This window comes from Phyllostomus hastatus, unplaced genomic scaffold (genome assembly GCF_019186645.2).
Source record: "Phyllostomus hastatus isolate PE091 unplaced genomic scaffold, TTU_PhHast_1.1 phas_contig_402, whole genome shotgun sequence".
Lineage (NCBI taxonomy): Eukaryota > Metazoa > Chordata > Mammalia > Chiroptera > Phyllostomidae > Phyllostomus > Phyllostomus hastatus.
Genome location: NW_025333873.1, coordinates 14172400 through 14242523, shown reverse-complemented (window position 1 = coordinate 14242523; position 70124 = coordinate 14172400). Strand labels below are relative to the sequence as shown.

Genomic DNA, 70124 nt, shown 5'->3' with positions numbered 1-70124 from the left:
CCGGGCCTCCTGAAGGAGGAAGGGGTTGTGTGTTCCGGGTGCCCCTGCAGGCTGCACAGCAGGCTATGCACACAGCAGGGGCTGCATGAGTGAATGCAGAGTGCCTGGACAGTCACCCGAGTTGTCCTCAGTGCCCCCTGCACAGTGGGTCGGTCCAGCTGGCACTCTCGGGGCCACCGGGCCAGTGGCGTGAGGACTGCTTCAGCCTGGGGTGGGGGCCGCTCGGCGTGGGGCCCCGAGAGGCACCGGGTCCTCTCGGCGGCCGCGGGAATCGGCTGGCCTTGGCTTCTCTGCCTGTGGATGGGAGACCCTCCGGGGAGCCCAGGGTCACGTGGGCGGCAGCGGGCATCATGTGTGGAGTGCCTCGCTCTCCAGCTCTGGAAGGCACGGAGTTTGGAGGGGAGGCACTCGGCCGCCGCCCCCTCCCTGCCCCACGTCCACACGGCTCACCCGGCTGCCTGGCTCCTGCTGTCACAGAAGGACTGGTGACAGCACCGTCCGGGGTCCAGGTTCTGGTCACTCAGACCTGGGTCCTGCCTCGCGCCCAGAGGACAGGGACGTCTGATACGCCTCCAGCCAGCCCCTGCGGCCGCCTGAGTCTGTCCCGACGTGTCCCCCAACGCCAAGTCCTCGGGGCGGCTGGAGTTCCCAGAGCTTTTCTCACCAGTGGCCCCTTGTCTGGCTGACCCCGCACTGAAAACCAGTCCAGGCTCAGAGGAGGCGGTGGACGCCCGTTCCCGGGCTGTTCTCTGTAACCGTTCATGGTTTCTTTTTACAGAATCTATTTCAAATGCTTCTGTCTCAGCGACAGACGTGGGCAAATGGGCTTTGAGAAACTAGAAACGAGACAGATGTGAAATAAAATATAGAAGCCCCTCTCTCCCCAAGTGCTGCCCTCAGCAACCCCCGGGGGGAGGGGGGGAGCCCAGGCCAGGAAGGAATCGTTGCTGTTAGAAAACGCCTTTGCTTCCCCCCCTCCCCAAAGGAAGCTCGCCCTGTGGCCCCTGACGCTCTCTCTGCTCTGTCATCCCTGTCACTGCGCCTTTCCCCGACGAGGGTGGCTCCTGGCAGGTCCGGGTCCCCAGGGCTGGCCGCCGGGCTGCGGTCACAGCTCTGCGACAACAGCTCGGTCCACAGGACACGCACAATGCCCCCCGCACCCAAAGGCCCGGGCAATCGGCCACCGGCCCTTCCTTCCCAAGGCCCTTCCTCTCCTGGACGCTGACCCACACGTGGCCGCGGGCGAGGCTTCACTCAGCAGCCGCTCGGGAGCTTCCGGGGGGGAGAGGCGGGACCTGAGGGCCGACGCAGTCCGGGCCTGCCCAGCACACACCGGGTCGAAAGCAGGCTCAGCACTCCCCGGAAAGGAGGGGAGGACCTCAAAGAGGAGGCTTTTAAAATGTGAGGGAAGTGTCGTCAGACACAGCACGGGGTCACTGTCCGGATTTTGTTTACTGCCTGGGTAGCGTGATCTGAGAAGGTTGGATCAAACCAAATTGAAACCTCGACTGGGTGCTGGGTGCTGGAGGCCTAAAACGTGGTCTCTCCCTTCAAGCAAATATAAAGTCATGGGTATTTCTGCCACTTCGGCCCACTTCGGCATTATCCTTCCGCACCTCCTCCCTGGGGTGCTTCCCTTGTCCTCACGGCCCAGGATGGCTGCTGGAACCTGGCCATTGTGCTGAAATTCCAGCCACTGGGGAGGAGGCAGGAAATTGGAAGGGCTGTTCCCTCCTGGAGGAACTTTGGCCCCTGGAAGTGGCACGTATCATTTTGTCACGTCGTCACCTTGTGCAGAACTCGGCGATGTGGCCACACCAGCTCTGGGAAGGCTGGAAGTGCAGTCCTCACACCAGGGGGCACGTGCTGGTGTTCGGGGCTTCCTGGGGAAGGAGGGAGGCGAGGCATCGGGACAGAAAAGCACAGGATCCATGTAAGGGCAGCCGGTGTGCGGTAGCGGTGGCGTCCGGGGGACGCTGGCTGTGACAGGCGCTTCGACACCGGGACCCCCAGGCCTGCGTGCTCCCGCTGCTCATAAAGGTCCCCAGAACTGCAGGTCAGAGGCCTTCGGGACCGCGTGTCCCCATGCCTTCCGCACCGGCGGTGACAGCGGTAGCTTTCCCGTCGGGTTTTCCCTCTTCTGTTTGAACGGACCCTTCGACAGGCACTTGTCACCGTCCCAGGCGGCTGTCCTGTCTTTGACTTACGTCAAAGTGTTCTTCCTTAGGCTTGAACTTGAGCCTGCTCCCAACTTCTACCCGGGGGCAATTAAATGCAGCAACACAAAGCCAGCGCCAGGCGGGGGGTGCAGGGGACCCTTGAGACCGGATTCCTGGGTGTGTGCGGAGGGAGTGGCACTGGGCTGGAGGGCAGGGGCGTGTCCCCGAGGGTGAGTGGTGGAGGGCACCCCCGGGGGGGAGTGGGGGCAGGGGGAAGGCGAGAGGCCGGTCAAGGGGCTGCAGCTTCGTCCTCAGGCCACCACTTTCCAAGCGCCCTCGGCCACCGAGCCCCACCCCAGCCCCGGAGTGAAAGCCCAGTGCGGCAGCCCCTCCATGAGGGGAGGGGCATCGCAGGGTGCCCCTGCTCGGCTCCCTGGGCCCCCATATCACGGTGGGTCGTGGGGAGCCCCCACGCCCCCTGAAAGGACACTGCCTTTGTCCTATCGGGCCCTGTCCACAGGCCATCCTGACAGAAATGCCCGGGGGCGGGGCACTCCTGATTTCGCTGCCCTGCCGAGAGGAGCGGGGACAGGGCCGGCCGGGCCACACCTCCCGGGGTCAGGCTGTTGGCTCCGGGCAGGCTTTTTCCATATTTGCCCCCCACCCCCGGGGTTCCTCCCAACAATTCAGAGGAAACACTCTGGGCCCAGCTGTCCAGGATGCACGTGTGCGCGGCCTTTTTCCAGGGAGGGGGCCGCCGCCCGGGCGTCCTGCCCGCAGGAAGGAAGCAATAATGCGGCACCGCTGATTCCACGGCCGCGCTGCTCCCCGGCGGTGAAAGGGCGGTAGCAGGCATCCTTCCTCAGACTCCGGCACCACGGGCACGTGGAGGGCAGGGGGGTGGGGGGGTGGTGGGCGCCCGCTGCATCCACCAGCAAACCCTGGTCCAAGGGAGGGCCGCACGCCAGGTCCCGCCAGGCCCCTCGCGCTGACTTCCCTTCCAACGTGCGCACGCCGCCCTGCTTGAGCCCCACCTTCGGGGGGTTCGGGCTCCCTCTTGCCCGGGAACCCTCTCGTTCATCCTGACCTGTCAGGCAGGCCTCGGTCGGCCACGACCTTCCCCTCCACTCCCGAGGAAAATCACAAACCCCCGCCTGAGCCTGGAGGGCGCCCGGGTCAAGGCCGCAGGGTCTCCCTCAGGGTGCCAGCTGCGTGGCTCTGCCGGGACAGCCCTAACCAAGGGCCACACACTGAGCCTCCGGGGGCCCGGTTCCAGCCGGCCTGAGGGGTGGGTGGGAGCACACCCGTGACCTCAGCCAGCATTCCTGACTCCCGGTGGTCCGCTGTGGCGCAACGCCCAGGGGGACAATGGCAGCGGAGGTGTCCAAGCAGGCGGTTCCAGATGCGGTCAGCATGCACCCAGATGCTCTCGCGCCGAGGAGCGGAGCTCCCCCACGGCTGGGGCTGGTGTGCAACGACGGTGTCCCTCTGAGTGGTGGCACACACGGTGACTCACCTGCCATTAGACGAGGGGCAGTTAGCAGGACCAGCGGAAGCGCTGGGGGAACAGGGTCCCGGGACCTATGCCTGGTGGCTCGGGGCGGGCGCAGCCCGGCCCTGCTGACGCAGCGGCCTGAGCAGAGGGACCGTGCTGGCTCGGGCTCCTGGCGGCCACGGTGGCCCCGCTGCCCACCTGCGCCGCGCCAGGCACCCCCTCCCATCCAGGAGCCAGGCTCCCCCTACGTCTGGCTCCCATCTTCCCTCCGACGCGCAGCTCGCGACCTCTGGCTCCCCAGCTCCGGTGGAGTCTCGGGGGTCCGGCCTCGCCGAAGCTCCAAGCCAAGCGGTGACAGCACGGGCCCAACTCCTGGGAGCCTGGTGGTGGGTGGCAAACACCCATCAGGTGAGAAGTTGGGGGGTCTGCCCAGTTTGGAGAATCTGGCCCACACATCGGCCGACTCGGTGGGGGAAGCCTGCCGTCTGCCTCAAAGGCCTCGCGCCGGCGTCGCCGTGCTGACGCGGCTTTGCTCTTTTCCTGACAGTCAGGGCATGCCCACTCTCGCCGTGTCCCGCCGTGGTGGCACCGTGTCCTCAGACACCCAGGGGGCATTTCGGGCAGAGCTCCTGCCCCCGTGCTGCTGGGCACCGGGGGGCACCGGGAGGCACATGGGGAGTGGGTGGCTTGGGCCTAGCGGGTGGGAGCAGGGGCTGTTCCCGAGGGGGCCGAGGAGAGGGCAGCCCGACGTGAGTGTGCTGCGCAGAGCGAGAAGGGGAGGGACCGGCCCCAGGAGGTGGGGTACGGAGAACGGGGTGCTCTCTGACAAGTCCCTGCAGGTGTGGGAGCCACCCTGGCACCGGGTCATCGGTAGATGCCACCTGAGCTCTGAGGTGCGCGCTGGGAACGCGGACGTTCAGGGAGACGCCGGCGAGCGCTCGCTCAGAAGAGTGCTGGGGCAGCTGGAGAAGAAGTCCCGGCGTCCAGGGCATCCCGGGTCCGGGCGAGCAGAAGCCGGGCGGCAGCGGCCGTTCGGATGGGGTCTCCGGGGAGACGAGGACCATGGGCCAGGAACCCGGAGGGGAGGAGACCCCTGCTAGCTGGCTGCCTCGGGCCCGTGGTCCAGCGTTCCGGGGAAGAAAGAGCTCTTGAGCCCCGCGGTCTCGGCACGGTGGCGAGGGAGGGGCCCGGCTGGCTCTCCTGGGCTGGTGGCAGAACGCCAGGGGCACAGGATTGGGACACAAAATGGTTAAGCACGAAGGAGACAGAACTTACACACTGGGAAACTTCTCGGCCTGTCCGCGTCGTGAAAAGTGAAAAAAGCGTGGTTGACAGAGAACACTGAGGGTGTAGCCAAGCAACCCCTCGATAGAAAGTAGACTAAGAAACGAAGACAGCCTGGGGCCTTCTGGAATGTTCCCTTGGGGACGAAGGAAGAGGGGCTTCTTCAGAGGCAGGTGTTTATGTTGTTGTTTCCCAACATGTTGTTCATCACACTGTAGGTCAAGTTCAAGTAAGCAGCACACCCACAAGAACTCCCCGCTCCTGGGAACTCGACTTCGGCTCAGACCTCAGCAGAGCGTGGCCGGGGACAGCCGGGGAGGCCCGTGCTCAGAAGGGCAGCCTCCTGCGGTTGGGGCAGCGTCTGCAGGGTGCGCCCCGGCGGTGCCTGCTTCCTCAGGGGTCTCCCATCTCCTGTCACCTGCCACTTGGCCCTGCACCAGGGGACCCCTCTGGGGGTTCACCGCTGAGTAAGACTGGGTCCTGGCCTTGGGGACTTAGTTGGCTCCCCCGAGACAAGACAGCACGCCCTCGGGGACCACGGAGGGCAGATCCGGGCACTGAGGGGCTGCCGACCTCAGCGTCCACCCGAAGTCCTGTCCAGCGGCACCTGAGGTTCAGAATAGGAACCCGGGGACAGCCACACCCAGTCCCCTCCTATTCCAAGACAGGGCTCTTACGCGGACATGCCTGGGGTCAGGGCCAGGGTTAGGGTCACGGGCACGGTGAGGTCCCCACAGGCAGTGCCGGCAGGAGGCCGGCTCAGCGCAGACACCGGGTGCTGAGGCTGGGGGCAAGGCTGCCATGACAACAAGGTGGAAAAGTCAGTGGCTCAGAGAAACCGCCTTCCAGCTCTCTCACACGGCGGCCTGGGAGGGGTCGTCTGAGCGGGTGAGGGGGGGTCCCAGCGGCCAGCAGCCGTTGAGGGGTCTGGGTTTCTTCCATCGAGGGCTCTGCCATCTCCTCGTGGGCACGGTCAGGCTGCGTCCCCGCCACGTTCACACACCGCCGTGCATGCACTCAGCGTCACTGACCTGTGCACTGAACAACGGCTAGGAGAGACTAACGCCCACCCCCCACCCCAACCCGTTTTCACTTAGCTAGCGAATGGCGTTCTCAGGCCAGCACAAGCCCCAGTTAGCAGCGTGAAGCTTGCCTAGCAGAGGGCGGTGTTTCACACAGGGGAGGCCGGTGTTTGGCTCAAAAAAGCCTGGAATATTCTTGTGGGAGGCAGGCCCCTTGGAGACCCGGCTTCCCCCTCTGCTAGGTGGGTGTTCTAGGAGCCCATCAGTAGCTGTGTACCAGCTGGCGTTGTTGTGAGAGGCTGCGTTCGGCTTCAGGGAATGTTTTTGAAGACTTTTTCAATGTGTTTGCCCGTTTCACGACGGTGATTCAGGAGCGCACCTGCCCACACTGCACTGAGTGTTCAGCCGTTTTGGACCCAAAACAGCACGACCCCATGCCCTACCCTCCCTGTTCACCCGATCTCACCTTGAGCGACTTTTTTTTTGTTTTCCTGGAGGAAAAAAGTCCTCCAAGGGAAACATTTTGCTGATGAGGAAGAGGTGAAACAGAAAACGGCAGATGCACTAAAAAGGCATCAAAATCAACGAGTTCACGCTCTGTTTTGGGCCGTGGGAAAACACATCCCGCCAGGTGCACCGCATGCAGCGGAGAGGGCTCGGAAGGTGGCTGACATTCAACATGCAAGAACAAACACACAATTTTTTATACATAAACTCCGCTTTTGGGGGGTTCTCCCTCGCATGCCGGGGCAGAGGCTGGCCCGGGGCCCCCGCGGGGCCGCCCCAGCTTCCCCGGCGCAGGTCACGCCGGAGACGAGGAGGGGAGGGGGCGTCGACGGAGCCACCTGCAGGATGTGGGCGTGCAGGTGCGACCTCCGAACTTGGCCGCCGTGGAGGAAATGAGCTCCATTTCTCTTTCACGACCTGCCTGGAACCCGGGCACTCAGCCGGGCCTGCTTCCTATCCCAGGGCTCTTCCAGACGGCCGTGCACGCAGGGCCCTTCCGACACACGCCCGGGGGGAGGAACCAGAAGGAACGGGGCTTCTCCGGACCTGCCGGTCAGCCCCCTCGGCCCCCAACACTCCCCGAGCGTTTCCACAGGAAGCCGGGGGTGGAGGACAGCCTGGGGACGGAGGGGGGACAGCCTGGAGGCAGGGAGCCGCAGGGTCCCTGGGGGCTGCCTTCTGGGGGTTCGCCCCGCAGCAGCAGCAGGGGGAGGGGGGAGGTGGCCTGGGCGAGTGGCCGGCGGCTGGGGGTCTCTGCCCCTCCCTCCCGCTTCGGTCTCGACCTAGAAACGAGCGCGTCGGCTGCTTCATGGGCGCCTGTGTCCCCTCTGCGCCCACAGAGCCCCCCGGGCACCCCACGGGGCAGAATCTGTGCTGTGGTGCCGCCGCCGCTGCACCTGTGGCTGAGCTGGGGGTCGCAGGGCCGGGAGAGGGGTGAGGGGAACCCCTGCAGCATTCCCCGGGGGCTGTCAGAGTCTTTGTGCACTTTATCTCGTTAAACGTCCCCGCAGCCACGTGGGGTGTAAGTGACAGGTGAGGAAGTCCGGGAAGATTTCCTGACGTCTCCAGGCTTCTCTGAGCCCGCGGTGCCTGGAGGCCTACCTGGAGGTGGTGTGCTCCTCCAGGCCAGGATGTTGCTATGGTTACCTGTAACCAGTATGGAACTCTCCATCCACACATTTGAGGAAGCTCACGAGGGTGCAGGCCACCCCTTCTCTGAAGGCTTTTTTGAGGGCACTCCTGGCCCCGGGAGAGCTAGGCCCGTCCCCGTCCCCAGCCCCAGCCTTGCTCGCGTTACCTTGTGTCATAGCTCGTATCATAGGAGCCAGACAGGAAAGATTCACGGGGTGCCCCCTCCCCCGCCCTTTGGGTTGGGACAGGGCTGCACAGCTGACACCCGGTCGCCTGGGCCCGGGCAGCGCTGGGCGTGGTCAACTTGAGGGCTGATGGCCTTGCGAACCCAACAGCCGAGACGACGGCGTGGCCCGGGGGACCCCCAGGCTGAGGGCGAGGCGGCCGCGTCAGCGCCCCCGTGGCCCGCGTGCACTCGCCACATGAGAGGCGCCAACCCCACTCACTAGGCCCGACCCGGGGGGACAGTGACGGTTTCCCAGCAGGCATCTCTCCCTGAGTCTCCAGAGACCCACTCACCCCACCCCGCTGGCACGAGGGATGCCCCCGATGGGGGGAGAGAAGCCCGCAGCTCCGGGACAGCCCACCATTAACAGCTGCCAGGGCAGCCTGCCCCTGCACCCCCTGCACCCCCACCCTGTTGGGAACCACCCTGACTGGTATCAGAAGCTGAAACCCCCGCCTAGGCTAAGGCTGAGGGAACACCCTTGGAACCGTAAGCCAGCAAGGAGACAAAAGCTTATCTCCGTGGCAGGAATGCTGCTTCTGCTGCTTTATTCATGACTGAACCCCCAAAAAGCTTGGTCAGTTAGCCAAAGACGGGTAAGATTCCCCACGGGGGGAACGACCTAAGCCAGGCACGATCACTTTGGGAGGCCCCCCCCAAAAGAAGGACTTGGGGGGCTGCAGCAAAAGGGGGTGATGGACCCTCGCTCCTCGGCTTTGACATAGCCTGAGTTCTCAGCGTCTGGGAGAAAAGCTCCTTGTCTCCTGGTTGCCTTAGTTCCCTTGCTCCACCTAAGCCTGAAACAATGACAGGGTGGTGCAGCTCTGTGCTGAGAAGTGCGGATTCCCCAGGGTGATCAGGCCTAAGAAAGAACATGTAAGTTACTGTGAAACCTGCTTTGTTTAGAATGCTCTCAGTTGAATGAGAAGGGTCTTAGGAGGAAGTTAGTTTGTTCCTCAGTCTTACAGCTCTTTGACCCCGACTCAATAGACCGGCAGAGTTCTTTGTTTTCTATGGTTCCTTACTTCCCCTAATGAGTACTGTACTTTACCTGAACTATTATGCAGAATGAGCCCAATAAAAGCAGGTATGGACGGTAAATCGGCGCGCTCCCCACTGGGGGGGTGGCCATTTCGTCCCTACTTCCCCACAGAAACTAGTCTGTCTCTGTGCATGTCGTTTTTTCTCGCGTGTTTATCGTCGAGCCATCCGCAGCGTTCCGTGGTCACTGCTGGCCGGGGACCCACGCATCCCCACCCCACACCCCCACTTCACACGCTGGCCTCCATGGGACTCCCTCCCTCTCCTCACGTCCGTCCTCGGGCCTCTCGCCGCTGCCTCAGGTGCTTCCCGGCTGCAGGCAGCGTCTGCTGGGAAAAGCTCCGGGCTTTCCGCCGCTGGCCTTGACCCATCCTCTCGCCCTTGCCCCTCGGCCAGCCCAGCCCCAGCGACCTGGGCAAGGGCTGGCGGCTCGGCCCCGCTGACCTCAAGCCCCGGCCCTGCCACGTACCAGCCACATCTCTGCCCCCCCACCCCCGGAACCTCAGGGTCCCCACCAGAGCCACCTTCGTGTCAGGGTTCCACAAAGCAACGTCTCAGTGCAGCCGGACTCGAGCCACCAGGGTCCCTGCCTGCGCTGTCCCTGCGGTCTCTGCTCTGTGCTCCTCCCAGAGCCTCTTCCGCATTCAGAGCCCGATGCTCCCGAATCCGCCCCCTTCTGGCGATTCGGGGCAGAGACCCGCTGGACTGCCCGAGGGCGGCGGGGGGGGGGTGGTGCTTCCGGGCTTGGAGGGGATCCTCCTCCTCTGAAGTTCACGGGCGGAGCGGGGAGGCACCTCGGCCGTCCGCCTGCCTGAAACCCAAACCTCCTCCCATTCCCGGCTGTGAGTTACGCGGTGTGTGCGCTCTGCCACGCTCCGGAGTCTTTCCGGCTCCACCCTCCGATCTGACATCTTGGGGTTTCCTCATCGCACGCTCCCCGTCTCGCATCTGGCCCCAAACCTTCGCTGACGTCCTCACGCGACAGCTGGTGTCTGCGAAGCGTGGGCGGAATCCCCCGGGCTCCCCCACGCCCACGGGGCCATCGATTCACCCGTGAGGCTGGAGCAGACCTCGCTGCGTGTGGGGTTCTGAGCCCGGCACGTAGCAGGGAGGAGCAGGTGCTGGTGTGGGTTAATTCCGTGTGTCAGCCTGACGGGGCCACGGGGCACCCCAGCCTCCGGTCAAGCGCTACGCCGGCCGTGTTCACGGGGGGCCTGTGCACGAGGTGGCTGCTGGAGTCAGTGGCCTGAGCTCGGGCGAGGGCCTGGGTCCCCTGCATCCCCTGCATCCCCTGGGTCCCCTGGGTGGGCGGGCTGCGACCTGTCAGCTGCAGACGTGAGTGGGACAGAAAGGCTGGTAAGAGGGGACCCGGCCTTCGGACCAGACTGCCCACTGGCTCTCCGGGGCCCGCGGGCGGCGGCCTCTCTGACCGGGACTCGCACGCCCTCCCGCTCCCCCGGGGCTCCCACTGGCTGGCCCACCGCCGATCCAGGGGTGGTCGGCCTCTGCGGTCACGCGGCTGAGTCCTCCCAGTAAGTCTCTGTCTCCCTCAATCAGTGAGAGCATGCCGTCGGGTGAGGATGAAAAACAAAAACCTGCGTGAACACAGCGCTGCCCGGCTGTGACACACGACCTGACACCTCATCGGCGGCCGAGTGACCAGTGGGCGGGGAACAGGCGCAGCGTGGAGACACCGGTGCCCCGCCACCCCCAGGTGGACGGAAGGGACAGCACCCTCCTCGCCCTACGCAGCACGGCGCACCCTCTGAAGCTCATGAACGGTTTGTTTCTGGGGTTCCCCATTTAACACGTTGGGCGCGGGTGACCATGACCATGGACGGTGCCACTGCGGATGGGGGAGGTGACCATACTGTGACCGTCTCTCCATTTTGAGCAGCCAGCAGCCACCCAGTGCCCGCGGACGCCAGGCCCCGCGGGCTCATTGATCCAGAGCGCCTTGTCCCGGAGGAGCAGTGGCGCCTCGGCCCCGGCCGCAGGGGCGCACGGGGGAGGCCGCGGCGAGGGCGGGCTGTCCACGTGAGCCCGTCGGTGAAGTTTCTTCACGGCCGTAGAAACCAGCGAAATAAAACTGATGGATTATTGCGAGATCTATAGCCGCGCCTGGTCACATGTTTTTTGTAAACCCGTTGCCACAGTAACCCTCTTAAAACAAGGCGCGGCCTGGTTTGAAGAGCCGGAGACCTAATTACTCGGTGCTCTGGGCCGGGTCACGCCTGTCTTCCAGCTTCCTGCAGTGCGGCCGCCCCGGGAGGCGCTGAAAACACCCTCTGAAGTCTCGGGGGACGGGAGCTATTAACCCACCCCGCAGACGCGGACGCCGAGGCCGGGAGCTCCCCGCGGGCACGTCTGGGCGGACCGGCCCCCTCGAGTCCCCCCACCCCCCCGGTCTCCATCACGGTCAGGCTCCGTGCTCTTCTGGAAACCCGGCTGGGCTTCCCGCAGCGCGGTCTGGGGACCCACCCGGGGCCCGCGCTGCCATCTGTGTGCAGACGAGGCTGCTGGGCCGGGGCGCTGCTGCAGGGACAGATGGTGCAGGGCAGAGAGGGGCAGGTGCCAGGGGCCCGGGGCGGGGGGCGGGCGTGCTGCTCCCGGTGGACTCGGCCTGTGGAGCCGACATTCCGGCTCCCGGTGCTCCCAGGAGCGGTGGGGCCACGGAGGCATGTGGTGTTCCGTGGCAGCCACAGTGGCCGACGGGCTGGTCCTCGGTCAGCCGGGGCCCTGCCCTGGCTCAGCAGCCCTCACAGCGGGGCCCAGTCGGGCAGCTCACGTCAGAGACGGTTTCCGGCCCCAGCTCAGAGCCATGGAGTCCGACTCGGCCTAGAAAGCTCCTCCCCGTGATGTCCCGGCCAGCTGCCCTCCTCGGAGCCTTTCCTCAGCTCCCGCTCGTCCACAGGCCTCTCCGGACACAGCCCTGCGAGTTCAGGGACGGCCCTCCTGGCCCTCGTCCCCTCCACGATGCTGCTGCTGGACGTGGCCTGCGAGCCCCGTGTGGCGTGAGCCCCCCGAGAACAGGCCCTCTGCTGAGCTGCCCGCACAGCGTGGCCAGTGACTCGGACCCGAGCCACGAGCTCCGCCCCGGGGGCCTGGACGAGGGGTGGGAGCAGGAACCGTGTCGGGGAGGGCAGGGCCCATGAGCTCTGTCTCGCGCGTGCAGAACTCGAGGCTCCTGGGGGCTTCCCAGACGAGAGGTGCAGAGGCTGTGGGGGAGGTGGCTCTGAACCCCCCGGGAGCGGTGACCCCAGGTAAGGAAGAGGAGTGAAAGGGTTAAAGAAGAAATCCCAGGGCCCGTCAACACCTGCATGGGTGGGCAAGGGAGAGGAGCAGGCGGGGTCCCGGGAGGCCAAGGGCAGGCCCGAGTCAAGCAGGGCCAGGGTCTGGCCTTGGAGGTGGCCAGTCGGGGCATGAGCCCAAGAGCCACAGTGCAGGGGGGCACGGACGGATGGCAGGTGGGCACCCCCGTGATGGAGGACCCCAAAAGGGGAGTGGAGACAGGGAGGGGCCACAAAGAGAAGACACTCATCTGGCTTTGCAGAAACCTGGGAGGCAGATCGGACACGGAGGAGGGAGGGGGCCCGGGAGCGAGGCTTCAACTGCCGGCCTCTGAGCCCCCCTTGGAGCACCTGAAATGGGAGAGAAGGCCACTGGCCCCCGCACGGAAATGGAAACTGGAGCGGTGAGTTCAAAGGGGTATGACCGGGACCCGTGACCAGGCAGGTGGCTGGGCCGCTGACCTTGAAGGCCCCTGCGATGCAGGGTCCTTTCCTGAACCTGGAAGAAGCCCCAGGCTGCGAGGGAGACGCAGCTGGCCCCCTCCCAGCCCACAGGAAAGCGCTGGGCCTCCAACCCTGCAGTCCCACCTGGGTGGACAGTGGTCAGCGGTCAGCGAGTGCAGCGTCAGCTTCCTCCTCAGTCACACGTGGGCGTGGGACTAGCCCGGCCGGAAGCTCGTGGCCAGGGGGGCTTCCACCCGCTGCGGGAGAGCCGGGCCCCAGACACCACTCACGGGCGGGGTGCTGCGTCCCTCCTGAAACTCACGTCTGAGGCGCGGGCAGCCCGCCCCCCAGTTCCCAGAACAGCTCATTTGACGATGGCACTTAGACGTTCCTCGTGGCCCTCGGGAATGCTGGAAAACTTGTGAGTGGATAAAAAATGAATTCCAAGACTAAAAATGATGAGGACTGGAAATTTCCCTGCATATTCAAGAAGATTAATAACATCTTAAATCAAGATACTATATGTGTGCTCATATATTTAGAAGGAAACCCCTAAAATAACACAATTCCATATTTTCCCAAGGAGAAAAATAGCGATTTATGCCAACTTGGATATACAAACTTTTCGGGGGTGGGGGAACCACCCAGTACCCACTTACAGTATTTATTTGTGCAGACACGCTTTCTAACACTTTGCTGTCCCCCTTCCAAGTTCTGAGCAGAATCCAGTCACTCTAACACATGCATCTACTTGGGACTCTCCTTGCACTAGGATAACGCTACTGTGAGTGTTCTAGGGTGCAGGAGAGAGACACGTCCCCCATGGGTCACGGAGCACGAAGACGGGCACGTAACGAAGTGTGAAGTGCGGTCGCGTCACGGCCGCCGTCTGTTTGCTTCAAGACACTGGCGGCGGCGGCGGCGGCGCTGGGGTTTTCTTCCGCCTTCACGGCCGCCCAGGTGAGGGGAGGTCTGAAAGTTGTCCCAAACCGGAAACCAATCAAATAAACTCAGATTTTTAGTGCACTGCAAGTTTCCCTAAGAACCACAAAAACCTTTTAACTTTACTTTTTTAAAAATAGATTTTATTGATTATGCTATTACGGTTGTCCCATTACCCCCCCTTCATTCCCCTCCACCCTGCACACCCTCTCCCACCCACATTCTCCCCTTCAGTTCATGTCCATGTGTCATAAGTTCTTTAGCTTCTCCATTTCCCACACTATTCCTGCCCTCCCCCTGTCTGTTTTCTACCTACCATCTATGCTACTTATTCTCTGTACCTTTTCCCCTTCTCTCCTCCTCCCACCCCCTGTTGCTAACCCTCCATGTGATCTCCATTTCTGTGGTTCTGTTCCTGTTCTAGTTGTTTGCTTAGTTTCTTTTTGTTTTTGTTTTAGGTGTGGTTGTTAATAATTATGAGTTTGCTGTCATTTTACTATACATGTTTTTTATATCTTCTTTTTCTTAGATAAGTCCCTTTAGCATTTCATAAAATAAGGGCTTGGTGATGATGAACTCCTTTAACTTGACCTTATCTGAGAAGCACTGTATCTGCCCTTCCATTCTCAATGAGAGCTTTGCTGGATAGAGCAATGTTGGCTGTAGGTCCTTGGCTTTCATGACTTGGAATACTTCTTTCCAGCCCCTTCTTGCCTATAAGGGCAAGATTTGAGAAATCAGCTGACAGTCTGATGGGAACTCCTTTGTAGGTGACTGTCTCCTTGTCTCTTGCTGCTTCTAGGATTCTCTCCTTCATTTTTACCTTGGCTAAGGGAATTATGATGTGCTTTGGTGTGTTTCTTCTTGGGTCCAACTTCTTTGGGACTCTCTGAGCTTCCTGGACTTCCTGGAAGTCGATTTCCTTTGCCAGAATGGGGGAGTTCTCTTTCATTATTTGTTCAAATAAGTTTTCCACTTGTTGCTCTTCCCCTTCTCCTTCTGGGACCCCTATAATTTGGATGTTGGAACGTTCAAAGATGTCCTGGAGGTTCCTAAGCTTCTCCTTGTTTTTTTTTTTTAATTCTTATTTCTCCACTTTTTTCTGTGTGGTTGTTTCTTTCTTCCTTCTGATCCACTGTATTATTTTGAGTCCCAGTTTCCTTCCCATCACTATTGGTTCTCCATGCATTTTCCTTCATTTCTCTTATCATAATCTGCATTTGTTCATCTAATTTGCGACCAAAATCAACCAACTCTGTGAGCATCCTGATCACCAGTGCTTTGAACTGTGCGTCTGATAGGTTGGCTATCTCTCGGTCGCTTGAAAGTAATGCCTGTGGGGCTTTCAATTGTTTGAGCCATCTCCCCCCGCCCCCAACTTTGGTCTGGTCGTGCCTGTTACATATGAGGGGCGGAGCCTTAGGTGTTCACCAGGGCGGGGCACCCCAGTCACTGGGTTGTGACGTTTATGTGGGGGCGGGGTCTGAGAGGGAACAGTGGTGCGTGCTCCACTCTTTGTTGGACTTCAGATCCTTCAGCCGCTTCCCCCAGCAAACGGTGGGTGGGAGCTGCGGTGCCGATTCCCGTGTGGGTGGGCTTGTGCACCCCATGGGACCCTCCAGGCACCTCTCCTGTGAGGCTGGGAGTCTCTCCCTGTGCCCCAACCCCCACAGGTGTTTTCAATCAGTGCCCCAAAGCTCTATTTCCCAGCACTGGGATCCTGGGTACAGGATCCTGGGTACAGAGGGCGTACAGTGCCTTGCTTTACAATTTTCGCCTCACTGGGTCTGCCGTTTGCCACCCCTCGGGCGGGGTCTGCCAGTGCCGCTTGCACGCTCAGGGTCCACCCGCTGCGGTCTTGCGCGCCCCGGTTGCCTTACGTGCCCAGTCCCAACGCTCTCTGCTCTCCCTGCACCGCAACCCGCACCTGGCTGCCCGACTCCACCCCTCCTACCGGTCTGCATGAACATGTCTATTTTAACTTCTTGGGTGTCCAACTTCCATTCAGGTCAATTTTCTGTCAGTTCTGGTTGTTCTGTTTCTAAATTGTTGTTGTCCCTATCTGGGTTGTGCGAGGAGGCACAGTGTGTCTACCTTTGCCTCCATCTTGGCCAGGAGTCTTAACCTTTCTTATGAAGCCGCTAAAACTGTGCTCCTATAAAATCTATTTGGCATCTTACGTGTGCTGAAGAGAGCGCTTTGAAACAAAAGGAAGATAGATACTCATCTTACACATTCGGTCAAAAAACACTCTCACGGAACCTGCAGTACAATGCCGCACTGCCCCGATCAGCCACCTGCCCATCAGAGACCCGGGTTTCTCCGGGTGTCCGGTGGGCGGCCCAACGGCCCCACTGGACACGCCCTCCGCTGGAAAGATGGCATCTAAGCCCTCCACCAGTGTGTGGGGGCTGGACTGTGTCACCGCTAACAAAGCGGAGGGTAGGGGACCAGGACGATGCACAGCCTCTGGCGCCAGGTGCCGACAGCACTGTGGCTCCCACCCTGGCCTCTCGCTCTCCTGGGTCCCTTGCTGGGGGGAAGGTGGCTCCCATGTCTCGAGGACACTCAGCCGCCCCTGGAGAGGCCTGCGGCAAGGCCCCAGGTCTTGGAAGGCCCCGAGCCTGGAAGGCGGTCAAGCCTTCCGGGGACTGCAGCTTCGGCTGCCGTCTCGGCCGGACCCTCGGGTGAGACCCCGAGTCAGAGCCGCCCAGCGAAGCGGCTCCAGAAACGCTGACCCACGGGAAGGGCTGGAGAACCGTCGTTTTAAGCCACTGAGTTTGGGGTGACGTGCTACCTGGCAGCGGGCGACTGCCACACCCACTTAGGGAGTGCAGAGTCGCGCCAGTGACCGTGTCCTCCCTTTCTCACCTCCTGGGGGTCACTCCCAGCAGCGTGCAGCCCAGTGGGGGCTTCTCCCACTTCGGACAAAACCCTCTCTCGGCCTCTCGTGTGCTGTTTTCTGCTCCTCTGCGTCCACACTCCTTCTCAGTGTCTGCAGCCGCTCCTTCTGACCCCCTTTCCCCGTCCTCACCCCAGCTCTGACCGGGCCTTCCGGCCCCCCGCCCGAGACCACTCTGGTTCAGCGGGACCCGCCCAGCTGGCACCGACCCCGAAGTCCCTCCTTCAGTCCTCGCCGTGCTGTTGAATGAACACTCACAGAGCAGCTGCCGCCCGCTGGCCATCGTGCCGGACGCTGGAAACACAGCAGCGGACGACAGACCGAAGAGCCCGACCCCTTCCTTGCGGGCTTCCGTCCCGGTGCGGGTGGGGGTGGCAGGGCGCTGCAGATATTTATGGATAAAATGATACGTCTGGGATCAAAATGTTTCCAAATAATAGGGCCAATGGGGAGGAGTCAAGATGAAACAAAATGAGCTTTTGTTGTTAATTATTGGAGCTGCTGATGAGTACATGGGAGCTCATTAAACTGTTCTCCACTCGGGTGTATGTTTGAGACTTTCCGCAATAAAACGTCTCCCTGAGTACACGCTGTCTGCTGGGCATCCGCTGCAGGAAAGGCCCCGGGCGTGCTGAAACCAGGGGAGTGACCGTTTTCAAGGGGGTGGTCGTGGCCGTGAGGGAGGGCAGGCCAAAGGGAGCCAAGGCCTGAGGGAACGCCGGAGTGTTCCGGAAACAGCCAGGTGGGTGTGGGGAGGACAGTGGGCGCAGGGGAGAGTGGCCGGCCGGCCATGCTGTGCCCTGCAGCTGTGCCCTGCAGCTGTGCAGGTTCGGCTCTTCCTCCAGGGTGGGGCCGCGGGGCGTTTGTGAGACAGTGAGATTCTCAAGCAGCCCCCGCTGGTCAGCCGGAGCCCCTCGTTACCTCTGCTGCCCACCCCGCTCTGCCACGGCCGGCCAGCCTGCAGCCACGACCAGCTCCTCTCTTCCCCCCACGGCCAGTCAGGGGCTCCCCTGCTCGGGCCGGGGGCCAGGCCACCCGCTCCCACCCCAGAGCCACCCGTCTTGTCACGGCAGCAGGGGAATAAATGATGGGGGCTGTTTGCAAGGGACGGAGAGCCACACAGCAGCCTTGGGCACTTGAGTAACTCAAACTGAGGGCGTAAGAAAACTCGCCCTGAATGGCGCCTCCGAGCATGTCGTCAAGCCCAGGCCGGGCGGCTCGGGTGGTTGGAGCGTCATCCCGTGCAACCAGGAGTTGTAGGTCCTGAGGCGGCCGCAGGCTCCCCAGCCTAGCCGCGCCGGTCACCGCCTGCGCCCTCCCGCCCCCGGCGTTCCCAGCTAGAATGTAGTGCCCAGAGCCGCTGTTCCAGCTGCACAGGAAGAAACTCCCCCAGCAGCACACGGAAGCTCCAGAAACTCAGGAAACCATAGTTAATTCTCAAATTAACTCAAGGAATGGGTCTTTCTCAAAGAAGTTGTTCGAATAAAAGAATTTATTTCTACAAATGTTGTCTCCAGCTTGTCTATCTGTACGCATTTCAGAAACGTGAAAAAAATCTCTATTTAAGCTTGGACAAGTATAAAAAATAACTTCAGTTACTCCCAGTAATAACTTCTATTTCATGCTTTACATTGTTCTTGCCATTAATTTACATTCTTGGTATAAACATATTTTTAAAAAAATCCCAAACGGACACGCAGACCAGCAGCTACCCCACAAGCACACGCAGACACAGGTGACCACGGCCAAGGGCGGCTGAGCTGGGGTGGCGGTCGCCGGGGGTGGCAGCGGCACCGGCAGAGAAAGCCCCGGATCCGTGAGAGAGCGTCCCCTGCCGCTGCCCGTCTCCAGCCCAGGGGGCCACCCGGACGCAGGCGGTGCACACTGCGCAGCGTGGGGGGACGGCCGCCTGGTCTACTGGGTTCGGACTGGGCGGGAGGGGGGTGTGCGGACGACGTTCGTGGGGAGCAGCAGCTCCTGCGCCCTGGGGCGAAGCTCTGCAGAAGGTGCGGGGCAGCTGCAAATCTCAGCCTCGGGACGCGTGCCAGGGACGGACAGGATGCTGTGACCGGCGCGCGCTGGTGCCGACCCACCTCCGCAGCCGCGCAGCCAGCCCGCTCCGGACTCAGTGGAAGGGCCGCCCTCTCGTGCGCCTGGACTTGAGGTGGCCAGCTGAGCGACGCAGGGCTCTCCTCTCCTGGCGGTGCCGTTTCTCGGCCTCCTGCTGCTGCTTCTGCTGTTCGGACTGGAAGAGAACATGGAGGGAGAGGGAGAGGGAGAGAATTCCAGCAGCCCTCTGGTGACCGTCAGAGTGCCAACAGCGACCGCCAGCCCCAGCCCCGCCGCTGGGCAGGCGTGGCCCGCAGGCCCCAGGGTACACGGCCTGGCGCCTGGACGCCGCCCTGGCAGGAGCCGCAGGGCGAGGGCCCACCGCCACGGCCGCACGAGGAGTGCCAACCCCCGGGCAAGACAAGCTCCCGACAGAGCGGTCCGAACCACAAAGCATGCCAGTGGCTTCCCAGCCAACGCACAGCACTGCTGGGACACTTGACAAGGACTATGGTCAACCTCAGAAGACACTGCTGCTCACAAAATGGCATCGACTGCTTCTAGAACAGTTTTTTGTTTATGAGCCAGAACCACCGGTTCCTTCACATTGTCTTAAAAACAAAACAAAGGACCACCTCACGTGCACCAGAAGTGTATTATAAACCCCCCCCACCCCCGTGATTAAAGCACTCATTCACCAGAACTGGTTCCGAGGAACTGCTGGCTGTTTTAAAAAAACGAAACTGCTCCCCCAAGCCCAGGAGCTGCCACCATGAAACACCGAGAGCCCAAATGCCCACCGACAGGCGGACGGGGAGCGAGCCAGAGGCGGTGCTGCCCACACAGCGAAGGGCTGGCTGCGGGAAGGAACGGAGCTACAGCCCGCGCTGTGGGAACACGCTGAGTGAAGGACCCGGTCACGACGGAAAACACCGTGTGGTACCGCCTGTGGCCACTGTCCCAACAGGCCAACCCACCGGGACAGAGGGAGGCGGCTGGCTGCCTGGGGCTGGGAACACGGGGCCTGGGGTGGCTGCTGGCGGCCTCGGGGTTTGCTTCTGGGGCGACCAGGATGGTCTCGAATCAGGTAACGGCAACGACCACGTAACTCGGTGACTACACTAAGAACCTTGACTTGCACTTCAAAAGGGTGAATTGCATCTCGATTTTAAAAAAAGTCAGGGGTAAAATCTTTGTCATTTTCCCCCAATTGGTAACAATATATATCAAAGGAGATCTACTGAGTGAAAAACTTTTTTTGGAGAATAAGACCGCAGGGTTCTGCTCCTGAGTGGCCAGCAGACACGCAGGCAGCCCGCCCCGCCCCTCCTGCAGTGTGCACTGGGCCTTGTGGAAGCTGAAGAAATTGTCCTCGGGGGCGGGTCTAGAGCAGCCCTGCCCGCACTGACGAGTAGCTCGCCCCGAAACCCGGCTCCGGGGGCAGCGGGACGTCCGTCAGGAACGCACGGAGGCCCGGCCTGCACAGCCCACCTCCCCTTCCCGTGCCCTCTCCCGGCCTCCGTGGGCGGGGCTTCTGCCGCGCCAGGCGCCAGGCCCCTCAGGCGGCCCTGAGACCCAGGAACCAACAGCGCCGACTCTCCGGTCACTGTGGACACCGGGACACAGGCCCCTCGCCCCCCAGCCCTGGGGCTCCGGCTGCGGGGTGAGGCTCCGCAGGACGCTGCTCCCCCCACGGGGAGAGCTGGGGCGGAGGGCGGGGAGGGATGGGCGGGGGGAGGCGGCCCTGGGCTCAGAGTCAGACACAGGAGGCTCGGGGCCGCGGGGGCCGCGCCAGGGGCCAGGGAGCGGGGACGCACGAGCGCAGGCTCACCCTCTTCAGCGTGAACGTCAGCTGCTTGCTGCCCACCGTGGTGTCCGCCACGCTCAGCGCCCCCTTTTCTGCTTCGAGTTTCAGCCGATCCTCCAGGGCTTTACTGCAAGGGAACGACACGCTCATTAGCAGCAGGCTCTGATTTACGGCCGGAGCAGGCTCTAATCAGGACCGGTCCCTCGGAGAAAAACCCTTACACGCGGGGTGCAGACAGACACGGCTCGCACTGCGCACGGCGCGGAGAACAGGCGCGGTCCCCGCTCACGGCCCGAGGACACGCGGCACCGACGACGGTGGCCCAGGCCCCCCCACGGCCGCTGCTCACCCCGCTCACTCGAGTCTCCGAGCCTGCGATTTGGGGCGGTGTCGGCGGCCCCCCCCGCCGCTGCGGCACTTCACGCCTGCAGTGTTTCAGCAGCTCCGTCACCCTGCAGGACGGGCGGCCACGGCGAGGTCCCGGGTGAAGCGGAGAGGACCGCTGGGAGGGCCCTGGCTCTCCCTCCCCCGTCTGAGCCGGGGCCTCGCTCGCACCCACAGGACCGACAGCAGGAGCTGGACGGTGCCCCCGCCTGCTCACGCGGAGGGGGAGCAGGAGTGACCACCCGAGTGAGGGTCCAGCCCCTCTGGCTCGGCCCATCCCTGCACTGCCCCCCAGGGGCCTCTCGGCGCCTCCCCTGAGGGACTCGGACACACTTGGCCCCCAACCCGAATTTCACGGCACGTCTCCTTGCTGCCCCCCGAACTTCCGCGGGGTCGCTCTGTGAGACCGTGTCCCCGCCCTGGTGCACCGAGCCCTGCGGCGCCCGTCCTCTGCCGTGGTCCCGCGTCCCGCCCCCCCCACCCCCCCCGTCCCGCACAGTCCGGACACCAAACCTGGGCCGGTACCGGTAATATGTATCACCTCACTGCACCCCCCGCTCGGAACACCGGCCCTTCTTGTCCCCTGGGTTCGGGGGGAACGAGAGGAGTTGAGCCTGAAGAGAGACACCCTCACTCGGTACTTCTGAACCGCAGCGCTAACCCTCCGGAAAAGGCTGAGGCCGCACCCTCGCCTCCCGAGAGGGGCTGGGAGAAAACAGAGGCGGCTGGTTCTGCCCCTGCTCCGCTCCCTCCTCAAAAACGAAGAAACCACACGACTGCCCTCCTCGCCCCGACTTGGAGCTCAGGGTCCCCCTTGCACGTCAGCCCTGAAACCCGGCCGAGTGAAGGAGGGTGCTTTGCGTGAGCGCCCCCCCCCCCTCCGTCGCGGTGACCACCACGCTCAGCTCCGGGACGGCCCACGAGGCGGCCGAGGCCCCGTCTGGTGGGCGCGGCGTGAGAGTCGGCCCCGCGCACGAGGGCAGTGCCGTCCGAAGCACCTTCTTCACGTAACTTGGGGCAGGAAGTGGCTGGCATGGAAGTGGCGCTCTCTCCTAGGCAATGATGTTATTAAGAAGCAGTTTTAAAGTACTTTTCATCTTTAAAGTCCTTTACACACTAATTAATCCTGTCAACATCCCTGAGACAGAAGCGTTTATCCTTTATAGACGGCAAAAGGGGAGGAAGGACAGTGAATGGCTTGCCCCGGGCGACACGGGGTTCAAGTTTAAAGCCGGGTTCCAAGTTCAGAACTTGGGGTTTCCGGGCAAGTGTCAGACCACACCTGATTTATAAAGTCCCGTTCAGAACCCATCACGGGTTCTAAATGACAAGCTTCCACGTGACGTGCCCCGTGGAATTAAGATTTACTTTAGCTCTTTTTTTTTTTTTAAACAAGACGTCCACGGTGCACGGTGGACGGACTCTGGCCTGCCTGCGGACCGCGACGGCCTGGGCAGGTCCCTCGCCCCGCTCGCGCTCTGTCTGCGCCTTCGGGGGCCGTCAGCGCTGCCTGGTGGTCTGCAGCTAACAGGGACCGTGAGTAACAACTGCAGGGCCACTGAGACGAGGGGTAATCAGAAAACACTAATTTGGGAAGAAACAGACTTTTCAAGTAAATTGTAGGGAATTACTACTCTTTCAAGAATGACCCACCTCCTCCATGCCGGGGCGGACGAGTCCCGGCTGCCTCTCGGCACCCAGGGCTGCTGCGCCTGTGGGGGCCTGCCCGTCTGGGCCGCGTGGAGAGACAGGCCAGGCCGTGAGAGACGGAGCCGTGGCAGGAGATCAGACGAGGCTGGGGGTGGGGAGGGCGGCTGCTGCGGAGAGCGAGCGCCGTCCCTCCCTCTGAAAGTCAGTTCGCAGCGGCGAGGCCTGCCACCGAGTGTGAACTCGGCCGGAGAGGACCAAAGAGGGGGAGACAGACGCCCCCGAACCGTCTGCCGGACGGAAGAGAGCGCTGAGGCCCGCCCTGCCAGGCCTGGTGAGGAGGGCCCCGCGCTGGTGTGCTGGGCCTGCCACCGCCCCCCCCCCCCCAGCACTGGGCTGCTTTGTAGCCGAGAGTAAGGAATTCTGGGGAAAAATCTCACTGTCACAAACAGAAACTGCCCCCAGACTGGTGCAGGCCGCTGAGAAGAGAGAGGCGGCTGCGGGAGGCTGGAAGGCGAGGAGGAGAACGACCCGGGGCCGGGGCGTGAGCACGAGGGAGGGGCCCGAATGGCCGTGGGGCCGGTCGGAGGGGGGTGGGGGGTGGGCCCGGGCTCCACGGGGAACTCAAACCGCCCGCCGACTGGGGGCGGGGCGGCTGGGTGGCTCGCCTGTGTGGAGCTGTGCAGCCTATACTCACCAGCGCTTCTGTGACCACACCGTGTGATCCGTGCTCACCCGAGAGCTTTAAACCACTCTGCGGGAAAACGGACGGGGCGGTGGAGGGTGGCCTTCAGAACAGCGCCCGGGGGTGCGGACACGGAGCCCACAGGACAGTGCTACACCCCAGCTTGTGGAAACCTCGAGTGCCCGTTCTCCCCGAGGCACAACTCGGGCAGGCGCCTGCATGTGCTGCACAGGCCCGTCTCCGGGGCCGGGGTTCACGCCACCGGGGCACCAACGCCCCCACAGCTCTGCCAGCCTGCCGAGTCCCCGGAGCCCACCGCTGTGGCCCGTGCGGGGAAACGGGCTCAGTCCAGGAGGAGGAGCACGAAGTGCCCACCCGGCCTTGCCCATCACACACCCTTTAGGTCCAGGAAACTCCATCACTAGGATATACACTCCAAAGAAACTCTTCACACACACACACAGACGAAAACCCCAGCGGGCCCCAAGTGGTGCCCCCACGCGAAGCCCCACTAAGAGCCAGCACCTCGGCCGTCACCCGCTCTTCTCCGAGTCCCTCCCTGGGCGGCAGCCCCGCCCCCTTTCACGATCGCCACCCAGCTCAGCTGGGACCGAAACCACGTTGGGTGACCTTGGGTGACCGCCGTCTCCCTCCCTGAGTCTCAGGCGTGGGGTTGTGGGGGGACGGACCAGGGTCTCCGTGTGTCTGTCCCTCTGTCCCTCTCCAGCCCACGGGTCAGGCTCCCGTCACCTCCAGCTGGGCCCTGGGCCCCGTTCCTCCCTAAATTGTCTGCAACAGATTTCTCACTAACATCTCTGGGAAACGGGGACTTCCGACGCCGACACGGTCTTGTCGTTATTTTCTAGTAACAGGTGTGTGGCCCAGGCCCCGAGACTCCTGCTTCCACAGGGTCCCCCATGTCTGCGCCTGCCGGGGCACTGGTGCGGTGTGGGGAGTGCAGCAAAGGGAGCCCGACGGGAGCAGCGGACGGCCTGACCCAGCAGCATCCTCTGCGGAACCAGGGCGCGAGAGCCAAGCTCCCGGGTGCGGGAGCTCCCCGAGCGAGGGACCGGGAGCGGCGTGCGCTGCGGGTGCGGATGCAGCGGGGAGCGGCCTCTCTGCAGAGCCGTCTGGCGGTTCCTCCAAGGTTTAAAATGAAGTTCCCGCGGGACCAGGAACCCCGTCTGTCTATGTCTCTGTGCACCTGACTGTCCCGGAATACCAACCACTCTTTCCGATCTCTCAATTTTCCCACAAAAGGCTTAAAATTTCTGGCAATTTTTTCCAAGTGACCTTTTCAACAATCAGGTAAACCGAGATGGGGGTAAAGACAACGGACATTCTAATTTTTAAAAATCACTTGTTAAGAGGCAAAGAGTGTCAGCTCCGTGGCCACTGTGCACAAGATGACCGATCCGCGGGGCGGACAGGAAGACAGACAGACAGACAGACAGACCGCGGCGGGCGAGGGGACCGGCGGGGGCAGACTCGGACGGCAGGAGGGCGGCCCCGGCAGGGCAGCGGTGGTCGGTGGGCACTCGCCAACACCCCCAGGCTGCCCCGCGCCCCCTGCACGCGAGCCGCAGCTGCAGAGGTTGTTACGGAGCACCACAACAAAGCCGGGGCGCTCCCTTGGCCCGCTCCCTCCAGAGACCGGAAGGCCGGAAGTCCCGGGGCCAGGTGCGGCGAGGAGGTGCCAGGCCCCGGCCGTGCGCGGGCCGAGAGGGCCGTGCTACTCACTTCATCAGCTTCTGCTTCGTGGCGGAGTCTTTGAAGCTTCTGAATTCCTCGCCTGCCTTGATCTCGTAAAACTGGGGCTTGAGGACGGTCTGCTGGTCCTCCCGGAGCTGCTGCCGCCGCTTCGCCCGCTCCTCCTGCTGCAGCAGCCGGCGCTGCTTCCTGACCTCCTCGACCCAGGCCTTCTCGTCGTCCGAGCTCCCCGAGCTCTCCGCGTCGCTCGGCCTTCCTTCCGGCTCCTCCTCCTCTTCCTGGGGACAAAAATAGTGAGAGGCCCGCTCCTCTCCCCAAACAACCCCCAAACAACCCCCCGCCCGGCACAACATCCTCGGCCCAGCAGAGTACGTGAGCGTGCACGAGACGCGGCCCAGGCTGAAGGTCACACCAGCCACCTCCCAAGGGCACCGAGAGACTCTGCCGACTTACCGAGAGGTTTACACCACAGAAACGCGGCAACTTCCGCACGACAGTACCTCACCTTGTCTCGCTGTTCCTGCTGCTCTAAGAGTCTCAGTTTCTTCTTCCTTTTTTCACTGATCTTTGAAACAAGTGGATTCAGAAGCCTAAATTCTTCGCTCTCTTCGTCTACTTGGAAGTCGGGGTTCTCAAACATAACTTTAAATCGGTCGTCGGTAAGGATATTGGGAAGGCTCTGGGAGAAGAATGTAAAGACTTCAAGTCAGTGTCTGAGTACAATCTGACCAGAAGGACGGCGTTCGAGTGTTTCACGCAATCACAGGTTGGTAAGCTGCACACGGCACAGCTTGGCAGGTCACGGTGAGTTCCCTTCAGACTGGTTTTCAGAAGCTTCCGACCGCGCCCCCGCCCCCGGCTCTGTCTCCGGCCCCCACACAAACGCCCGTCCTCTGTTCCGGAGACGACACGCGTTACTTCGCCATCACACGCAAGGAGCCAAGGACAAGACTGCCGACTGACTTCATGCTCAATACATTAGAGAGAATTTTCTTCTGTTAACATTTTGAATGCAAAACCACTTTTCAAGGGAATATGTTTTCCAAACATGGCTTTTTAGAAAAGATTTTATCTGTCTTTAGAGAGAGGGGAAGGGAGGGAGAGGAACACCTATCAGCCGCCTCCCACACGCCCCCAGCCCCCCGCCGGGCCCCTGGCCCACAGCCCAGGCACGTGCCCTGACCGGTGGGTTATCGAACCAGCGACCCTTCAGTTTGCAGGACGACCCCCAACCCACAGAGCTTCAAGCACAGTTAACATACAGAGTTAAGACTGGTGAGTCTCTGAATCTCATGTTCCACAACCGGGAGAGGAGCACACGTCGACGACACCAAGTCAAGAACGAACCAGGTGGGGGCTGGTGGTGGGCGTTCGCCCGCTCCAGTTGCGTCATTGGGACACAGGAATATTCCGTCCCCTCTCGGAACGGCCTCGTCGGTGTCCCCTAGGCCGTTTAACTTCCTCAAGGGCTTGACAGGCCCTGTCACTCTGACGCAGTCGGACTCCGCTGTCCAGCCCATCTGGGGCGCTCAGACCGCCCCTGTGCGCGCACCCCTCTGAACAGAGGGTTTACGAGGCGCACGCACACTCGCCAGTTCCTGCGAACCGGTGACAGTCCGGTCCCTTATCCGTCCCTGATCTGGCCCAGGCTTGGAAAGCGGATAAACCGACCTACTTGGTGTGAGCGTGGCTGGCAGAGCTGACAAGGTGGACGCCCGCTGGAAAAGCTGCGCGGTGCGTGGTGGGCTCCGCTCTCCGGACGGACGGGGCCGTTCCCCACTCCCGAGAGTGATGACGAGGCCGCGAGCAGCTGAGCCCCGAGCCCGGTGCTCGTGGAGCGCAGCTACGCACACACGCACGCACACACGCACACATGCACGGCTGTCCAATCCCCAGGTGTTTCGGCACGTGGGCTGTTCACTAGCTGTGTGCACTTCAACATCCGGCACACCCTCACCCCAGACCCTATGCTGGACCGCACGCACAGCGACGACGCATCAGACAGCGACCAGGCCTCGTTTCCAGGCCGGGTGCGGGTTCGAGGGAGAAACGGAGACGTGAGGCCTAGCTCCTGACCCAGGCACCCCCCCCCCCCGCGACGAGAGAAAGGAGGCGCGGTGCACGCAAGGGGCCTCAGGAAAACGCCGAACGGCGTGGGCAGAGCCCCTGCTCTGGGGGCGGGGTTACGTGGGGGTCTGTGCCTTCCCCTCAGTTTTTCTGTGAACCTGAAACTCCGGCTAAAATATTACATCTTTTAAAAAAATCCAGTGAATTAAAAAAATTAACAAGCAGAAAAGAAACTGTGTTCCACGTAAGACTGGTGAAGTCTGCGGTGCTGACTGGTGAATGCCACCTGGGTTCGGACGGACACCATCAGGGGCCGGGAGCAAGGCCTGGGTCTCGGGCCGAGGGGAGGGGGCTCAATTATATAAATTCTGGAGCTACCCGTAAATACAGGGCAGGCAATGCTGCCAAAGATCTAAATATTTTCAAATGAATAGCTATTAACCTGTTACATATTTTCAGGTAAAAAAATAAACAGAACCCAAGAAAAAATTTCCTTTTCATCTTACTGTATTTATTAAATAATATTTACTAGATAACAGAGAAACATGTTTAAAAGAATATGTTGCTAGTACTCTAAAGATCTTTCTTACTTTTAAACAAATAAATTGCTTTGCTTAAAGACAAGTATACATTGGACGGACACTTATAAAATAAAAACTCTTCTGACGCAGCTGCAAAAATATTTCCCCCTGAGATTTTTCCTTGTCTAATTGCTTGTTTTCACAGCTGTCTCTCTTTTTTTTTTAAGTTGGCTACGGTGTAGCTAGTGATGTTCTACAGGAGTTTACAAATGTCTGGCTAGCGATCCGCCCTGCAGATACTCACGTATATATGCTGAACACGGGCCCCTGAAATCTGGAGAACGCCTCTAAGGACTGTTTACACCACAGCCGACCTCAAAGCAGTGTATCTGCAGATCTGAGTAGGAAGCTCATTAACCGTGCCAACATGGAAACACGCATGGGGAAGGTCTGACACCTAAAACAAATTCGCTCTTCCAGTGCCGCGGCACCTATGAGAGCACGGCGATGCAGACTTCTGAGTAACGAACGGCCTGGTCTGCACACAGCATCGCCTCCCAGGCTCTGCTGACACCCCAGTGAAACAGCAGAAGGGGGGCTTTAAGCAGCCACAGGCCCTGAAGGATGGAGAGGACAGCAAAGGGAACCGGAGCAATGAGATTCTGGGACAAAAAGGAAGGCCTAGCACCTGGGCTGTCCAACCGAGGCCTCTCCTCTGGAGGGGAGGTATCGGGCCGGGCCGGCGGCACCCTTGGGGCGAGGGCAGCCTCGGGCGGAGGGGTGCGCCCCGCCCACACCCCTGCGGCCCAGCAGACGCCAGGCCTCCCCTCTCAGAACGCTGGCGGCGGGCTGCCACTCTCCCAGCAGGAGAATCTGAGCCGCCAAGACAAAGGCCGAGAAGAAACTGCTGCTGGAGCTTCCCCAAATCCGCAGGGCGGCCAGGTCCCTGGGGGGTGACGAGGAGCCCGGGCCCACCCCCAGGACGCCCGTTTGGCTCTTGGAACTTTTCACGCGCACATGAACCACGGCCATGGGTCACGGCCGAGAGAAACCACCTAGTTTTTTCCGAGAACGTCTCCCAGCTGACGAACTGAGTGTCTAGACTGAAAGGGCCCAGTGATGTGAGCGGTGGCGCAGAGCCAGCCCCGGGACGTCCTTGGACTCCTCCTTCCCGCCTCCGCTCTCACGCTGGAGGAGGAGAAGATCCTCAGGGACTCCCTGAGGGAAAAGGCACGTGCCTGGGGCCACGTGGTGGTGTTGTTCAGCACCGGCGGGGCCGACCCTCTCCTCACTGTACTCCCCCCCCCACCCCCGCCTGATCGCAGGGCTGATGGGAAACGCTGTTTGTTCCTTCGGGACCCCGAGGTCCCAGAACCCCGAGGCCACCACGCGGGGGCGGGGAGCGAGCCCCAGGAGGACGGCCCAGGACCAGGCTTCCCGGACGCCCGGTCCAGCCTGCAGGGCAGGAAGGTGAGAAGGGACTTCTCAGCAGAACAAAACTACTCTAACAACTGAGCGCCACAGAAATACCCTGAGATGTGATTCAGACAGCGGGCAAAAAAGGAGGGCTAAGCAGTGGTGACCACGGAGAAAACAAACAGCCGGTCGCCGAGTCCAGGGAAGACGAGGGCTGTGCGGGCAGTGACGCCCGGAAGTGGGACTCGGGCAAGGTCACAACCTTGGACACGCTGGCCGCTGACCGCCCTCGAGCCTCGGCAGGACGGTGCTGGGCGGGAAGGCTGCCCAGGGCCAGCGCCTGGCATGTACCGGTCAAGAGGACACCACTAAGAGACGGAGTTTTACACCCAAATAACCAGCTGAAAAGGCGCAAGCGTTGATCTCGGGGGAAGTGAAGGTGGAGGGGGAGGGGGAGGGAAGGGAGGGCCAACGTCCCAACCAACCTCGGAGACACGTCCCGTCCCTAAAACTGCGTGTGGACTACCGCAGTAAAAACCCAGAGCAACGCCTTTGGTTAGAATTGACCCGATGCAGCCCAGTGTCCACGCATGATTATACCTCCCCCTAGAGAGACGAACTGCTACGCAAACCCTTAATGCTATGGAGTAAGCCCCAGGGCTACTCAGACCCTGGGCCTGCAGAGGTCACGCAGGACCCCGCCTGACTGCGCTGCTGCGGATCCGGGAGCCGGAATCCGAGAGCCGTACTGTGCACGGACTTGGACTTGGGGCGACAGACGCCGATCGGCGGAAAACGACACCTGTAATAAAATCGGTTCTAACAAAACTCGACCCCTCGCAAAACCAGTGGGTGGTGGGTGCCGTGCCTTCGCAGGATGCTGGGGCACAACGCTCAGCACCTACCTGCTGAAAGAACAGGCGGGTTAACGTTTACCTAGAATGGACACCGTCACACTTCTGAGCTTGGAGAAGGCCCAGATGCCGCTTCCTGACACCGTGCGGCGGGTGGCTCCCCACCGTGGGTCCGACATCAGCTGCCGGTAAACAACCCATTAGACTCGAGTGATGCTGCCGGTGGCAGCGACATCTGGGAGCGAACCTCACTGTCTGCCCCCCCGGAATCTCGGCCGGAGCCGAAGCAGAAGGCAGCCGCACCTCCCTGGCTCTCGGCTCGGGAGGGCCCAGCGCTATTACCGCTCGGGAGGGTTTGAAGAGCGGAGTTCAAAGGCAAGACTAATGAACTGCTGATGGATTTAACAATTCTTTCAAGTGTTCTTCACAATTACAGGGAAGGATTCCTCCCCCGGTTCATCACGACTGGTCTTGAAGGCCTTCATTACGCGAGAGAGCCTGCGAACCGCCCAGCCAGGCCCTGGCGCGGGTCGACAGGCTGCCGCGGCGCACACCGGGGGCGCTCCACCAACAGCCCCCGCACACTCTTACCTTGGCTTTCTTTCTCCACGCGGAGTTCCGCTTCTCCTCCTCCTCCTCCATCAGTTTCAGCGCCAGCTCTTTGTTGACCTTCGGCAGCTTCTGCGGAGAGGAGACAAGCTGCGTTAAACCACGGACACTCTGTCTTCAAGGGTGAGCGCGGACAGCTGGACAAGGGCGGTCCACGGTCTGGCGCCCCGCCGTCACCGCACACTCGTTCCTCGCTCTTGAGCACCTAACAGAGGAAGAGTCTTTTGCACCGGGAGAGAGTGTGTCGGAGCCAATGCTCAGGGAGGGACGACGGCGTCACCTGGTGGGGCAACCTCCATCACGAGGGGCTGCCAGAGGGACGGCGGGGGCGGGGGGGGGGAGGCGGACCACTCACCCCGCCTGCCTGTTGCAGAGGCGGCACCACACGTGCTGCTGCTCTCCCTGGCGGCAGCGGGTGGCCCAAGAGAGTAGGGGTTCCTGCTGCGGTTTCCTGAGGGTCCCAGAAGCAGCCCCTTCTACCTTGAGCACCCCTTCCTGAGAGGCCGGCCACCGCCCCCCCCGCCCCGCAGCCAGTGCCCCTCCCGTCAGACCTAGTGTTTCTGTCTGTCCGGTTCTCTGATGCCCAGTTAACGGCTCTTCACACCCAAGTCACCGGTTAATGTAACCGGGCGGTCTGGCCGCTGTGTGGACCCTGACACGGTCCACGGCCAGTTTCTCCGGTGGCTCACGCAGCCGGCCTCGGACTCGGCCTGCCGTCAGTAAGAAGTGGGGCTCAGCAGAGGCCCGACACCCCCAACTCCGAATGCCCGCCGGAAGACACCGCCGGATGGGCGCAGCAGGGGTGACGACACCGGTCCCTCTGCCACGGTTTCCCACAATGCCACTGATTTCCCATAACACCACTGCAAGGGAGCCCGCCACAATAAAACACACGGCATCCACCCTCACGACAAACAGAATACACCAGCAATACTGGTGAACGACGGAAAAACTCAGAAGTGGGTGGCAGGGTCCTTTGGAATGACAACAAAATGGAAGTTGAGCTCTTTCCTCTCGTCAATTCGGCGGTGAGCCCAACACTCACCTTTAACTGGACTCTCTGTGCCCGGGTCTCCTCTATCTTCTGTCGGATCTTGTCCCTCCTGTATTCTTCGTAAGCAAACGGGTTTACCATCAGCTTCACCTTTTCAAAGTGAAAACACAAAAATGAAAAAGAACTGTATTTAGCAGCAGTCTCAGACGCACCATCACTGTTATGTCAAAGAACAGACAGATTTCTCACAAATCATTAAGTGTATTTTATGAAAATGCAAGTGAGTGAAGCAGCAACGGCCACGGGTTGCCCATCGGCCACCCGGAACGACGGTGCTCTCTGCGGTGGTACCTTGTGGTAGAGCCGTATGTCCATGAAGAACCCATGCATGTAGGCCCGGAGAAAAGGCGACCCGATGAGATGCGTGAGCCCTGGGGAGTTAAAGAGAAAGAAATCCCTTAAACGGTCACTGACATTCACTGGCCACGTTCAGACACCACGCGGAGTCCTCTTCAGGCCCCATGTGCTGCAGCCGCCATGCAACCCCCCCCCCCCCCGGGGTGGGGCATTATTACCGCCCCTCTAGAGAGGGCGAGACTAGGCACACTGAGGTCAAGTACACGGGCCCAGTCACAGCAGAGGGTGGGTGTGGGCCCGTGTCCGCCTGTCGCCAATGCCCACGACACCGGCCACCGCGCACTCTCTACCCAGGTGCTTCCTGCACACACAGCAGTCCAGGAACCGCGTTTGGGAAACACCAGGTGATGGGATCTGCTCAAGGCCATGGGGGGGGGGAGTCAGAGCTTGTAAATGTTTAATGTTAATAGTCTTATGAAATAAGAGAAGTTAGTTCCTAGGCCTTACTTCTACTTTTAATATAAATTATTTTAAAGGTTTTGTATGTGATGGTGAAATCTGTTGAAAAATGATAGCCAATGGCTCACTTAATATTATATTAATAACGTACATGACAAGATTTCTAGTATAATTTTGTTGAATATCATACCTATTTTCAGTTTCAAAAGCGAGCTGAATTACATTTTATCCAAATATATCTAAACCTAGTACATCTATCTATCATGCAACCCTATTTCCTTTCACCATCCAGCTGCGGCTGCAGACGTGTTTGTTCAAAGACAACCGGGGTGCCCAGACCTGTGGACCGTGGACCCTCCTCCGTGCGTCCCCCTCGCCGTGATTTGCTGCGTCGCCTCCTCCCGCCACTGGAGCGAGATCAGCAGCGTCTGCTGCTCTGCCCTGCACCCCTGTGCTGGGATGAGTTCGCCCTCCGGAGAGGCTGGGGTGCCTGCGGCTGGGAGCGTGGTCTCGGGGTTCAGCTCTCACCCTCACTTCTACCAGCGCCGAGGCCTCCGGCACCTCCCCCCGCCCCGGTGTGCCCCAGTCTCCTTGTGCACACGACGGTGTGCGCACTCCTCAGAGCGGTGAGGGGCGCGTGTGCACGTCCTCCCGGCACACGGGAGCCCTCCTCGAGCGCCGAATGCTACCAGGAGGCACGTCTCGGTTTGCAGTCTTGTCTCGGTTCGCTGTCTTTAACCCTGAGGTGCCCAGCGAGCTCTGCACACCCGCAGAGTCCGCCTGCGGGCTCCGCGTCTTGGGCCGGGCCTTTAAAAAGCGAACCTCCGGGGAGCCGGAAACCCTTCACTCACAGTCGTCAGGATTTTTCACCACCTGATTTTATTTGGCTGGTACGCGAAAAGATAAATCGCTGCTTTGACAGATTTTTTTCCTACACACAGGCAGTGCCACTCCTCAGTCCAGACACAAAGAAGCTCCAGCAGGCGGAGCCCGCCTGACCCTCCTCTCAGCGCAGACCATGAACGTGACAGCATGAACTACGTTCAGTGTCTGTTGGGCAGAGATCTGCAGAACCAGATAGAAGGGACCCCACCACCTCTAAAATGCCCAGCGCCCCCTCACCACCACCACCACCACCAGACAAGGAGAGAGAGAACCGTTTCATCGTCGCTTCATCTCCGTTGTGTCTTACCTAAGTTGTCCAGGTCCTTCCGGGTGACGAACTTGTAGTCGTCGTACACCGTGCTCTCCGGGTTCTCCTCCAGCTCCTCCGTCAGGTTGTCCAGGAAGGAGCACCACCTGGGGGCGGGGCCCAACACCTGCCGGCGTGGCGAAGAGGTCAGCGCACGCACGCTCCCCCCGGTCAGCTGGGGGTCTGCTACTTACAACCAGGCTTCCTTAAATGCAATTTGTAAGTCCTGACTCTGCCAGCAGTATCGAAAGCAACTGCAGTGCGCACGGCGGACAAGCAGGTGATGGGAGAGAGTCGCGCGGGGGGAGCTGAAGCTGGTGGGAGGGAAACCCGGGGCGGGAAGCAGGGACACCAGTGACCGTGCGCACACGAGACCCTGAGAGCACACGTGACCCACGTGCTTACAGTGACCTCGTCTGCCCGTCATCTACCGCCCCTTTCACTCAGAACAGCACCAGGGTCTCCTAGCACGTACCCGGTGTGCAGAGTTTTTACGCTTGCCACTCATGAACAACAAAAGTCTAGAATGAGAATTAGCTTTTTTAAGGGTTTTGAACTAATTTACTTCACAACCACACTTACTCTTGATTGGTCTACTCCGTTTAACTCATTAAAAATTAAAATTCTGTACCTATAAGTCTTCAGACTGAACCTAGAACGGGACGCTGGACCCACGCGTTAGTCCCAGTGAGAGGCTCAGGGGCGACGGGCGGCACAGACCCTGCAACCGACGAGTCGAATCTGGGCCCTTCGGCTCGCGAGCCCGAGGCTCAGGCTGCTTTTCACAGGTCGGCGGCGATGCGGGTGCTCGCCCGCCGAGGAGACTTCTGGCTCAGCGGGAAGCGATGCCGCTGACATCCTTGGGGGGGGCGGGGGGCGTGGACTCGGAGGAGAGAACACCGGCCTCTGACCACGCGGAGCGTCCACCGACCGCCTGCCTGGGGACCTTGGTCGTGACCAATGACACGGGAGAACAGCAGCCATCGCAATGGAAATGACTCAATCTAGCAAAAACTTTCTGGAAAAAGGCAGGTGGGAGGAGGCGAGTTATAGCAAAGAAAAATGGCCCCTAATGCCCTCTTCAATAATAAAAAAAAAAAGATTAGATACAGCCACACCAGTATCATCATATTACTCTGCCTGATTGGAGAGAACGACCCCACCCCAACCGCTGAGGACTGCTGGGCTCGTGAGCATGAGAGCACCTCGTCACAGCACGCAGGGGTCCCGCCAACGGGTTTCACGACAGCAGAGTCTGGACACGTTCTGAAAGCAGGAGATCACACACACAGAGGGGCTGGACTCTAGCCCCAGAAGACAAGCCTGCAAGAAATGCGAGGCGCCTTTAGAAAACCCAGCGCGGGACACTCCTCAAGGGCAGGAGTTGCAGTCAGCGCGGAACAGCACCACACACAAAGCACCGTGCTGAGCCGAGGCACCGGATGCGAGCTCCCTGAGGGAGTCTCGAGTCTCGCGGGAGCACAGCCGGAGCACACGGGCAGACACACTCGGCCGCGTGGGGCGGCGCACGGAGAGGGCGCCGGGTCCGCAGGGGAGCGGGAGAGGGAGGGAGGACACGGGGCTCGGGGTGGGGGGGACGAGCACAGGGGCCAGCTGGCCGTCTGCCCCGCGGTCGTCTGCCGACCCCCGAGACGCCCCCTGCATGCGCGCGGCATGCAGCCGAAGGGAGCCGTCCCCCCTCCCAGACAGGACGGAAGCACACGTTGTCACTGCTCCCCAACACGAGACCCAAGGTCCCGTCCCTCTGGGGGACGAGGGGCTCCCCTGTTTTACAGGGCGAATTCCCAGCGCCTAGAGCACCGCCTGCCGAGCGGGAAGCGCTCAATAAATATCCCATAAACAAACCCACTCATACACAAAACTCGTGCGAACGCATCATGGATTTGATGTGCATCAGGTACTGAGACTTAAGAGGTCCTGTTTGACGGTTTAAAAATTGTCGGACTGTCCTTATTCAGATGAAAACCCTCCAATACTTCGCCACGAACGTACTGGGCACGAGAACACTGTTTGGTCAAGCCCGACCTGTTTGGCCCCTGGGCGGGCGGACACCGGTCACCAACGGGCCCCCTAGCACGGGGGCTCTGCCTTCAAGCCTCCAGCCCGCCGTACACACGCCGCGACAATAAAAACGTCATGCTGTGTTCGCTGGCTGCTCTTGGGGAGTGAAGGGGAAAAATATCAAAAGACTGTAACAGTCCTTTTTTGTTATATTCCACAACACGGTTTTTGATTAGTTATCTGGATGCTAATGGAATTGTTTTAAATGGCCTCTCAGGGACGGGTCTGATTATGGTAAGTGATCTCTGCAATCAAATCCATGGTCGTTAAATTTTATAGGAGGAAACATTTCCAACAAAAACAAAATGAAATCTAACGGGTTGATTTTATTAACCATGTTTTCCGAGTTCCTTTTCAGAGAAAAAAACGTCAGAAGGACCAGAGCGAAGCGGAGACCACTGACGTGAGCGGTGCTGGCCTCGGGTTCCATCACAGGACGGCTTTCCTCCGGGGGGGGTCCGCCGGTGAGGGGCCCACACCGTGGCCACCGCACCAGCAGGGAGGGCTCGCCCGTGTGCACTGCGGCCTGCCGGGCCCAGGGCCACAACGCCCATTAACATGTAAAAATCCTTGCTGTCTTCATTCCTAAAACACGGTAAACCTTCAACTAACCCTTACAAATACAGGAACTCGCCTCCTAAATGTCAGGCTCTACAACTTGTAAGAAGCGTCTTTTGGCCACTGGAGTCCTGCTCCCACCGCCACAGCACGAGTCCTGGGCTTTCTGCGGTCACCATGTTGCTGCATTACATGCTGCAGTCAAAGCTGACTACTGCGTGCTTACCTGCGTTTTTATTCACTTAGAGTTTTGTTTCAGAAAATTGCTGAGGACTGTTCTATTTTGAACTTCTATTATCTGTTAATCACCTTCCACTTTTTGTTTACAAAAATGTCCTACAGTCACAAGTCACAAAAGTAGAGAACTGGAGACCGACCCATCGGGCTGCTATAGAGGGACACTGGGTCCCTCAGCAACCGCAAGGCCGACCCCGTCGTCCGACCTGACCGGACGCGCTCGGCCCCCCGAAACAGGAAAGAATCTCCGTCAGCACGCTGCTGGACGGCCCCGGCTCAGACGCAGCCCAGTGTCGGCTGGCTCCAGCCCGCTGAGGCAGGAGAGCCAAGTTTAAAGCTCCCAAAACCACATGCCACGTGCCCAGGGCCGTTTGCGGCCATGATCACAATGTGCCTTTAAACTGTTAATTCTACGTTTAACTTTAACACTCAAAGTGCTCTCATATTCTGGTAACGGACAAAAACCACCAAGGGTGGGGAGCAAAGAGGATACACGTTCAAGTCCGTGGGGAGGTGACCGAGAAGGGTGTCCCTGTCCCTAGAGCACTTCTAAGAACTATCGCGCCACACCCCGTTGGTGTGAAAAGCTGGTTCAAATATGAAAATCAATATAGTATCCCATGTTAATAAAGGACAAAACCCACAAAATCTCAAGAGACAGAAAATGCATCTGATAAAATCCAACCCCAACTCATGATAAAAATATTCAACAAACTAGAAACAGAAAGAAACACAATTCTGAAAAACAGCTACAAGGCCCTGGCCAGGCAGCTCAAACTGGTCAGCGTGGCCCTTACACGCCAAGGCTGCAGGTTCGACCCCTGGCCAGGGCACACACAGGAAGCAACCAATGAGTGCATCGGTAAACGGAACAACACATCGGTTTTATCTCTCCCCCACCCCTGCCTCTCTCTAAAATAAGTAAATAAAATAAAACATCTACAAAAACCCACAGCTAGCACTGTAGTTAATGGGGAAAGACCGGACGCCTTTTCGCTAGGTCCCATTTCTGCCTGCTTTTCACGAAAATTGCGAACAACGCCTTAAAAAGCATGGAAAGACCCTCGGCTTCCACCTTCCTCCTTCCATTCTCAAGGAACAGCGTCTCGAGATGGCCCGTCTCCTTCACGGTCCACTGCTGAACGGGAAACCACGTCTCTCCTGAGGTCTCCCGTGATTTCTTCCCCGAAGAGCCTGGCCTCGCACCGCGGCCACGGACCACCGTTGGGCGTTTATCGTCGTTTTACAGCGGAAATCCCACGCGGCTTCCGGGAGGTCACACGCAGTCTGCGGTGACAGCGACGCCCAGCAGGGCCAGGCTCCTCTGCCGCCAGCCCCTCCCCCCACTCCCCGACCTCCCGATGACGCCAACAGTGCTCCGCCTGGCAGGCGGCACCTGCACGTGCAGCTCCCCCAGGGTGCGGAAGGCACGAGGCCAAGTTCACCGTATGAGAATATATCTGTCTTTTCGATCATGCACCTGGTAACGGGCACTCTCCAGACCTTGTTTGGTCTTTTTATCCCTGCCAAGGTTACACAGATGGTGTCGGCGTGCTATCCTGGTTACCGCGTCAGGGGCTTCCTGGTTCTGGCCTGCTTCCTCGCAGGCAAAGGGATTTATTAATAACTTTTCAGCATATCCGTATGCCTTCCCAACTCTTAATTCTGAAGTCTGTGTACAAACTAAGGGTATCCTAATATTTAAAAATATCTAGTGATGGAAACTTGGCAGAAACAAAGGAAAAATGAACTGCTTTTAAACGTATGTACACTTTTTCCTCAAGGTCATACACCTCAACGGTGCTATTCTAGGAGGGTCAAAAACATTCAGCAGCCCCTGTTTATCCACGGGGTACCGAGCACGGAACTAGGAAATCCTGAACAACACACATTAAATCCAAGCACAATTAGATCCGCCACGGTCTCCAAAGAAAGCCGAGGGCAGCGTCACACGTGCAGAGCACAAGAGGCGGCGAAAAGAACCAAATTTCGACTCACATCGAATAAAACGTGGCCAGCCACTAAGTGCTTAAGTAACTTTCTACAAACCTAGGTAGAGTGTTTGTTTCAGAGTTTTAAACGCGTGTCCCTCCCACGGGAGGATAAGAAGGACTCATTCTCACACGAGAACCCCTGGAGCGGCGGAGGCCCTGCTCTGCTGCTGGGAGCCGCTTCGGACGACAGGGCGGCGTCCCTCCCCAGGCCAAACGGGCTCTGCCCCGGCAGCAGCTGCCCGTCAGCGGGGGAGGAACAAGCAAGCTGCGCTCCCTCCGGGCAGCGGAACAGCGCTCAGCAACGAGCAGAAACGGGCTATCGGGCCGCGGGAAGACCTGAAGGGAACTGGAAAGGCACGTTACCCAGTGTACGATTCCAACGTGTGACACTCTGGAAAAGGCAAACCTGTGAGACAGACAGGACAGGGGAGCGGTCACCGGGGTCTGGGGGAGAGGGAGGGAGGGGCGAGCCGGCAGCGCACGGGGACGTTCGGGGCGGGGAAGCTGCTCCGTGCGGGGCACCGTGGGGGGTGCTCGCCGTCACGTGCCTGTCCAAGCCCTCAGAGCGCACGGCGGCGGGAGGAGCGAGCCCCGATGACCTTGGGCGGGGAGGACGTGTCGGCGGGGGTTCGTCGAGAGCCACACCTGCACCACGGCGGTGCAGGGCGCTGACGGCAGAGGGGGGCGCGTGTTGTGTGTGCGCACACGTGTGTGTGTGCATGCGTGTGTGTGTGCATGCGTGTAAGGGACACGGGGGAGCGCTGCACATTCCACCCCATTTTGCTCGGAACCTAAAACTGCTCGAATGTGGTCGAGTGAACGAATGTGCCGTGCACCCACGTGCAGACACAGGAAAAACCCCAACGGGCAGGCCTGACCTGTCTTTTCACGCGCCTCACTACCGTCACCCACACACCCCCTGCTTTTCCCACCAGAACGTGCTCTCTTCCTCGGGAAGGTGCCCACGCAGCCTAACTAAAGATTGGTGCCAATGTGAAGATCAAGTACTTATTCCCGTTTAACCACGTTCCACAACCACCTTCCAGAGGGATTTAAAGGGCCAGTAACGCCAGCCACCCCCACCTCCAGCCCTCAGAAAAGCATGGGGGAAGCTGGCAACGTAACACTGAAGTGAAGGGATGGGCAGAAGGGGGTTCATTACGTTTCTCTCTACTCTTAGGTATATTTGAAAAATTCCCACAGATTTTAAAAATGAAGTAGAATAATATCCATTCCTTCAAATCAGCAGGCCTGCGGTGAGGGCCCAGGAAGCAGCAGACCCTGGCACCAGGGACACGGCGGGAAGGGAGACAGAGGTCGTGCTCTGAGGACTGTCATCTCAGCACACGGGCACCAGATCCAGCCAGAGAAGCTTCCTGGGATCCGAGAACACTGAACCAAGGTAAAGACAGTGCAAGTTATAGAACTTTCCTAATATATACTGTGTAAGTTGGGCCTTTTAAAAGCATGTTGCCCGAATTTCTCACCTGTTTGTATAATCCGCTTTTTATTTTTAAGGAAAAAACAAAACACAACAAAATCCAGAGTAGGGAAGAGGCACATTTATCAGTGAAACTGCCACAGGAGTCAAGCAGCCAGGCACACGCAGGACGGAGACCCACCCCTGGCTGCGAGCGCCCTATCCTGCCACCACCAGCTGCGTGGCCCCATCAGGAGAGCTCCGGAATACCCCCCAGAGGGACTTCCCGATCAAGAACCAGGGAGAGAAGGAACACCCCAGAGGTACTTCCCGATCAAGAACCGGGGAGAGAGGGAACACCCCCCAGATGGACTTTCCAATTAAGAACCAAGAAGAGAGGGAACACCCCCAGACGGACTTCCTGATCAGGAACCAGGAAGAGAGGGAACACCCCCAGATGGACGCCCCAATCAAGAACCGGGGAGAGAGGGAACACCCCAGAGGTACTTCCCGATCAAGAACCGGGGAGAGAGGGAACACCCCAGAGGTACTTCCCGATCAAGAACCGGGGAGAGAGGGAACACCCCAGAGGTACTTCCCGATCAAGAACCGGGGAGAGAGGGAACACCCCAGAGGTACTTCCCGATCAAGAACCGGGGAGAGAGGGAACACCCCAGAGGTACTTCCCGATCAAGAACCGGGGAGAGAGGGAACACCCCAGAGGTACTTCCCGATCAAGAACCGGGGAGAGAGGGACCACCCCCAGAGATACTTCCCAATCAAGAACTGGGAAGAGGGGGAACACCCCAGAGGTACTTCCCAATCAAGAACCAGGGAGAGAGGGAACACCCCCAGATGGACTTCCTGATCAGGAACCAGGAAGAGAGGGAACACCCCCAGACGGAATGCCCCCAGAGGACTTCCCCATCAAGAACTGGGGAGAGAGGGAACACCCCAGAGGCGTCCCCATCAAGGACCGGGGAGAGACCAGCGGGTGTGCCCCGCGGCGAGGCCCCGGCCGGGCCGGCAGACGAGGCCCGTGGTCCATCGCGGAGCCTCACCGAGTAACTGGCCTCCAAACGGAGAGCTGTCGCTCACTCTCAGGACAGGCGAGCCAGGCGGGTCACCGTCTAACCCAAACCAGCATCCTCCGATGCGCCAACACACTAAAACGCGTGTCGCGTGTGCACTGGGCATTTCCAGATGTATTTTTACCCAGGCAGAACTGACCTGACTTCCGGAAATGTGACAGGATGCTCAGAAAATGACTTCCTGAGTGTCACACGTTAGCGCTTTCTGTGTGTCTGCTATTCCTGTGACCCAATAAATTGTCATGGGAGGTGAGAGGATTTCCTTTGTTGGGCAAAATGTCACAGATACCGTGTCACTGCCTGAGCGTGTCTGGAGGAAAATAGGAAGCCCACATTTCCTCCCGGCAAAGACACAAACAACTTGTTTGTGTGAGAACAAAACGCTTTCTTAGCCACCTGACTTTTGTGCCTCACCTTCCGTTGACAGAGACGCATTAAGTGAAAAATTACAGACGGAACAAACACCAAGCCTTACAAAGCAACTCCACGCGTAAGATAAAATCCAGTCCCCACCGATCTGCCGTGTGTTGGGAAGGAAACTCACTAGAAAGAACCCCCCCCCCCCCGCCCCCTGGCGCCTGCTGTGCGGTCTCCATTAGAAAACGTGGAAACACACCAGGTTTGGGATCTCACTCTTCCACCACCTGCCAGGTCCCGCCTGTAAGCAACTCGCCCTTTTCTCTCCATAAAATTAGGTCTTTTACCTTTCGTAAGAGGTCTTACCCTTCCAGATCTTTCTATAGGCTTGGCCTGATCTTGAAGGTGGTTTTCTTCGAGAACAAAATTAAGCCTATGTCTCCCATTTGCATTACTGTGAATCAAGGCATCTAAAAACTATGTACCCCTGAACACGAAGTTGAACTCAATGTAAAGGGAATTGTTTTTCATTCAAATGTGTCTGTGTTCTTCCTTTCAGAAGTTCAGCAGGGGCAGCCCTCCCCCGCCCCACCACCGCCCCTTTCCGACGGCTCTTCCTGTGTCCTCCAGGACGACAGCCCACGCCCTGTGTTTCCCCCACCCCACAGCAAGAGGCCTTCCCTGGTGCCTTACCCTCTCCCTGCACCCCAAGAACACACCTTCTCAGGTGGGGCCGAGCGGGACCTCTGGACTCGCAGCTTTTCTCCAACACCCCGCCTGGGACATGCTCCTCGACGACCCTTCGCCCCGCAACCTGGCCTCTCACCACACCACCTCATCCGCCCCCGCCCTGCCCCCGCTCCTGGGTGGAAGCACGGCCCACAGTCTGCTTCCCACTTGCTCCTCGGCTGAGCGAAACCCCCAGATCTCTGGTCTTGCCCTTCTCTAACGGGGCTGCTGCTCAGCCCCGCCGCGCCCATCCTGAACTCGCTGTTTTTGACACCGTTGCCCTCCTCCTGCTCTAGCCACTGCATCTACTGTTCCTGAAGTTCAATTTCACTGGTTCGAGCCCTTATCTAAGGACCAGGTCCCAAAGTCAGGCAGGCGAGACTGCGACCCTCCAGGGTGGCCTTCAGTACGTCTCGAGTGTCCATTCCCCTCAGGGGCTGGGACAGGACCAGAGACGGTGAGTGATGCGCACCTAGTGGCCTGGTCATACCCCAGAGCAAACCAAACCAAACCAAACCAAAAACCCCGCATCTCACGTTATCGAAATCCCACCCAGGGAGAGTGCTGGGGCCAAACACCTTTCGAGGCAAACAACAGCGCCAGCAGCCCCGTTTCAGAGGGCTCTCCCCACCTCAGCCACGTGACACAAAGACCACCGATGACTTCGTCGGCGGTTCCCCAGGGAGGACACAAAACGAACCCTGCCTAAACGCAGAGTGGAGAAGGTCCCTGGCGACAGGCGGCCGACGCTTTCGGAGAGGAGGGCTGAGTTCTCGCAGCGGGGAGGGGCGCTGGCTCACGCTCAGCCCGGGGCACCTGCCCACCGAGGGGACCGGCGGCCAGGCGGCCGCCTGCTTGAAACTGCTCCCCCCGCCAGCGCTTTGAAGGACTTAAAAGTCACTACAATATTCCTAAATGCGAAGAAAATACGAGCAAAAACGTCTCTCACTAGAAAGATATAGTTGGTTTTTTCACCTTTTTCTGGTATTTAAACATTTCTTTAAAACCATGTATTACTTTTATATTCATACGCAAAACTCACTTTTTAATGATCTCCAAAAGTTACATTAACACGGGGAATATTAATCAAGGGAGGAAAGCAAGACATGAAACCATATAAATGTTGTTTCTGATTAAAGCGATAGATAAATGTAGCAAAAAGTTGATGTGTTCCCTTTGGGTGGTGGAAAGGTATTTAAGTTTCCTTCTACTTCGCTTGCCATTTTCTGTGAAGAGTGTGCTCTGATGACGTAACAGGGGGAATCAACTTCATTTTTAAACTTATTTCGGCAGCCAGACTGCACCACTGCTCTCTGCGTCGGTAGCCAACAGCCCGGCCAGAGGCGCGGGCGGTTCTTCCTGCCGGCCCTCACACGGCTCTGCTCTAGCAGGCCGACACCCCCACGGGACTTCGGGCAGCGCCTTCCTCGCTCGCATTTACGGTCTCTGTCGGAGCCTCCTCAGGGCACCTTGGTCCCGTTCGGTACCACGCCCTCTCCAACAGACAGACACACGGCGGCCCGTGCGCAGATGGTACGGACGGACACTCTTCGCCACTGGACCCCTGACATCCACTCACGGCAAAGAGTCTGACAGCAGCAGTCAGCTGACCTGTGTCACATGCAACACAATCCCTCTTTTGTAGTTCAAGAAGCTGAAACTCAGACAGGGGAAGTAACTCGTTCAAGGTCAAAGTTTACGATTGCCAAAGCTGGTATGCAAACTCAGGCCAGACCACTTCCAAAATCCAAGCTCTTTCCACTGTGCAATGCAGAATGAAGAAAGGCCCTCTAGATCCAGGTCTGTGACCGACCTGTCCTTTGACCTTGAACGAATAACTGATTCCTGAGCTACAACCCAAGAGACTGGACAAGGCAACCTCAAACCTCCCTTCCGGTTCTAACGCTCCGTTTCGAAAGCTCCCACGGTTCTCTGTGGCTCGCTGGAAAACCCTTTCCCGTGAAGAAGGCGCTGCAGCCACTTCCGGTTCCAGGGCGCTGTCTCGGGCGTCCGGGAGGCTGGGCGTCCCCAGGGCAGCGCTCCCTCTGCGCCTGCACCCCTCCCTAAGCCACGGGGAGTGCTGCAGCCGGTGCCAGGAACAGGACTTCCCCACAGAGTCACTTCTCTCGCCACGTCCAACAGCCCTCTCCTTAAACGAGCATTTCAGGTGAAAGTGTGATGACCACTTCCAGGGCTCTACGTGGACACTAATGTATTTAGGGCCATTTCGGCTCCCACGTCCTGGGAATCCTCCGACAGCAAATGAGTCAACACAGGGGAGCCTTCACTATTGGCTCTGAGTGGAAACGCATCACGTGGACGGATCACGGTCGGACTGAAACCGAAGCCACAGGGAGGGACACGCACGGCGCCCCCAGCACCCCCAGCTCAGGCACACAGGTGCGCACAGGAAGGAAAACAAAGGTCATGTTTCTAAAGCAGGTAAGTCCATCCTACCCCAGCTGCAAAGCCAAATTTAGGGAAAATTTCAAAAATGACCCACCGAAAGCTAACCGTGCTCGCTTGCCCACTCTCCTTCCGGCCTCTTGCCCGACCGCCGTCACACCTCCCGGACCGACCACGGCTTTCAGAGACCTGCCAGCACCCCGTGCACGGTGACGGCGTCGCACCAGGCTCTCGGACCTGGCCGGCCAGAGTGTGCAGGTGCTGACCCGTACCCTGCCGCACAAAAACCACCTTCTGGCACGGGCGCCACAGGCGTGCGAGCAGCCGCACACCCGGCGGTGCACAGTCACAGGGCCGGCTGGCCCCCTGGGGCTTGAGCTCCATGCGTGGCCAGCGGAGGCGACACGGACCGCGCCGGCTGGGCGTCAGGCGGGGGCCCCCGGGGCCGGCAGTGCCTCTGGAGTGCACACGGCTGCCAACAGTGCTTCTGGCGAAGACCCAGCCCGCGGTTAAGCTGCACTTCAGGGAAAACCAACTTGAAAAACAATTTCTCGGGAGCCACAGTTGAATTAGGCCCGGAATTTGAAAAGCAAACAAACAAAATAACAGCTGCTGGTCTCCGAGGAGGAAGAGTACGAGAGTCGCTGGGAAAACGGGGAAAGGCTGGAGACGACCCACTGGGTCGTAAAAGACGCGTCGGCTCCGGGGACCTGCACGTGTGACGCGGGCGCGCACACCCGGAGCTGCATCCGACTGGGGAGAGCTCCGGGACTCAGGAGAGATGCCACCGGGCAGAGGGGCGACACTCAACAGCTGGAAGAACGAACCTCAGGCTGCCTTCACTCCTGGCGCAGCCCCCACGGGGGAGGAGTTTCCACACCTGACATGTAAGATGCCCATACCAACGGCAGCCCGAACTGCCTGTGCTTGCCACGCGCCACCTGTTAAACCTCTCTAGTTCCGGAGGCCTCACGTAAACCTCGGAGCCAAACACCGGCTCGGCAAAGCGGATGGACTCTAATGCAGACCCCTGGGCTCTCCGGGCCTGGAAGGGGCACCGCGAGGAGCAGGTGCCCAGTGAGGACAGGGGCCCCACCCAAGAAGCCTCACTGGGCGCGAGGGCAGGCCAGGCCAGGCCGGAGTACCCACCGTGCCGGCCCCGGCACAGCGCCGAGCTGGGCGCGAGCAGCGGGCTCTCGGGGCCCCACGTGCACGGCCACCTGGGAGCCGCCCGCTGGTCCACCTGAGCGAGTTACGGAGCGGAAGCGGACATCTGTCAGGAAAGCGGTTTCTCACCCCTGGCCAGCGCCTGGCCTCGGGACGGAAACCCGCCCTGAGGAACCGGCCCGGAGCCGGAGCGCGTAAGGGGCCCCCTTCGCGCCTCAGACTCGGTGACGGAGACGGCCAGGAATGCTTTAGGTGATTGTGATGCCTTAAAATCTGTATATGAAACCTGGCTGCGTGCAGAACACTCTCAGCATGACTTAAAGAGCACACTCAACTATTACAGCGCTCGTAAAATCAAGGGGGAAATAGTGATTTTTATTTTCTTGTATTTTGCAGTACTGGGAATAAGCAGGAATATGCATGCATTGTTTATGTATCAAAAAACCTGTTTCTCCTTTTGAAGGTCATTTTATAAAATGCAGAACGTGACACAGAAAGGAAGGTAACTTGTGCCGCTCCCCTTCCTCCTCCTGGACTCAGGGCACGTCCTCCTCGTCCCCACCGTGCCCCAAGCAGGACCTGGGCTGTCGCCTCTGGGTCCTTCCTCCTCCTCCCTCCCCACACCCACCGGGTTACCAGGCCTCTTGCAGCCTCAACGACCCTCCTGTCCTGTCCCCATGGCTGCCGTCCCAGCACAGGCCGGGGAGATGGCCGCACGGCAGAAGCATGCGGGACTGCTCCCCACACACATACCCGGTGCACCCTCGCCCAACATGCCGACGCGGACCTCCCGTGCTCCCCACACTCTGTCTGCGGGGCTGCCCCCTCCCGCTGGCTGACGCGCCCGAGTTCTGACGCGGGGAGAGGCCCCACACCGAGGACGCTGGCTCACGGGCAGCCGCCGAAGACCAAGGCGCAGCACGCACTCCTGGGAGGGAGGTGCAGAGCCCTCTCGCAGGACGAGAAGTGAGGGTCGGGGGCAAGCTGCCGCTTTCTGCCTCTCGTGGCAACGTCCCCAGAGGGGGCTGGCCTGGGGGACGAGCCCGCCACGCCGGAGGACGGAAGGCACGTCTTGTGGTTTACTCGAGTGCCCGTCGAGGACTTGACACGCACCGTCTGGCAATTCCAGGGTTACGAACCTCCGAGATTACTGCCCGCCAGTCGGACTTCGCTCGGACCACCCCAGAACCCCCGAGTTCCACCCGCTAAAACGGGAGGCCCGGCCCGGCCCGGGGCACACGCGAACCGTCATCTCCCCAAAGGACTGCTCCAGCCTGTCCTCGTGGCTTCCCGAGGAGATGCCGTCTAATCCACCCTCCCTGAGACACAGCCAAACAGTCCTTCCAGAACGACCCCTGACCCCACCACTGCCCACTCACACCTTCCCCGGACCACCTGCCCTGCGCCGCCACACCTGGCTTCCCGGGGCTCCGTGGGGGGGGCTGCCGGCCTCTGTAGCCTCGGCCTCGCCCCCACCCCTCCGCGCAGCCATGTGGACGGCGTCCCCTCTGGTCTCCGCACACGCCGCTCCCTCCGCTCCCAAGGTCCTTCTCCCACTCCGCACCCACCCCTCCCCCCAGCACACGCCACCGCCCGCAGGTCTCTCCACGGCGGTCGATCCCCCTGGGAGGTTGCTCTGAGCACCCCCCGACTGCCCACCGGGCCCCAGGCCCAGGCCCACCCCCTCCGTGCGCTGGTCCAGCGCTCATCACGCGGGGCTGGAACCGAGGAAAGGACTGTGTTCCGCGCGAGTCCCGGTGCCAGCAAACAGCACCGTGCTGGACAGGCAGCGGCCGCCACCCACGAACACTGAACAGACGAAGACAAGGGAAGATGGACAAACTGACGGGAACATGAAAGACCGCGAGAGTCCGGGGAAAGGAACAAGTAACTCAGGAGAACAGAAAAGCTGCTGTCTGAACGGCTTTCACTCTACTAGCAGCCGAGAGAAACACCTCAAAGCGCCTCCAGCGACCAACGGGGTCCCTGGAAGCACAGCAAGTCGCCGCCGGCAGACAGCGCTGCTCTGGGAAGGCGCCCGCGGCCGAGCCGGCGGGAAAAGCCCGCCCCGCACGCGGAGCATCTTCCCAGCTGGAGGCCGACAGCCGTCTGGGGGGCTCCCCTCGCCCCCTCCCCCCGTCTCCCCCGATCTCAGGGAGGGAGAGGCCTGCCACCAGGGCCTGAAGCCGCGTCTGTGCTCTGCGCGTCCCGTGCAGGAGGGCGCACTCCCCTGGCTCTCTTCCCTGCTCCGAGCTGGAAGCGAAGGAGCGGAGGCTTCCCGCACGGCACGAGAAACATTCTTTAAAAACCAAAGCTCAAAAAGGACAGGACTGCGCACCGCGTCACGCACACAGCAACGCACGTCCTCGCTGCTCACGCCGATCTAAGAGTCCCTTTCACACGTGACTCCCTCTGAGAAGACACAGGTGACAGCAGGAGGACTGCACAAGCCCAGGCTTTTATTTCAGGACGCGGCCTCTTGATCACCAGTAGCCGGGAGTGTAAGGCTACGACACGCCCCGACACAAAGACAGATGCAGCCGGGAGAGCACAGACCAACTTCTGGCGTCCGTGTCGACCTGACACCGGCTCGTCGCCCGCGAAGAACAGCCAGACACCGTGTTGCTGGCTCCAGGGCCCGAGGTGGGCCTGCAAGTGCACCCGCTGCGTGTGGCTCAAACGGCCGCACACGCAGTCCCTCCGTACGCCCCGTTTAAAACGAGAGCATCTGTGCTTGCCCTGTCCTTAGGTTCCCGCGGATCTGCGCCACTCACCGGAATGTAATAGATGCCCATCTTGGGGGTTTCGTTGGCGGTGAGAAGCATCCCTGAAAACAAGCACAACGAGAAGGTCAACACGTGGGGACGAGCACCCGCACCTACTTGTTTCACGCTGCGGACCGTCCGAGGTGCTCGGAACACAGAGTGCACAGGGCTCCGGCTGCGGGCCACGGCCCGGGCCTCCTGGGCGGCTCCCCGAGCCTCAGAGAGGGCCCCTCCCAGCACCAAGGGCTCAGGCCTGCAGACGTCAGCCACTGCGTGTCACGGGGACAGTGCTGAGCTTCAGACATGACACACAGAGAAAATGGAATTTCAATGCACTATCTAACACAAACGAAAATCAGAAAGTTAAGAAGAACGGCTCCTTCCTGTCAATCGGGAATCAAAAAACCGAGGCGAAGTATTTCCCACGAAACGTCACAGCAAAGCAGCCCCTCACACCTGACTGCAAGGTCACACCAAGGTCACGCCTGATGAAAACAACACACCGTGCCCTGACTGCCCCGTGCAGCCGCCCCTGCGGAGCCCGGCCCGGCCACCCCGAGACAGGGAGCTCTGCAGGGACCGGAACAGCAGAGCCCACAGGCCGCTGATAATTCGGTCTTCTCAGGCCAGCCAGTCAGAAGGCAGAGGAGGAGTCGGGGCCAGCGTCCCGGCCCGCAGCAGATGTCTCCCTGGCACCCCAGAAGCGGCGGCGACCTCCGAGTGCTCCCTCTCCGGCACGGAGCCACGGCGCTGGGGTTCCGGTCTGGGTTTGGCGCTGCGTCTGCACGGGCTTGTCCCCCCAGGTCTCCCGAAACAGCCCCTGTCCGTCAGTGACACTGCGGTGGGCCACCACGGACAGGGTCCTGTGTGATTACCACGTGCTTTCACACGCAGGGCCCGGCACAGATGAGGCCCCTCTTTATCACATGAAAATCTCTCATAGCACGTAATTCTGTAACACAACGATGTCACACTCAAGCACACCCTATGACATTTTAGGTGACGTGTTCAAATAGCGGTCCACCTCGTGCGAGACATTCACGCACCCTGCCAGCTGCACCCAACGGCATTCCAACTCTGCCGGCCCCGACTATCTCAGGGAGACCCGCCAGCACCCGCTCCTACAGGTCAAGACGCAGAGCTCACACTGACGTCTTGTCTCAAGGCAGGGAAGTTTGGGGCCGAGAAGCAGACTCAGGGCTCCGGTTGCTACACACTCAGACAAATCAGCCAGATTACACTCACTCGGAAGATCTGTCTGTAACACACGGTGGAGGAGCCACAGCGAGAAGATGTTCAGATTGTCAGACCACACACGCACAGATACACCAAATGTAAGGACAACAATTTGAGTCGATGTCTGAAAAGTATTTTTTTCTGCTCTTTGTTAACACAAAGCTTGTGCCCTGGCCGGTGTGGCTCAGTGGACTGAGTGCCGGCCTGCGAACTGAAAGGTCACTGTTTTGATTTCCTGTCAGGGCACAGGCCTGGGTTGCAGGCTGGGTCCCCAGTGGGGGATGAGAGAGAGGCAACCGATCCATGTATCTCCTGCACATCGGTATTTCTCTCCCTCTCTTCCCCTCTACCTAAAACTAAATAAATAAAATCTTTAAAAGGAAAGCTTGTAGTAGTCTCGCTTCCGTCACTTTGCCTGAGCCGTGCATCCTCTGGGGACCCTGAGACCCTGCCGAGGCTGGACACTGGCAGGTTTCAACTAAAAAAACCAGTTTCCACCATCAACCGCCATCTGCCTCCACATTCCGTTCCTCCTGGGGCCGCCGCACCCCAGAACGAGGCACCTCCCCTTCCCCAAACAAGCCCCGTGCATCGTGCCACATTGTATGGTATCACACACAGCCCAGCCTAGCCTACCCTGGCCCGTGCTGCTGCACCCTGCCCTCCCCTGCCCTCGCCTCCCCGACCACTGCCCACCCAGCCCCAGCTTGGCCCGGCCTGGCCTGCCTCCCGCTCTAGCCCCGCGCTGCCCTTACACTGGTCCCTCACAGGGATCGCCCTGTCCCAGACTCCACCCACAAACTGCACTCACCAGTGCACATGCAACACCAACAGAGATCGCTGCAGCCTCTCCCGCTGCTCCGGCCGGAGCCGCTCCCCAACAGGCTGTCAGAGCGCCTTCTGAACACGCCACAGAGCTCCTCCCGCTCTGCCTGCACCCGCTCCCCAGTGACCCGAGCGTGCCTGCCCTCTCGGTGCAGCATGCCTGCGAGTGGGAACTGTTCTCGTGTCCTCACCCCCACCCCCGTTCTTCTCAGACGTGCCCGTAGGGATTGTTAGATCCTGCCCCGTCCTCGTATCTGCCCTGCACACCCCTGGCCCCACGGCCCCGGGGCCCTCTCCCGCCCCCGACTGGATTCCCGCTCACGGCTGCTCATCGCGCGGGGGGCGGAAGAGCTCGCTGAAACCGCACCGCGCCTGCCGCCGCCTCCACCTGTTACCCCTTCCCACTGGCAGGGGCTGGCTGCGCCCCGGGTCACGGAGAGGCCACTGTCTGGACCAGCCACAGCACCTCCTGCTCTCGACTGTTCAAGCAAGCGCAACGTCTAAGACCTGTCCCGACGGAGCCAAGTCCTGTCTTAAGAAACACGGCGAGTTTAAAACCCAACAAAGCACAGCTCAGATGGGTCTTGCCGCGTGACCCGTGGCTCCATACTGCGTACCTGAGTCGGGGTAGAGGCAGACGTCATTGATGTCGTGTTCTGGCTCCAAGGAAGTAAATACTTTCCCCTGAAAGAGTAACCAAACAGCAGTCATCAAACCTCAGAGACACACTTCGGCAGCCCCGCGTGAAGAAACGCACCGAGGCCGAGCTCAAACTCCTACTGGGATGTGAAGAGATGAAACCAGCCCCCTGGAATCACAGAGCTTAAGTTTTCAACAGTATCTCAGAGAGTTCATCGGATCAATTTACCAAACGCTCTTCATTCTAGGGACGAAGAAGCCGAGGCCCCTGGGGGAGAGGCGACTTATCCGAGAAAGTGAACCAACGGTTTTAAAGGTGATGTCTCTACAACAGGGGAGGGTGACGCTTAAAATAAAGTCGTGCATCAACTCAACAGATCCTCACACTCGGGAAACCACTCCCCGGTTGAACCCGGCACCCAGGGAAAGCGACGGCCGGCGCGGCGGGATGGGGACACGGTGGCCATCCCCGCGCCGCGGGCTCCGGGGGCCGAGCGAGATGACGAACGTGGGATGCCTCCCGCACTGAAATCCGGTCCGCGCACAGGGCGACGGCTGTTTGACAGTGAAGCCCAAGGCATTTCTTTAAGTGTGTGTGTGTGGGGGGGGACGTGCTCTTTTGAAAAGAGTTACAGGGGGAGGGTAAGACAGGAAGAGACAGCAGGTGAGATGGGAACAGGAAAAGGTGAGGAGAAGGACACGCAAGGAAAGCCAGTCAAGCAAAACCGAGGGAGTGGGTGTCGTCCACAGGGCGCACTTAGTCATGAGCAACAACAACGCCAAAACAAAACTCATCGTAGCAACTGCGGCGCGGGGACTTCAAGGGCCAGCCGGAGGAGCCTCCCGCGGCCAGGGGGAGGCTCAAGTCTGTGCCCAGTGGGAAACGGCAGCCCAGTTCTCATTGGAGACATTGCAATTCACACAGCTACCTCCCTGTTCTTCTCAATTCCCACGGAAACAAGAAGGAAAAAAGGAAGGAGAAAAAGAGAACTGTAACAGCGTGGAACAAAATAGCAAAAAACTCCACACTCGGGAAAACCACGCCCCAGTTAAAGGGTCTGGGAGCACACGTCCAAACTGACAACACTCATTGCCTTGAACCAGCATGAAAGCCAGATCAAGGGCACCTTCTAACTTGCCCAGCAGCCTATGAATTTTACAAAATACAATGTCAGCGTTTCCAGTATTAAACATACATACTGTTCTAAGTATATCAATTTGGATTACCAGAAAAAGCAGAGAAAATTCCAGGCCATGACACCAGGAAACTTCCTAAGAAAGCCCTCACACCCCCCAAACTCGAAGCCAACAAAGGTGAGTGGCAGTCGGTTCCCGGGGAGATCGGGGTGACCCTCCCCAGAACTCAGACCAGCTGGAGCCTTCTCCTCCTCCCTGCCGTGGCCGGAGCCGCAGACACCAGGCCCTGAGAAGCAGGGCACGCCCCGGGGACAACCCAGAATCTCCCCCACGTGTCCAGAGGGGAAAAGGGCGTCCGCTCGGTCAGGTCCCCGCTCTGGGAACCAACCACACGGAAGGGAAAAGCCAAAGCGCTGGCTGGAGCAGCCGCGGACTCGGACAAGCAGTGGAGCGGTGCGGGGCTGCGGGCAGCGCCTCTGTCCTGGGCACGGGCAGCCCCACCGCGGAGACCGGCACTCGCCCTCCGGCACTCGCCCTCCGGAAGCTGAGGTCGAGGCTGCTAGACTTCCACCCACCGCACCTCAAAACTGAATTAAAAGAAAAATAAAAGAGCCCTGACTGGCGTGGCTCAGTGTCTGAGTGCCAGCCTGAAAACCAAAGGGTTGCTGGTTCGATTCCCAGTCAGGGCACATGCCTGGGTTGCGGGCCAGGTCCCCAGTAGGGGGCGTGTGAGAGGCAACCACACACTGATGTTTCTCTCCCTCCCTTCCCCCTCTCTAAAAATACATAAATAAAATCTTAAAAGAAAAAAAGGAGTGACATTTTTTGACAAAAGGTGCTAAGCTTGTAATTAATTAAATGCAAAGAGCTCTTAAAAGCTGTACTGAATGAATGTTTTCCCAGTTAGTTGATGAACTAACCTTTTACTTTTCTGAAAATACTTGGGTTTTAAAATGAAAAGCAGAAGACGGATTAAACCAACAACGTAAGATTCTGTCACTTTTAATGCAATACTTGCAACTGAGGGGAGAGAACATCAGATGTTCTCAAGAAAATACTGGTTTTAATAGAAATTTCAACAGAAAGATACGTACCGAGTTCTTATTCCACATCTTGATAATCCGCGAGTCTGCAGACAAGATCAAGTCTAAGGAGTCCTGGAAATGAAGCGACTTAATGGGCAGCCCGTACTGGTGGTCCTTAACTAGCAGCGGCTTGTCCGACCGCAGGTCGTAGAGTAAGATCTACAAGGGAAGAAGCAAGTTACTTCTGTGCAAACAAACTGAACATTTTATCCTAAAAAACAACTGTAAAAACTGACAATAGTGGCCACCGTCTGCCTCCCTGGACCTTCACGAGCACAATGATCACCGCCCCCGAGGGTGCACAGGTCCCCAAGTCAGAGCCAGCAGAACGCTCCAGAAACATCTCTCAAATTACCCTTAGAGAACGTGGTTCTATGCATTCAACCCCGAGAGCAACTTCCAGGCGCACCGGGACCGAGAACTCCCAAGCTGCTACGCCAAGGAAGGAGCAGAAAGGAAGGCTGAGAGGGTTTCTGTGATCTGGGAATTCGACAAAGGTGTGGACTGCGGCCTGCTGAGGACTAGGTGCAGTCGCAGCGAGTGACAGGCACCAGACAGACAGGGGTACAGGACACGGTCCTGGGAGGCCAAGACAGACGGTGGTGGCCAGGCTACGGCTGGGGGCGGGTGGGGCGGGGTGGGGGCGGGGGCTGGGGGAGGGAGAGCCCTGACATCAGACGCAAGGAGCCCAGGGAAACTCAGCCTCCCGCCCAGGCGACAGGCCCTCCTTCGACCAACCATGGCGGCGGAGGCAGTGCCTGCCCCGGGGGCAGGCTGTCAGGCCTGGTCTGGGAGGGCAGCACACTCACAGGGGTGGGGGCTCTGCCTTGAAGGGAAGGAGCGGCAGACGGGACGCAGCCCGCAGGCGTCTCATCCGCGCTCCCAGACCTGCACCCCCGCCACAGGGGGGTGGGCTCACGTGCTGAAGGAAAACCAGACACCTGGGACAGATACGTTTTGGAAACACTCACTAAACACATCTCTCGTCTACAGGAACTCCCAGGGCCTTCAGTGTAACTTCACACGCACTATGAATCCCCGAGAGTGGAATCTGCCCGAGGTCCAAACTCCTGGACCGCAGCCCTCTGTCCACGGACCCCACCGCAGCCCCAGCTCGAGCGCCTCCCAGACCAACCACCGAGGTCAGAACCACCGTTCTCGGGGTGCTGAGAGGAGTGTTCTGGAGCGTTCTCTCCACTCCAGCCCAGACACACAGGGCGGAGCGAAAGGAGGCTCACAGCTGTCGTATGGAAAATAACACGGTCACTAATAAAGACCACTACAAGAATAAGTCCCGTGCTTCAAGCACTCACAACAGTAAACCTCCTCTTGCCCCACCCTGTACAGTGCCTCACTCCCCGTCCCCACAGTGAAGACCTGAGGATGTTGCCCAGGACACATGCACGAAGCTGAAGTGCTAACTCATGCGGGACATGTCCAGCTTACACACACTCACCTGCCCTGTGGATGTCCCGACTGCCATGGTCAAGGCGCCATGGAACTTCAAGGCAGAGATGGTTGGTAAACTGTTTATCCTGAAAGGCAAAGCATTCGTGTTCCTTGTGCACATGGCCAAGCCTTCTTCCAAGTAACCGATTCATTATTAATCTTCACTTCAGCCCTGGCTGGTGTGGTTCAGTGGACTGAGTGCCAGCCTGCAAACCAAAGGGTCACTGGTTCGACTCCCAGTCAGGGCACATGCCTGGGTTGCAGGCCAGGTCCCCAGCAGGGGGGCGCATGAGAGGCAACCACACATTGACATTTCTCTCTCTTTCTCCTTCCCTTCCCCCTTCTCTAAAAATCAATAAATAAAATCATTAAAATAAACCCTTCAATTCTGATGGGGAAAGTCATATGTCTAGCCAGCTTTTGAAAAATGTAATTGTATCCAAACTTTCTTAGTCAAAGTAAAAACTAAGCTCTACGTATAAAAGTAAAAAATCTGTAGATTACCTTCAAAAACTGTAATACCTATTCTCAAAGCAGCTGCAAACAAACAAACTTCTGAAAACATAAAACCAGCTGAAAGCCCCAGTGTGACAGTACCTCCCACGTTCAGTCAGGGTACGGTATTTACAGAACACCCCCTTCCCAGCTGCAGAGGAAACCACGTTATACCCAGGCGGGGGATGCCCGTTTCCCCCTTTAAAGCTGGCCGTGTCCAAGCTGAAATAAAGACTGGGGTGCAAATGGGGCCCCTGGAATCTCTCAAAGTAACGAGAATGATGAACGGTTACGGTCACGGACCCGGCCTCTCACGCGGCAGCCACCAGCAGTGGCGCCGAGAGCAGAGACCTGGGTGGAGGCGGCGCCGGAGGACCAGTCAGGAGCGAACGCCAGTCCTCACTTCACTGCTCTCTCCGTCTAGGGGTCCTTGGCCCAGGACCTGCACACCGTCCAGGCTACCAACGATGGCCAGCATCCCCCGTGTCACTTGCGCCCCCTAGAGCCTCGGCCCAGAACTGCAGCGGGCGTCAGGGTGAAACCTCCAGGCCGCTCGCCCGCCGTATTCGCAGCCGTTGACTCTTCGAAATGAACTCTTGACCAATACTCACGCAGCAGTATGTTATTTTTTTTACCTACTCAAACTTTCTGTTTCCTCATAAACTGTCATTTTTTTTTTTTTCAGATAACTCGACCTCTCCGTGTTTTACAATTTCTGTTGTTACAAACGTAAACTGTCTCCCTCGTATCCTCCTAACTGGACACTGCTGGTAAACATCAAAGCCACACATTTTGTGCGTTTGTCCTGTAACCGATTTACTTAAGTCTCCTAACAGTTCCCACATTCCTCCCACGGATTCTGCCGGGGTTCTCAGGCAGGCACGTGACGTGCCACCTGCCGTCCCCACCCCGCAGCCGCACGGACCCCCCTCCCAGCAGGGGGAGCTGCTGGCCTCCCGGCTGGCCCACCCAGTGGGCTCGCACACACGCCCGGGTTTTTACAGAAGATGGTCGCAGGGACCACCACCGCAGCCCTCCGTGTGAACGAGCCCGCCCTCCGGTCACGGACTTGAACTCAGGGCCGACACACCCGCAAACGGCCGCGGACGCGTGTCGAAGCTGCACGCCGGCTCCCACTCACTCCGAGTCTGCGGTGACGCTGCTGAGCGCGCAGTCCAGCAGGCCGACTCGGCCGCGCGTCCTGGGGTCCCAGCACTCCACGCGGCCCTGCGCAGACAGACAGACAGACAGACAGACGACAGTGTCAGGCACGAGCTGCTCCTCGGAAACTGGCAGGCGAACGCCAAAAAGGCGTTAACGATCAAACACAGATATGCATAAAGATGAAAAATTGTTCACACTATTAACCATCTTAAAAGCAAGACCTCAAATGTACGTGGAAGGTGTGATCTCATTCATCGGTTATTATTATTATTATTATTGCAAACGTGGCTGTCACAGAGATTTAAATAAAATCTCATAAATCACGCAGCAGGTAACTCCAGATGGTCTAGGCTTCTGCTGCATCTCCTCCAAACGAGTTGAGAGACTTCACAGACATAAAGAAGAAAAGTCTACCCTTCAGAAATAAAAGGTGGGTACGCAGCTTAATTGCAGAGTAAATACAAAGTGGTTTTTTTAACCACAGTGATTTTGTGACCAAGCGTGACTGCCTCTGCGGCTGAAGCCTGCAACCTAATGCGCTTCAAAAAGCACAAATGCAAACCCTTACTGTCTGATTTTGATAATAACAAGTAATAAATGTTACAGCAACTGAAACAGAAGAAACCAAAATCCAACATATCGCCCTGGCTGGTGTGCCTCAGTGGCCCACCTAATCCTAATCTCCTAACGTAAAAATAATTTGAGTAAAGAGACCTAAATTTCATCCATGTGGGATTGGTTTCACGAACTACTCAAACTATTCAAACAGTGCAATCCTGTCCATCTGCTGACACAAATTCGTTTTGTGTTGTAACTAACTGTGAGCACCGCTGTATGAACACGTGTGTTTTTATGTCGTCGCATGCAGTGCAGGCCGTGAGAAACCTCACTCGAGAGGATACTGAGAAGGCTCAGCGTCAGCGCACACCTGCACACGCACACCCGCACACGCACACCCGCACACGGAACCCGAAAGGTAACACTGCAAACCGTTAAAGAGGTGCCTCTGGGCGGTGCGATCCGGGGACTGAAAGGCACAGAGGACACTTTTTAAATGATATCTTTCCGACATACTTGCTTTTTCAAAAAAAAAAAAAAAAAACCTACTGTGAGTATTTAACATTACTGTACTTAAAAACGTAAATCTGGAAAAACCTTGTCCAGCGTGAAGGACACTGAACCGGAGCTACTGTGGTCTAAAGGGAAGTGCTGTGCCGGGCCCTGGCTGAGGGCTCGGCGGGGTACAGTGTTGCCCCCCGCCCCCACAGGCCCAGGTTGCGGGTCCGACCTCTAGTCGGGGCACACACGAGAACCAACCGACGAATGCGTGGAACGGAGTGATGCTTCTCTCCCGCTCCCGCCCTTCCTCTTTTCTCTAAAACCAATACATGAAAAATGTTAAGCCCCGCCCCAAAGAAAAGATGAACAAAAGGGAAGCACTATGTATTTACTGGATGCTACTGCACAGGGCGTGCAAGAGACGGCCCCATCTGCCTTTACAGGCGAGAACGTTTTCATGTCGGCTGGTCCACGAGTCTCACCAGCACCTTTCTAAAGTCGGCACGGGAAGGGTTATTAGCTCCGTTTCACCGGGGAGGAGACGGCCTCAGGGAAGGCAGCTCACAGCCATCAAACTAACAAGCAGCAGAGAGCTGGGCCCCGTGACAGGGGGCCTCCTGTTAAGAACAAGAACGGCCGTCACGCTGCTCCCCGGAAGCTGGGACCCAGCAGTGACCTCCTGTCCAGCGCCGGGAGATCAGGGTCAGAGCCCACCATGCCTGCCGCAAGACTGGACAGTCCGCAGCAACCCCCGCGACCTCCTAGACAGAGCCCATCCCCGGCTGGTCGCCTGGCTAGCACGCCGCTCTCAGGAACCAGCAGCTCTGCCTTTCAATGACATTTTGTTCATCATCAAAAGAAAAACAAGTATCTTTTGAAAATCACGCAAGACGCGCTCACCTCTACCGTTCCCGTGGCAAACAAGCCGTGCGCTGAGTTGATGTCGCAAACGTTGTTCTCCCTGCAACGAGAGCCAGAGGGAGGAGCACGTGAGCCTCCGCTTCACGGGCAGGGACACCAGCGGGCTTGCTCGGCGAACAGCCAGCCCGTGGGGACGGGAGACATGCAGACCCTCCCGGTCACCTGCTCGTGAGAACGCCCGGGCATGAGAGGGCTGAGTCGGGCACACAGGAACAAGGTGTCTGACTCCCAGGGCAGGAGACAGGGAAGAACCTCCTTGGACACATGGTCATGACAGTGAGGGTTCATCTCCTTTCTCAATACATTTTCTCCCCAGGCACACAGAACACAGCTGGAGCCGGGCCGAGCCGGAGCCGTGACCAGTTTCAGCTGCGTAGGCTGCTCTGAGTCCTGTCTGCTTTGTCTGAAGAGTGGATACCTCATCCCCCTCACCTGGTTGCTCTGAGGACTAAATGGGAAAACTACAAAATGTTCAGTACAGCGTCCAGAGTGTACAAGACACACAATAATAATGGCTGTTATGCCCTGGCTGGTATAGCTCAGTCGGTTGGAACATTGCCCTGTAAACCAAAAGGTCGCAGGTTCAATTCCCATTCAGGGCACATGGCTGGGCTGCAGGTTCAGTCCCCTGGCCGGGGTGTGTACGAGACAACCGATCGATGTCTCTCTATCATATTGATGTTTCTCTCACTCCCCCGCCCCCGTCTCTCTAAAATCAATACGCATGTCCTTGGGTGAGGGTAAAGAATAATAATGGCTGTTATTATAAATAGATAATTGTGTGAAGAAAAGGTAAATTTTATTATTCAACAATGCACTATCATTTTTTTAAAGTAAATAGGAGGATTTCAAGTCAACCTGAAAAGAAATACTGAGAATTCACCTGATTGTTATCAGTGAATGTTCTCCCAACCTTTAAAAACCCTTTCAAAGCAACAAGGGAAATCCTGCCAGCTCTTTATACACACAGATGAGAAGTAGTCCAGCTTCCACCCTCCCCAGCTGTGTGCCCTGGACAAGCTCCTTACCCCCTGGGCCTCCGCTCCCACCACACAAATGCAGTCAAGTCCAAACTGAGTTAACACGCATGAAGCACTGAGCAGTGCCCGGCACAGGGGCCCTCCCACTATTGTTGCCACCACTGCTCCACACTGCCACTGTGACAGCTGCATTCCCAAAGGGCGTCTGTCTCTTTAGATAAAGCGAGAGTGTGGGCAATACCGTATGGTAAAATGAAAGGGAAAAAAGCCTTAAAGTTCTGCTAGCAAAAACATAAAAGTTTTTAAAATAGTACCAAGTAAATTCAAAATTTCTCCACGAGAACAAAACCAAACCATGAATGAAAATTTAAAGACTATGAAAAATAATAAACTGAACTTTTCAGTGAATTTTGAAATTTTCAAGCACATTTTTTAAAAATTAAAAATTTTAAGAAATCATTAGGTCCTTCAGTAAATTTCTGGTTTAAGTAAGAAAACTTAATGGGACTCCTTTTTAATTGGGTGGCCCGGCACCACTGAGCCGCAGCACACGTTGCTGGGTGACACCCTGAGCGTCTGGCTCCACCTCCTGGCCAAAACAAGCACAGCAGCATTCTCAAAACAAGGTACTCACGCGGCATCCGTCTGCAGAGGATTCAGGTACCGTCCTTGTTCTAGGTTTAATCTATAAACTTCAGAGCTGCAAAGTAATACAAAAGGTTAAAAATGTGGTAACTTTAAAGGTAAGCTACGATAAACTTTTCTTCAAATAAATATAATCTTTAAAAATACAGACAAGGGTGGGCAAAGCAGGCTTACAGTTGTCCGTATGGAGAATAACACAGTAACAAATAACACAAAAACAACTGCTCTGTATGCCTGCGACTGTGGGCCTGCTTGTGCCCGCCCTTGGGTGTGTGTCTCTCACTCATACACCATCGCCCCCTTTCGTGAAACACGAAAGTGTACTCTCAACCTACACACAATCGCCTATTTGTGAGACGGCTCCTGTGCAGAAGTGACTCACACCACCCCCGTGCCCGGGAAATAGCACGAAGTCACAAGGAGACTATCATTTATGAGGACCGCGGAGAATAAAAACCCAAAATGTACGCACACGTGCACGCATGAAAAGACTAGAAGGAACCACAAGAAAAGACTAATAAGGGCTCCCCCTGGACAACGTAATTGTGATTTTTTTAATACTTTTTAATATTTTCCAATATTCGCTAATAGATGTGTTATTTTTATACAATCATAAAGAAGGCCACATTTAAGGATAGAAAACTTTTAAAGTGGCGCTAAGAAACTTGCCTCACCGCTAACACGACCCCACCAGGTCGCCCGTCTCCCCCTAGGTCCAGAGCACCGCGCTAGAAAGAGCCAAAGAGAGAGTTTCTAAGACATCCCTTCGCTGTGGAACTCCGCCCTGAGAGCAACCGCAAGGCAGGGACCGTGGCTTGTCCTCCTCCCCACGCCCCTCCTCAACTCCTCCTCAAAGTCAGGAACAGCAAGTTGTGTCTCCCGGTCTGGGAAGTGCAGGGGAGGCGAAAGCCAAGGGCGCCGGACCCGATACCTTGCGCCGACGAAGTACAAGTCGCAGGACGGGTAATGGTACGAGAAGTCCCTCCCAAACTTGGGGATTCTGGTTTTGTAGTAAAAACCTGACTGGGAATGGAACTCAATGTATCGATCGTTATGCAAGAAGACGATCTGAAAGTGAGACGGGAAAATTAGTCTGCTTGGGTGTCATCATCGCCACAACGAACAAAGCTCGAAAGCCCCTGATCTCTCTCCCCGGCTTCCTTCCCTCTACACACACGTGTCTACGTGTGCACGCGCGCACACACACACACACACACACACACACGCACACACACGTCTCCACCACGACAAGTTCCGCGGGCACTCGATGGCCCCCTGCATCCTCGAGAGCTTCTCCGCAAACCGCGCCTCTGGCCGAAAGGCTGAGCACAGGTGCCCCTGGCTCCTCCGACACCAGCGCCTCCCAGCGCAGCTCTGCGCGGCGCCCTGGACGCGTGAGTCCCGCTCAACGCGTGTTAACAATCTCGTGATCATCAGACACGGTTTGACAAACTTGTACAGACTTAACTTTAGTGAATTACACAGGTATCTTTAAAATCTGCGGGTGGTATGTAAAAGCAAATTTACCAATATCTAGGTCAAACAGATTATAAAATCACACGTCCCCAAACACAGGACGAAAGGCTGCCGTAAGCGAAAGGATAAACCAGACTCCGCAGTTTCCAGACCTGAAGACAGCACAGGAAGTCTGTCAGCTAAGGAAATGCAATTTTCCTCCAAGATGACATCGGACATTATTAAGTTTTTCACTGAAATTGAACATGGCAAAGAAAAAATATACATAGTTGGCTGTGTTTTGAATTGTTTTGGAATGTGCCATGACCACCGATTTGCAGAATTAATAGAATTGAACACACAACACTGCTATTTTACCTCTCACATGTGAACGTGAAAGCAACCTGGCAAATGACACCGGCTCCAGTGCGGTAACGAAAAACCACACGTCGGGACCTAAAACCCGACTGCTGCTGCCCATTCTTAAAAATGCAGTCAAGGTCTCATGTGCGGCACGGAAAGTTTACTTTAACATTGGACTGGACAAACGCCCTCTCGGTCACTGCTGTTTGAAAAGATGCTACACATCATACATGCGACAGACTAAAAATGTATTAACAGAAAGTGACAGGTTTTACCACACAACCATTTCAAATTTCACAACGGGAACACCACAGAGACACATCGTAAAAATAAATTCCACTCATTCGTGTCTGGAGGACACAAACCGATCAAGCGTACCTTTGAATAGTCGTCAGACAACGTTTCAAAGGTGACCACTGAAAAACAAGAAACAGTAAGGAAAAACATAATCATCAATTCGTGTTTTTAATAAAAATGCAAACTTAATGCAAAGATTCTAAAAGTTATATACAAATGCCGGGCTTTTCTACCCTTTTTGCCCCTATATAAAAACAAAGTTGCCATATTATATTGCTCCCAAAACATCAAATGGAAAATTTTAAACTTTTAATTTCTCAGTACTCATCAACTAAATTTTGTACAGAACTGACACCAATTTAAAAATTCACAAAACATAACGACTTCTAAATTTTGCCAATTTTTCTGAAATGCTCAAAATAAACTAGACATTAAAGAACATTCAAAATTTTGCTTAAAAGGAAAGATAATAGTGGCCCTGGCCAGGTAGCTCCGTTGCTTAGAGCATCGCTCCGATACGCTGAGGTTGTGGGTTCGACCCCCAGTCACAGCACATGCAAGAAACGACCAATGAGTGCACAGATGAGTGGAACAACGGGTCGATGTTTCTCTCTCTCTCTCTAAAAACCAGTAAATAGAAGAACAGTAACCTTTCACTCATCCGTGGTGCATCAGGCACACACACACACGGAGCGGAGACAGTCCTGACCAGCAGCACAGGGAGTCTGTCTCCGGGGAAACAGGTTCGGAGGGCACAGGCCCACCCTTGTCCCCCGATCTCGAACAGGAGGCCACCTGGTAAAGACGGCCGGACGGCCCCCCTTGAACCTGCCTCAGTGCGGGCAGGATTCTGAGCACGGCCCCCGCCCTCGAACAGTCCCCTTCTCTGGAGAGCGTGGGTGGGACCTGTGAGTGCCGAGAGTCGCCGCCTCAAGTGGCAAAGGGGCGACTTAGAGCCCCGGGAGCCCTTTAAAAGCAGAGTTCTCCCCCGCCGGCAGCAGAAGGGAAGCCCGGAGGGCCGAGAGGGACCCAGGGAGCCGCTGCTCGAAGGCGGGGGGACTGGGGGACTGGTCTGCAGGCGGCCTGTACAAGGGAGAGAGGCCCAGGCTGGCAGCCGGCAGCAAACAGGCCCTGAGTCCTAGGACCGCATGGAACCTCACGCTGCCAACGGCCTGAAAGCTCGGAAGCGGTTCCTGCCCTGAGCCTCCGGACAAGCGTCCGACCCGGCTGGCACCCTGAGTCCAGCCCCAAGTCCAGCACGCACCAGAACGCCGATGGACTTCCCCTGCAGGGCTGTGAGCCAGTACACGGGTATCTACGGTACTTCGTTACACAGCAGAGAACATGAACGCACGACCCGTTCTCATTTTAGCAAGCAGAAGAGCAGCCAAATACAAAAAGCTACTTTCGTGAATTCAAATTGAACGTCTTTCTTACCTTCTGAGTCTAAACACCTCTCAAACTTCAAGGACAACTGGTAGGTGTCGTAGCACCGGACCCGAGGCTTGTAGGTGCCTGTAAGAAAGTCACTGTGATGTAAAACCCGAAGGACACGCTCATCGCGGTCAGGAGCCCGCAGACCTGCCGGATGCACTTCCTGCAGAGGTCAGCAGGGTTCGCTGCGACCGCATTCGAGGGGGAGAACTCAGAAGCCGCCCTCCCCAGTGTCCCGAGGGAAAAATGAGCAAGGATATTTAAAAGCGAGTTACAAACAATTGCCTGGGTGATGCTGTTCTTAAACTGCGGCGCACCGGACATTTGCACACTCACAGCTCTTCCTCCGGCCCTGACGAGGACTGTCAACACAGAGTCCCAGCGACACAGAACACTAGGTGTGTGACGTGGGAAATTACTGTATTAAACGTGACCCTTCTGGGAACTCGCACGCACTGCTGGTCGGAGGGTAACGTGGCCGGCCACTGTGGGGAAAGTCTGGCACTGTCACCAAGCGAGACACCCGCCCCCATGACCTGGCCATGTCCTCTGAGCAGGCCGGTTCACGGTGCTTTACCGGTAACGGCCAAAAGCGGAACAGCCGGGGCGCAGCACAGGGAGAAAAAAATACAATGTGGCACACGCTCCTGTAAGGAAACACTATTTGGTAGTAATAGTTTTGTTAAAAAAGGGCGAACTGCAGATAACGTGTGGAGCGCAAACACGCGGTCCCAGGTGAAGTAAGTCTCACGCAAACAGAGCACGCGGCGTACGGACGCATTTACATGAAGTTCTCACACAGGCTGCATTCATCTGCGCTGCAGACAACAACAGACAACAACAAAAACCAGAGCCGCGGCTGCCCGCGCGGCAGGAGCGGGGTCGACCGTGCGGGCGTGAGGGCGGCGTCCGGGGCAGGTGCAGCGGAGGGAGCGCCCCAACCCCGGCAGGTCTGGGCTCCACAGGCGTCGCATTTGTCCAAACGCATCCAACGGTACAGACCCGTGCGCTTCACTGTGCGTACACACACGTCTACTTCAAAAAGCCACAAACGAACACTGAACGCGAGCGAATGGCGCACGGGAGTGCTTCAGAGGGAGAGCGTGCTGGCAGCTGCAATGTGAGGACGGACAGACGGACACGGGCCAACCAGATGCAGCACACTGCTGGCGAATCCCAGTGATAGGTAGATAAACGGATGTTCACTACACAATTTTAAAAAATAACTCTACGTTTCGAATTTTTTTACAATAAAGTGTTAGGGTAATTTAAAAAGTGACCTATCCCACCATGATATTTCCTGATACGAGATGTACATAAATTATAACCAAAAGGATGCTTACCAGTTGCCAAAATATACTGTCCATCTTTTGAAACCTTAATGGTGGTACTAACAGTAGGCATTTCAAAATCCTGAATCAGTTCAATTCTTCTGCGGACATCTGCAGAGAGACAGAAGGGGCAGCTGACCCAGTGGTCACGTGACCAGGCGCAGGCAGCCAGCGCCTGCAGCGGTCCCACCAGCAGATCTGCGAGGCCCGTGCTTCCGAGCCCCGGGAAACCCACCGACAGAGCCAGCCCCACCTACCACACGGCACGGCTTCCTCGTGGCTCACACCTTACTTTTCCCCACTAAAGTATCTTGTTTTAATTTTTCAAAAAGGAAAAAAAAAACATCATTAACTGGAAAACATCAGGTTTTAAGACCTGGATGATGAGGGAATCGAATAAGCATTAAGCCACTACCATTATTCAATCGCGGCTAAGACAAAAATCCTACCATGTTCTTTCTAAATAATAAGTTTAAACCTTGGAAATCTTAAGTTATGTAAGAAACGGCTACCACGGTGCCTCTGTTGGCACTATGCTCTACGGCCAGGAGGATCCAGGCGAGAGGACGACGTGGAGATCGCTCTGAACCAAAACCCTAAACTGGTTCTCACAAAAACTGGCTGGTGTGGCTCAGTGGACCGAGTGCCGGCCTGCGAATCAAGGGTCACCAGTTTGATTCCCAGTCAGGGCACACGCCTGGGCAGGCCCTCAGTAGGGGGCGTGCACGAGGCAACCACACATTGATGTTTCTCTCCCCTTCTTTCTCCTTCCCTTCCCCTCTCACTAAAAATAAATAAAAAAATATTTTTTACGAAAGCGTAGATTCTTGCTGGCTGCTGTCGTAACAATGTGCCTATTACAAGGACTGTTTCGCTCTGGCCAGGTAGCCCAGGTGGCTGGAGCACCATCCAGATGTGCCAGTGTTGCGTGTTCGGCTCCCAGTCAGGGCACGTGCAGGAGGCAGCCAATGGGCGCAGAGACAGGTGAAACAGCACACAGATTTCTCTCTCTCTCCCCCCACCCTCCTTCCTCTCTCTCTAAAATCAATAAAGAAAAAAATAATTTTTTTAAAAAGGACTGTGGCCCATCATCGCTGCCTTGCCCACTAAATGTAACTGTAAGACTCAGAAGGACTGAGCAGGAGTGGCCCACGAGTCTGAAGACTCAGAACAGCTCCGAGACGGGCTGACGGGAGCAGCAGCGAGGCTCCGCTCCCTCTGATCCCCCTGACTGCTCCGGACGCTCTCTCGCACACCAGCTCTCTCGCACACCAGTACACTCGGCTGCAGCGAGCGCGCGAGGAGAAACCGGAGTCGGTCAGGTTACTGGCGCAGCGGCCTCTGTTCCCCTTTGACGGAAAGTCTTCAATTTCCAACGCCAGCACCACAGAAAGCCCGTAGTCTCTTCCAAAATGCTTGCCTTGGGCATGTATCTCTCATCGAGAAAACGCTGTGATACCTTAGGTCTTTTGATTTTTAGAGAATAACAAGTAGAATATACGAGAAGGTGAGTCATCCTTCATATATAAACAACTGTACTGGAGAAGACAGAATGGAAATCTGTCCAGAGTAATGTAAGGGCTGGTCTCGCATGCCTATCTTCCTGCTGCTGTAACTTGAAGAATCTAAATCTTCCGCAATGACCTTTCATTGTTCATGTTCGTATGTCCAGCAAGCAAGTTACTTTGTTCAGAATGACAACGGTCACTGTCTCTGTATCTCGAAAACTGCGAACGGACTCAACAAACGGAGACCCCGATACACCGGAGAACGCAGGGGTGGTGGAGCTAGTAGGAGACAGTCCCCCGGGGGTTGCGGACGTCCCTACGCATCTCGCCGGCTGTGGCAGCGCTGCCGGGCCCTGGCGACTCCTTTACCTGAGCCTCTCTCAGGGTTACGCACGCAGCCGGGAGCCGGACAGGCACAGCATCGCGGCTCCTCTGCACAAGGAGCAGGCCCCTTCACTGCTCGCCATCAGAGCAGCGCGCGTCCCGAACCCGGTCCTCCTCGGCTGCGCCGCGGACCCCCTGCGTGCGGACACCGTCCGGGTCATGCTGGCTGAGCGCCCCGCGGGGCTCCGAGCGAGGAGCACCGACACACCAGCTGACGCTCACGCTACGTGCCGTGTCACGTGGGCGACGGAGTCCTCGTCTCCCACCCAGGAGCACCGCATCTGCTGTTACCCACGGGACAGTGAAAGGCTAGCTTATCGGCTTTTAAGCAGTAAAATCAATCCCACGCCCACCAGGAACACATCGACCACGACAAAAGATTTCTTAAGATGGAAAAGGGCAAAACCTTGTTTCCCGCTGCATGTTTGCCAACCTCACTCAAGGATGGGAGCAGTGAAGACCGGCGGGGCTGTGACCTGGGTGTCGGGCGTCGCGGGGGTGGGGTGGGGAGGGGACACTCACCGACATCCTTCTTCTGCAGTGCTCGCTTCTTCCTGTCGGAAAGCCACTAAGGAAAACGGAGAGGCTTCACTTTAAAACATGCTGGCATGAATTGTCTCTCTGCTGGCAGAACTAACACGTGCTCACGTTTAAAAAACTTAAAACCTTATATACATATGTAACACAGAAAGTAAAAATATTCTGTAATCCTAACCCTACTGTTAACACATCTAGATTTTCTAGATTTTTTCTTGTACATATTTGCATATAATAGACGATAAATTTTTAGAACTACCATGTTTTACGTAAATCTAAAAAAAACAGTAAGCCTCAAACATTACATCTAATATATGGAACAGATTTACAGGTTTGTGTTAGCCTTTGATTTGACGTTAGGCAGTAATAGTTCAATTAGCGGGGATGTTAAAAGTGACGAGCAGTTGGATTCCTTCACATCAGCCTGACACCAGCAGGACGAGGGCATATTACTACCACGGCTGCCCCTCTAGTAGGGGACTCACTTCCTCTTCTCAGGAAGCGAGGCTCCACCTGGGGGCGGCCGGCACAGCAGCGGTCTCGTACAGCCCGAGCGAACAAGCTTGGGGCGAAGGAGAGGAGACGGGGGACTTCCATCTGCATTAGGGCCTGGGACCCCGAAGGGCCAGAAATCCCCAACACACGATGATGGGAAGGAAGGAAAGTTCCTTCAGGCGCCTCTGTGCGATCGGACAGCACCACAGCAGGGCACACGAGGCTGAGATCCACTTGGGGCAGGAACAGGTAAGTAAAAAGTTAAAAACAAAGTTTGCCAAGGAACGGAAAGGTGTCACTAATTTCAGCCATCGTTTCTGGACTCTGTAAAATCCTAGGTGATAAAGAATGGCACTTTACCACTGTCCTGTAACTTAATCAGAAACCGAGGGAAAGAGCTCTGGGAATGCTGGTGAACTGATTCTCACACTAAACAGACGCTTCACTGTTAAAAAGAAAAAAAAAAAGACCTCACTGGATCTGACATCTGAAGTAGCAAAAGAAACACAAGCAATTTGCTGATGAGTTAGAATTACTTTAAAAGAAAACTCAGAGAAACCACCAAACTAGAACACACAGCTGTTCACTCAACATTCCCACTTGACGTTCACTAGAACGTCAAACCTTAAGTACCGAAAATAAGACTTTTGATTCTTTTCGCCCACCACGTGCCCAGTTGTTCAGACCCCAAACCCAAGAGCTCTCTCGACTCCTTCCTGTCATGTCGACTTCTGCTCACCGCTGTCCCGCCCTCCAGCAGGTCCCACCGGCCTGCCTCCCGAGTCCCCCGTGTCTCGGCATCCTGTCTGCTACCTCCCCGGCCCGGGCCACCTGCGCTCTCAGCTGGACCACCTGGCTGGTCCCCACGCGTCTCTCCCCCGCTGTGGTCCTCTGCCACACGGCAGCCCCATTGAAAGCCCAACGGTGGTGACTTCCAGCAGCACCAGGAAAACCCCGACTTCTCACCCTGGCCTGCGAGGCCGGCTCTCCGGCCTCGTCTGCCCCCGTCCCCCCCACCTCGTTCCACCCATCACGGCCGCGCCTGTGCCTCTCAGTGTTCCCCACACGCCAAGTGGGTGCCCGCTACGGGGCATTTAGGCTTCTGTCCTCTCAGCACTGAAAATTCCCCCCATGCCTTCACGTGACCGGCTCCTTTTTACAGTCCAAGTGTCACCTCTTGTAAAGAGGCCCTCCCCGAAGGCTTTCTCCAAAACACCCCACCCAGAACAGCTCTCTGCAAGTCACTCATCACTCACAGCACCCATCATGTGATCAGAAGGGCTCCTGTCGGCTCCCCTATTAGCCCTTTTCCCCAACACGGTCCCAGGTACCTGGCACTCAGAGCAGGGCTGCCTGCACGAAGCCACTTCTCGACAACTGTGCAGAATGGACAAAACTAGAAGGCCCTGGTGTCTGGAGAACAGCTGGAAGCCAGGGAACTATTTAACCTGAACTCCAAGAAGAAAGGAAGGATCTGATCACTGGCTCCCCATCTTTCGGGGGTGGCCGCGTGGAAGAACAGCTGGGTGGAGTCTGACGTCCAAGGGCAGGCTGGGACAGCAGCAGCATGCTAGCAATAAAGCAGCGTGTCCTAAAACCACAATCTAACAAGGAATCTGAGGACGGACAGGAGCTTCCGCAAAAAGCGTCCTCTTGTATAGAAACCTGACCATCACTTATAAGAAGGAAACACCACACTTCAGAGCCTCGGTGTGTGACCCCGGGTGAGTCACCTCACTGGGGCCACTGCGTGTTGCAGGCATGAGAACACAGGGAGAAGCACCCATCTTCCCTGCCCCTTCCAACCCTGACGCTTAGGACCCTACGACACCAAGCGACGTGCAGCGAGTTTGAAACTGCCGCCCGCCCCTACAGCATCATTCTGCAGAGCCCAGGCCTGCCTTCGCCTCGCTCACGGCTGGTATTTCTAGAACTTGGCACTCAACAGGTACTCAACAAACACCCGGCGAACCGGCAGTGAAACGAGGGAGAAATGTCGTTCCATCAACCTGCCCCGGTTTCCTCCTCGTGGGACAGCGGCTGCGAACGTCCACGGGAGCCCAGAGGGACGCGTCCTCCGCTCGGCAGAACCCTACCAAGGTTCGCTCCAAGCTCACGCACCCTGCTCACCCCTCGGCCCCGCTGCTGGCGCGGCCACGGCAGCGTCCTCGGCTACCGGCACGGACAGCTCCCCGAGGGGCCCCGGGCGACTCACCTCAGGAAGGGACTTGCCGCAGCTGAGACTGTAAATCTTCACCTCGTTGAGGCTGGAGACCTGCATGGTGTCTCGGAGGAGCGGCGACCCACGCTCCGAGCCAGGTCGCTCCCACGAGCATCAGCTCCTAGGGACTCCGCGGCGCGCGGCGTGCGGAGTGTAGTGAGTGGCGTGCGGCGCCGGCCCTGGCTGATGACGCACTTCCGGCGCTGGGGAGGTGCCGATTTCCGGAAGAGGGAGCGTGGCGGAACTAGGGAAGGGGAGCGGCAGAGCGGAGTGGATGGAAATCGGGGGCGCGATGGGGCTGCTGAGGACCCCGCCGGGGACCCCACTGGCGAGGGCCAGAAGCCGCTCTTCTCTTTTCCACGTCCTGAGCGGCAGGAAGCGCTTAAAGTTGCTGCCCAAGCCCAAGTGTCGCAGTCCCGGGCGGGCGGGCCGGCGGTGTTGGGGCTGACCTGGGCTTCGCGAGC

The 70124-nt window shown here is 58.1% G+C and overlaps 1 protein-coding gene across 1 annotated transcript; it reads right to left on the bottom strand.

Annotated features, from left to right (window-relative positions):
* Positions 1-17920: 17920 nt before the first annotated feature.
* NOL10 (nucleolar protein 10) lies at positions 17921-69835 on the bottom strand. The gene is made up of 21 exons (XM_045844432.1): positions 69655-69835; positions 66930-66975; positions 64528-64626; positions 63188-63265; positions 61832-61869; positions 60567-60703; positions 59625-59690; positions 57990-58050; positions 56008-56093; positions 54379-54457; positions 52932-53081; positions 50679-50745; positions 48010-48062; positions 33195-33321; positions 31538-31617; positions 31238-31336; positions 30175-30264; positions 25231-25404; positions 24756-25003; positions 20324-20426; positions 17921-18688 (listed from the first exon to the last, which is right to left on the bottom strand). The coding sequence occupies exons 1-21, from the start codon at positions 69718-69720 to the stop codon at positions 18569-18571; spliced, it is 2067 nt and encodes a 688-aa protein (XP_045700388.1). The 5' UTR covers positions 69721-69835; the 3' UTR covers positions 17921-18568.
* Between the last annotated feature and the right edge of the window lie 289 nt (positions 69836-70124).

What these genes read in the sequence shown, in the direction of transcription:
- NOL10 (XM_045844432.1), bottom strand. Translation starts at nt 69,720, where the DNA reads ATGCAGGTCTCCAGCCTCAACGAGGTGAAGATTTACAGTCTCAGCTGC. An exon ending in GCGGCAAGTCCCTTCCTGAG is followed by an intron (nt 66,976 to 69,654) that starts GTGAGTCGCCCG and finishes CGTTTTCCTTAG; the next exon opens with TGGCTTTCCGACAGGAAGAA. An exon ending in TGACGTTCACGCTGAAGAGG is followed by an intron (nt 18,689 to 20,323) that starts GTGAGCCTGCGC and finishes GTTCTCTTCCAG; the next exon opens with TCCGAACAGCAGAAGCAGCA.